This window comes from Dysidea avara, chromosome 1 (genome assembly GCF_963678975.1).
Source record: "Dysidea avara chromosome 1, odDysAvar1.4, whole genome shotgun sequence".
Classification (NCBI taxonomy): domain Eukaryota; kingdom Metazoa; phylum Porifera; class Demospongiae; order Dictyoceratida; family Dysideidae; genus Dysidea; species Dysidea avara.
The window spans coordinates 53,091,702-53,163,790 of NC_089272.1; the positions used below are offsets into that span (position 1 = coordinate 53,091,702).

The 72,089-nt window shown below is 38.1% G+C and overlaps 5 protein-coding genes and 1 long non-coding RNA gene across 8 annotated transcripts; 2 read left to right on the top strand and 4 right to left on the bottom strand.

Annotated features, from left to right (window-relative positions):
- Nucleotides 1-6,980: 6,980 nt before the first annotated feature.
- On the bottom strand, nt 6,981-8,528 carry LOC136251049 (uncharacterized). 2 transcript variants are annotated; one of them, XR_010698896.1, is made up of 7 exons: nt 7,821-8,528; nt 7,642-7,734; nt 7,476-7,583; nt 7,393-7,420; nt 7,311-7,346; nt 7,198-7,255; nt 6,981-7,140 (listed from the first exon to the last, which is right to left on the bottom strand). It is a non-coding gene; the product is annotated as an uncharacterized lncRNA (long non-coding RNA). The 2 variants fall into 2 exon arrangements; XR_010698895.1 differs by having other exon boundaries at nt 7,854-8,525.
- Nucleotides 8,529-13,206: 4,678 nt separating this feature from the next.
- LOC136251059 (uncharacterized) lies at nt 13,207-14,149 on the top strand. Of its 2 annotated transcripts, none has more exons than XR_010698898.1 (5): nt 13,207-13,579; nt 13,629-13,676; nt 13,731-13,781; nt 13,830-13,914; nt 13,991-14,149. XR_010698898.1 is itself a non-coding variant. In XM_066043440.1 (5 exons), exons 1-4 carry the CDS (start codon nt 13,382-13,384, stop codon nt 13,893-13,895), a joined length of 363 nt encoding a protein of 120 aa, XP_065899512.1. In that variant the 5' UTR covers nt 13,207-13,381; the 3' UTR covers nt 13,896-13,914; nt 13,969-14,149. The 2 variants fall into 2 exon arrangements, 1 of the variants encoding a protein (XP_065899512.1); XM_066043440.1 differs by having other exon boundaries at nt 13,969-14,149.
- Nucleotides 14,150-17,736: 3,587 nt separating this feature from the next.
- Nucleotides 17,737-19,815, top strand: LOC136247475 (uncharacterized). Its single transcript, XM_066039199.1, has 2 exons — nt 17,737-18,159; nt 18,541-19,815. Exons 1-2 carry the CDS (start codon nt 17,737-17,739, stop codon nt 19,813-19,815), a joined length of 1,698 nt encoding a protein of 565 aa, XP_065895271.1.
- A 7,178-nt stretch (nt 19,816-26,993) lies between these two features.
- Nucleotides 26,994-40,926, bottom strand: LOC136268810 (uncharacterized). The gene is made up of 7 exons (XM_066064278.1): nt 40,718-40,926; nt 33,347-33,608; nt 30,574-30,769; nt 29,911-30,143; nt 27,543-27,657; nt 27,182-27,264; nt 26,994-27,129 (listed from the first exon to the last, which is right to left on the bottom strand). Exons 1-7 carry the CDS (start codon nt 40,859-40,861, stop codon nt 27,017-27,019), a joined length of 1,146 nt encoding a protein of 381 aa, XP_065920350.1. The 5' UTR covers nt 40,862-40,926; the 3' UTR covers nt 26,994-27,016.
- LOC136251071 (uncharacterized) lies at nt 36,639-39,130 on the bottom strand. Its single transcript, XM_066043455.1, has 3 exons — nt 38,854-39,130; nt 38,466-38,765; nt 36,639-37,601 (listed from the first exon to the last, which is right to left on the bottom strand). The coding sequence occupies exons 1-3, from the start codon at nt 39,098-39,100 to the stop codon at nt 37,504-37,506; spliced, it is 645 nt and encodes a 214-aa protein (XP_065899527.1). The 5' UTR covers nt 39,101-39,130; the 3' UTR covers nt 36,639-37,503.
- An 11,543-nt stretch (nt 40,927-52,469) lies between the features above and the next one.
- On the bottom strand, nt 52,470-54,506 carry LOC136247483 (nose resistant to fluoxetine protein 6-like). The gene has a single exon (XM_066039212.1). It carries the CDS (start codon nt 54,504-54,506, stop codon nt 52,470-52,472), a length of 2,037 nt encoding a protein of 678 aa, XP_065895284.1.
- Between the last annotated feature and the right edge of the window lie 17,583 nt (nt 54,507-72,089).

Below are 72,089 nucleotides of genomic sequence, written 5' to 3' on the forward strand. Positions count from 1 at the left end.
GTGATGCAGTCAGGTGAGAAAGCTCATAGCTGCCTGGTGCTGTTACTATCTGTAAGATCTGTTGATGGTGCAGGTACAAATAACGCAACTAATGTGTAGCCGCAATCGTGATGTGGTCAGGATTATCTATCCTGGCATGGCTGTTACGTCTGCAGCTAATGCGTCAGGTGTTTTCAGTATGCAGTTGAAATTCCTGACACTTCTGCTGTACGTTATTCGTAGCAATCTATCTGATGTGTGGATGTAGGATCATGACAAAGCCAGATGTCGCATCTACTACAATTGATGCAGTCAGATGTAACAATATACCTGATATATGTGATTGCACAGTGCTACTGATGTAGCTGTCTGATGTAGCTGTCGTGTCCACTGAAGCTGCAATTGATGTAGTGAGCGTGTGTGGTTACACTGGTGATATTTCTGCTACCTCCATTGTAATTGATATAGTCTGATGCTAACAGTATAGACTGTACAGTGCTACTGGTGTAGCTGTCCTGATCATGATGCAGTCAGGTGATGATATAGCTGATATGTAGCTGCCCTGCTGAAGTTTCTACCACCTCCGCTGTGACATGTTCCTATGTAACAATATAGCTGATGTGTGGCTGTTGCCACAGTGCATGGTAATAATGTATAGCAGTACTATGGCTGTCCCATTTTTCTTTCTTTTTTTTTTACCATTGATGTAGTCAGAAGCTAGCAATATAATGACTGTACAGTGTTGTTGACGTAGCAACTACAGCTGATGCATGCAGTATAGCTGTCGTGTAAATGTGTGATGACAAGAGGTCACGTTCACTGTGATTGATAGTCAGGTAGCTGATGTATGCATGATTGTACTGTGACACCAACATAGTTATCACATTAATTTTACTAGAATTGATGTTGCATCATTCATGTTTGAGAGCTACCAATGTAGCCCATGTTTGAGTACTATGGATGTAGCCCACGTTTACTGATGTAGCTCATGGTTGAGTGCTATCGACATAGCTCACGTTTGAGTGTTACTGGCGTAGCTCATGTGTGATTGCTACTGACATCCCTCATGTTTGAGAGCTGCCAACTTACCTCATCTGAGTGCTACTGACATAGCTCATGTATGGCTGCAACTAATGTAGTTCATGTCTGGTGCAGCTCGTGTTTGAGTGCTACCAGCTTACCTCATTTGAGTGCTACAGATTTACATAGCTCATGTCTGGGAGCTCCTGTCTGGGTACTATCAATATAGCTCATGTCTGAGTGTTACCAATGTAGTTTCTGTTTGAACATCAGCGATGTAGCTCATGTAAGCATGTTTGAGTACTACCAACATGGCTCATGATCATGTCCACATAATGCTAATGATATAGCTCATGTTTGAGTGTTACTGACATAGCCCATGTTTGAGTGTTACATGGACGTAGATCATGTTTGAGTGCTACCAACACAGCTCATGTCTGAGTGCTACTGATGTAGCTCATGTTACCAGCTTACCTCTTTTGAGTGCTATGTACCACGTAGTTCATGTACGAGTGCTACTAATATAGCTCATGTTTGAGTGTTACCAAACATAGCTTATGTCTGAAATTGAGTGCTACTGATGTTCGTAGCTCATGTTTGCATGCTACTGATGTAGCTCATGTTTGAGTATTGCTGATGTAGCTCATGTTTGTGTTTGAGTGCTACCAACATAGCTCATGTCTGAGTTTAGTAGCCCGTGTTACCGACTTGTATAATTACCTCTTTTGAGTGCTACTGACATAGCTCCTGTCTGAGTGCTATTGATATAGCTAATGTTTGAGTACTACTGACTGCTCGTGTTTATGTGCTACCAAGATAGCTCATGTCTGATACTGAGTGCTACTGATGTTTGTAGCTCATGTTTGCTTGCTACTGGCATAGCTCGTGTTTGAATGCTACCAGCGTACCTCTTTTGAGTGCTACTGATGTAGCTCATAATTGAGTACTACTCACTCTTGAGTGTTTGCAATGTAGCTCATGTTTTGAGTGCTACTGATGTAGTTCATGCTTGAGTGCTCCCAATATATTTATGGTGGAGTTCTACTGTTGTAACTCATGTTTGAGTGCTACCGACATAGCTCATGTGTGAAAGCTTTTAACTTACCACATTAATTATGGGTGCTACCGATGTAGCTCGTGTATGGGTGCTACCGATGTAGCTCATGTCTGGGCACTACCAATGTAGCTCATGCCTGAGTGCTACCGACGTATAGTAGTTCGTGTTTACGTGCTACCGACATAGCTCGTATTGTGAGATGTAGACTCATGTTTGAGTACCAACTTACCTCATTTGGGTGCTAGCAACATAGCTCATTTCTGGGTGTTATAGCTGCTCATGTCTGGCTACTAGTGATGTAGCTCATGTCTGAGTGCAACTGACAGCTCATTTTGGGTGTTACCAACATATTGAGTGCTACCGATGTAACTCAGATTTGGGTACTACCAATGTAGCTCGTGATCATGTTTGAGAACTGCTGACATAGCTCGTTTGAGTGCTATACTGTCTTAACTCATGTTTCGGTGCTGCTGACATAGCTTATGTGTGAGTGCTACCAATGTAGCTCATGTTTGAGTGCTACCAATGTAGCTCATGTTTGAGTGCTACCGGCGTAGCTTATGCTGTGTGAGTGCTACCGACATGGCTCATGTTGTGAGATGTAGCTCCTGTTTGAGTACCAACTTGAGTGCTACCAACATAGCTCATGTCTGGCTACAGCTACTGATGTAGCTCATGTCTGGGTGCTACTGACAGTTCATGTCTGGGTGTTACTGACATATTGAGTGCTACCGATGTCACTCAGGTTATTACCGACGTACCTCATGTTTGAGTGCTACCAATGTAGATCATATGTGACTGCTACCAATGTATTGTTCTACAGTTGTGACTCATGTTTGAGTGCTACCGACATAGCTCATGTGTAAATGCTTTTAACTTACCACATTTGAGTGCTACCAATGTAGCTCATGTATGGGTGCTACCGACGTAGCTCCTGTCTGGGTATTACCAATGTAGCTTATGTCTGGGTATTACCAATGTAGCTTATGTCTGAGTGCTACTGATGTATAGTAGTTCAGTTTGAGTGCTACTGACATAGCACATGTTTAAGTGCTACTGACATAGCTCATACTGTGAGATGTAGCTCATGTTTCAGTACCAACTTACCTCATTAGAGTGCTACCAACATAGCTCATCTCTGGGTGCCGTACGTGTCTGGCTACTAGTGATGTAGTTCATGTCTGGGTGTTACTGACATATTGAGTGCTGCTGATGTAACTCAGGTTTGGGTACTACCGATGTAGCTCATGTTTGACTGCTACTGACATAGCTCATGTTTGCAACATAGCTAGTGTTTGACTGAGTGCTACCAATGTAGCTCATGTTTGAGTGCTACCGCTGTAGCTCATGTGTGAGTGCTACCAACATGGCTCACATTGTGAGATGTAGCTGATGTTTGAGTACCAACTTACCTCATTTGAGTACTACCGACATAGTTCATGTCTGAGTGCTACTGACAGATCGTGTCTGGGTGTTAATAACAAATTGAATGCTACTGACAGCTCAAGTCTAGGTGTTAATGACATATTGAGTGCTACTGATGTAGCTCAGGTTTGAGTACTACTGATGTAGCTCATGTTCAAGTACTATTGACATAGCTAATGTGAGAGTCCTACCGATGTAGCTCATGTGTGAGTGCTGCCAATGTAGCTGATGTTTGAGTGCTACTACCGTTGTAGCTGATGTTTGAGTGCTACTACCAATTAGTGTAGCTGATGTTTGAGTGCTACCAACGTAGCTGATGTGAGTGCTACTGACGTAGCTGATGTTTGAGTGCTACCGACGTAGCTGATGTTTGAGTGCTACTGATGTAGCTGATGTGAGTGCTACTGAAGTAGCTGATGTTTGAGTGCTACCGACGTAGCTGATGTTTGAGTGCTACCGACGTAGCTGATGTTTGAGTGCTACCGACGTAGCTGATGTTTGAGTGCTACCGACGTAGCTGATGTTTGAGTGCTACCGACGTAGCTGATGTTTGAGTGCTACCGACGTAGCTGATGTTTGAGTGCTACCGACGTAGCTGATGTTTGAGTGCTACCGACGTAGCTGATGTTTGAGTGCTACCGACGTAGCTGATGTTTGAGTGCTACCGACGTAGCTGATGTTTGAGTGCTACCGACGTAGCTGATGTGAGTGCTACCGGCGTAGCTGATGTGAGTGCTACCGGCGTAGCTGATGTGAGTGCTACCGGCGTAGCTGATGTGAGTGCTACCGGCGTAGCTGATGTGAGTGCTACCGGCGTAGCTGATGTGAGTGCTACCGAAGTAGCTGATGTGAGTGCTACCGACGTAGCTGGTGTGAGTGCTACCGACGTAGCTGGTGTGAGTGCTACCGACGTAGCTGGTGTGAGTGCTACCGACGTAGCTGGTGTGAGTGCTACCGACGTAGCTGATGTGAGTGCTACCGGCGTAGCTGATGTGAGTGCTACCGGCGTAGCTGATGTGAGTGCTACCGGCGTAGCTGATGTGAGTGCTACCGAAGTAGCTGATGTGAGTGCTACCGACGTAGCTGGTGTGAGTGCTACCGACGTAGCTGGTGTGAGTGCTACCGACGTAGCTGATGTGAGTGCTACCGACGTAGCTGATGTGAGTGCTACCGACGTAGCTGATGTGAGTGCTACCGACGTAGCTGGTGTGAGTGCTACCGACGTAGCTGATGTGAGTGCTACCGAAGTAGCTGATGTGACTGCTACTGACGTAGCTGATGTTTGAGTGCTACTGATGTAGCTGCCAATCCACCTGTCCCCAACTGAACCAGGCCTAGCTATCATTCCCCTTTTCCCTCCCTCCTAGGGGCTATACTTTAAAATGTGGGATCCAACCAGCTTAATTTGCGGTCAACCAATCCATAAATTCCTTTCAAACGAAAATTCCAGCAACCTTACCCTAAAAAGGCCAGGTACCCTCTACGCCTACCTCCAGGATGTACTATATTTCACTCCCTTCCTGTGTGAAGGGAGGAGAATGAGTATAAAATCGATGACTGGTTAGTGGGGACTTCCGGTGGTAGGTGATAACTCACTCGGCGAGACGATACTGGAGCATCTACCGATACAATAATATAGATTTAATGTACATACCTCCATAAGTGGAGTATAATCGTACATATCTGAATTACAATTATATGATTGTGTGTGAATGTATATTAACATTATTTGTTGTCAGTTAATTACAAATGTGTGTGTGTGTGCAAGTTGGCTTGAAAATTTTCCACTGAGTTTTGATTGATAACATCTCCTGGCAAAGTATTCCAAAGTTTAATTGATGATGGCATATATGAATATTTGTATGTGTCCACTCTTGTGTACGGCTGCATGAGGTGACCACGTGTATAGTGACATGTTACTGGTACTAGTATATTGTCATCAATATCAACATCAACAATATCGTTAATTATTTTGTAAAACATTATCAGTTTTGCATTTGTTCTTCTGCTTTGCAAACTAGGCCATCCCAAAGATTCCATCATTTTAGTCACACTAGCATATCTGTCTTTCTTATTTAAAGCAAATCTTGCTGATCGTCTTTGCACCATCTCTAGTCTGTCGATCAGTTGTGATCTGTGTGTGCCACCGCGGCTAGAGCACTATTGATCAAACTAGTGCCGGAAACTTTCTTGAGAATCTTCCTGGTCACATTCTGACGGCTATCACTGTGGTTCGCGGGGTAAAAGTAGAAGTTGATACCCTATTATTCATCACGATATCATTCCGTTTGAGGTAGAGATGAAATATCATTGCTCTCCGTCTCGCACTTTTACGCACGACGAGTTGAAGCTCGATCACACGAACCAACAAATGGCGCCTTCTGCATCACGTGCGTAACTGGCTGGAGGCATGCGTGATTCTTTTAGTGCTAACCACAGTTAAGCTATTAACCTCCATATAAACAAAGACTGATTACATAAGTTACGTGTAGCGTCAACCCAAATGTATAGATCAGTCTGTCCCGAAACTGGACTCTTAACTTAGACGGCACCTCTGAATATGTCACGAGTACAATCGTATTATAGACCTATATACACAGAGTCACACATACCTCAATTCAGCTGTATGCGCTTCTGCTAGACCCACACTGTAAAAATTTAGTAGTGAAGTGCTCTGCCACAATACTCACTACTTTTAAGTAGTGACATTCACTACTTTTTGTAGTGAACGTCACTACTTTTTGCAGTGAACGTCACTACTTGGTGGTCAATGTAGTGACGTCAGTGGCGGATTTAGATGGGTTTCTGGGGTTTCGATAGAAACCCCCTTTTAAATTTAGCTTAGTGGCATTCTCAATACATAAACATTATTGTATTGACAATTTGTCATAGCAAACAACTATGTACCAGCAGCATGCATGCAGTTGCACTTAACTAACACCATTTATAGTTATTAAACCCTCAGCAATACTTCGCTTTTCATCTCCCACTGCATTAAAAACGATCGAGATACTCTAATAGAGCAGTCAAGTAACTACTCTAATAGAGCAATCAAAGCTACAGCTTGTAGTCACCATATTTGCCCTATATAGTTAGCTATAGTACTTAGTAACTATTTACAGTTTAAAGCATTGAATGTATTGTAATTGCTAACCAAAAATAGCTTAAAATCCCTCTCAGAGCTTCTAAAATCTCATGATTTTCCGGAGAATTGCCATCAGATGCCTTATTTAGCTATACCAAGTTTCAGAAACCCCCTTTTAAGAATCCTAGATCCGCCACTGGACGTTCACTACAAAATTAGTAGCGAACGTCACTACACAAAAATAGTGAGTATTGTGGCAGACATTAGTAGTGACGTTCACTAGTTTGTTTTTACTGTGCACGCCTTGCCCTCAGACGGCCCATATCCCTTCCGAAATACCCAATTAATGACGTCGCTTTCGATTTATTGTTGCTATTTCACGTGAGCCAAAACAAAGTACAGTTTTACTTGTACAATAATGGAACTGAAAAAAAAAGGTAAAACAACCTCATAGTCAATGAGTTTTCAGTTATAACTGTTCTGCCTGATCATCACTGAACTGTGTAGCAAGAACCCACAACACTATCCAATCCTTGCTTTCTTCATACTGAGAACAATCACATCATTTCTTCATCTGCAAATAGTTAACATTACTGTACATACTTTGCATGTTGTAAATATACTTACTTACCAATGCCAGTTTCAAGGTGAGTAGGTGTAATGAACTTGTGGAGTCATTGATGGGACTGCTGTAGTGCATGAGATAAAAACTAGCAAAACCATACAGTATAACTCTATACTCACATCGGTATCTCTCAAACTAACCGCTCTTGGAGTGCTCTATGTATAAAAACATACATGTGACCAGCATCTTACAGCCATGTACCATGCTGTGATATTCAGCACTTGTGCACCTTGAAGATTCAAGATTGCTAGAATCACAGGGTCAGTGCAGCACAAATAACTTACTGAATCACCCAAGCAGGTAAATCATACAGAGTTTACAAAGGAGTAGACAATATCCACTTTCCTTCAATGCAATGTTCCAGCATTTCAAAAATGTAGGCAGTACAAAGCCTATATTGCATATAAGTGCACAGTCATCAATTATTATAGGGTACACATATACACATACTGTCAGATCTCCACAGTGGTTAGTAGGACGTGTAACACCTGATTACTGTCATCGTCCCTCTTCTCTTAGGTCCATGTCCTGCATGTAATTCTTCTATGAAAGGACATATATGCAGTCAACATAATGCAGCAGTGCAGCTTGCATATTACAGTATCTGACTATCTGTAGTTTATGTGCACCTCTTTTTTTAACTTTTGGTGCGATTCATTCACTCCTTCATGGTTGACGCTGTAAACACTGGTGTCATAGTGTCGATGTGCTGCTCTGTGAACAGAATTAGAGATATAAGACAAAATTACAACTTAAGAAAATAGTCATCAGCTTTCTTTCTCATCTTGAATAAATTCGTTAGCAAGTAATTGAATATAACAGTCAAAAAACCTATAATATTTATGAAGTTGTTGTAAATTTAAAAAATTGTGATAATTATAACACTGATTGGTAATGGCTCACTGCATGGACTTTCCCTTACTGCAATTTCATGTTGGTCATCTGACTTCACAGCTCACCAATGTCCTTCCCAAGAGTTAAAATTGCCTGTGTCATCATTTGGCATTCTTGAGACCCACATGCAGCTATATAAGTAGAGGATATTGTACACAGGACATGGTATACACAACTAAAATTCATACCAATACCTACAGTAAATTATTATTTATTCTTGCCAATACTATATATTAGCACACAAAGCTAAGGGGTATATATGGCCACATGTTGTCTTGGGCTTGGGCTAGGCCAGTCATATGCATCACACCCAAGAGAGATGAGACAAAGATGCAAAAGTTACACTTTTGTCTGTAACCGTAGTTATTATATTAATAACTAGCTGGGCACTTTATAATAACATGGTACAGAGATTTAAAATAAAGTACACTTCAGGAATATTACAATAATTAATATTTGTATGGGACTCATCTGATACAGATGGGTCTCTTAATACATTGCACCAGCTCCCACAGATGTAAAGCATCCCACAGAATTCCCATGCAAGAGACCAGACGAGTAGAACCGGTAAGTAAAGCGTGTCGACAGTTTTATGAGTACATGTAAAGAATGATCCCCTACAATCCCACACTCAAGCAATCCTGTGCGTACTACTGCGTGTGTAAAAGCTTCTGTTGTTCTTTTTGAAGGGGTAAGCATTGCCAGACTGACTCAACAAAATTTAATTCTGCCATGGATTCGCCTTCATTGACCCACTCGGAGTTTTACACCTCTGTTCCAGGACCACAGAAATCAGGCCAGCCCAGATTCTATGCTGGGACCATTGGATTGACTCTACTAGTCTGTTGTGGCCATGCCACTTTCTCTTCAGACAACAGATGAAGTGTGCTGCCATATATGGATTGGCGGTGAGCAACTAGTCTACAACCAGAGCACTGTTTTGTCATTGGGTCAGCAGATGTTTTACTATGTGAAGCGGTGTTGGGCCACTACTAAATATCTACCATCCAGAATCTGCTAAAGTTTGCACTTTAAATCAAATTTACTAATAACATGATGCTGATATTTCGTACATCACAAAGAATCTCTCTCGCTAAAGTTTGTAAAGAGTGGCTAGGAATTCATATTGTCTAACCAAATTCATACAAACTGAAAATAATTATAACTAATATGTGACTGAATTTTGGAAAATCACCCATATGGGTGCATTTGACACCTAAAATATTTAATGATCAAATCACAAACTTTATAGTGCAAATCTACTTGTTGATGGATTTAAGCCATTCTCAATACCTTAAATTACAAGAAAATTCTTGAAATATTTTCATAACTGTTCCCTGTTCTTATTAGCAGCCCATTAAACATAAAAATTCTAATTATTTCATGTGCATCCATATGGGTGATTTTCCAAAATTCGGTCAGACATACGATCTGTAGCATTTAGCTAAGTCTGTTCCATGTCCACCGAGACTGTAGCTACATGACACTGTTTGTGGCAACATGTTACCCAAAGACTTTCTTTTCTTCCTGAGTGTAGCTAGCCGCATGATTTTTCATTCGTTGTTCATTCTTTTTTCCGACCCATTGACTAAAAGAATAAAAGGGACAAGCGAACAAGAGCGCCTGAGTTACCCAAGAGTGGGCAAAACCAGTTCTTCCTTCCCGTCAGGGGGCCGCTGGTAGCTCAACAAGGACGGCAGCTAACTGCTGTTATATTTGTACATACAAACTAGTACTCACTCGAAACATCAGTCACTTAGTACCATCTGTGCTTCGGCTGCACCATACTGCCACTCGAGCGTCAGTCAATCAGTAGCTGCAGCTCAGTGGTTCTTTGTCACAATAGCGATTCGCCCCTGACGACGTTTCACACAATGCAGTCAGTCTTGACCACAATTATGTGAACAGAAGAAGGCGTTTACGCGTATATGTAACGTCGTTCATTGGCAAGCTATACACCCGTATACGGCCTGCCATCTTGCTCCGTCTCTGTATTTGTCCGTATACGTCTGAAAATGACTGTTTTGTATATATCCGTATATGCTTCTAGTTGCGCTGTGAGTACCACGCTTCGACTCCATTTTAAATTTCGAATTTCAGCCGCGCCAAGGAGCGTGGCACGTGCGTCTACATGAAGTGTAATTATAGGGACTTCCTGAGGGATTTTCTGCGTAATGGATCACGTGATACCCCATCTAACTCGATCTCTTCTTCGAAGCCATGGTTCAACAAATGAGGTACACGTTTACGCTTTACACACTGTTAAAACAGGAGAGTAACAGTAACTATGGAAGTAAAATATTTTACTCTAAAAAGGGAGTTCGGATTACTAGGAGAGTATCAGTAACCCACTAAGGGTAAAGAGAACTCCAAGCAGCGGCGGAGGAAGTAGTTGATATGAGGGGGGGCTGGGCTAACCCAAACTTATTTCTATAGTTTGGTAAGGTGAGAACAAAAAAAAAGGGTCACAACCAACTGACAAGAGCTTTCCACCTCACTAGCTACCATTTCTAGCTGATAAACTACATAAAAATGGAAATATTATATGGGGTCCACAGTTCATACTCGATCAGCAGTCAGTTGAAAAAATTCAAAGAAGAGCTACCAAGTTAGTGAGCGAAATTAAAGACTTGCAATATGTTGACAGATTAAACCACCTAAACTTACCATCTCCCAGATATCGACGTCGTAGAGGGGACTTAATTTACACATACAGACTATTTCATAACATGCTGGACATGGATAGCTCATCTTTATTTACCCTTCGATCATCTTCTATAACAAGAGGTCATGATTTAAAGATCTATAAACCACACGCTACCTGCTTGCCACGCCGTCACTTTTATTCAGTAAGAATTATAAATGATTGGAATGGACTCCCATATGACTCAGTTAATGTTCATTCAACCAATTTGTTTAAGACACACCTAGATAGATTTTATTATGATTACCAGTATGATATTGTATAGTTATTTTTGTAGTAGTTTGATTGTATAGATCAGGTTTTTACAGGCTTTGCCTCCTTACCTGTACCCCCAATAATAATAATAATAATAATAAAATCCTTACATAGCTCGCTACACACTGACTACTTTATTAGAGTGACTGCTCTATTAGAGTATCTCGATCTTTATCACAGTTTTCAGCCCCACTCCAAGAAAGATAATTTCGTTGTGATATCGCAGACCGAGGGGGGGCTTTAGCCCCCTAGCCCCCCCCCTTTCCGCCGCCTATGACTCCAAGTAAGTGAAAGCACCAAACTGAAGAGTTCCCATTACCAGCTAGCTAGTAACTAAGGTGAACTCAGTGAGCCAGTATATATATATATAGCCTGAGGCCACATAGCTGAACTGAATGATGAGCCACTTATAGCTGTCTTACTATGATATTTTCTCCATTAACTAGCCAGTTCAATTCTAGCCACTCATGTAAAAAGGAAAGTAATTATTTAGGTTTCCTTTTCAATGGCAGCCATTTACTGACTCATGTTTTATTTTACAGACTAACCAAGACATAGTGAAAGAAACAGACAGTACGAAAGCAGGAGGACGAATTGTTAATCAAGAGTCAAGAATATTTTGAAATACGTATGTATAATTATTAAATACCATTTCTATTACAAGCGCATTATTTAGAGTGAAGAGTATTACCATAGAAACGGCTTCTTTAACAACAGAACCGTGTTGAGTAGTTATTATTATTATTAATGGACAAAAATTGCTTGGCAGTACAAGACTATCAAGCTAGGCCGCAGGCCTTTGAGAGTGCCCATATCTTGTTGTTCTCCATAAATCATCAAGATTCTTCTTAAACAATGCCACGGTTGGTGCAGAAATAACATCTGCTGGAAGAGAATTCCACAAATTAACTACTCTGTTGGTGAAAAAATTATGCCTCACTAGCAGCCGAGATGAAATTTAAAGAGTTTACGGTGGTGACCTCTGGTGGTATCCGTATTACTCAAAGTGAAAAATGAGGTAGGGTTGATGTCATAGTAACCATTCAATATCTTGTAGGTCTCAATTAGATCTCCCCTTTGACGTCTACAATACAGTGAATATAAACGTTGAAAGCGGTTTGTTTCTCTGATGAATTGTAGTGCTTAAAAGGTGATACTAAAGTGTTTACTTGTTCGTGAATAATTACTGGACGTTCACTATCTCGTTCATTCTTTCTTCAGGCACGTTTGAGCTCATATCTGAGTCGTCTCGTGTGACACGCCGGGTTGGCTACAACGGAATTCACCACTGCTCGTGAGGGTTTAGGCGCCTTATCGTGACACCATATCAAAACATATGTATGGGATTTGTCAAATCAAGCATTTTCAGGTGGTCAACATTAAAAGTTTTCAAACACTGGGTTAAACCTTTAAAATTTAAGAATTATGCATTAAATAAATCTAATATCTGTTTAATATCCTTTTTGAAACCTCAACTTGGTAAAACAGGCTGATCATAAAATCTCATCATTCCTTGTCATTTGTTGTCCAATGCAAAATACATGTATTTTACACTACACGCAAAAACATTAATTTACAACCTTTAACTCACAAATTTTCTACAGCACACCATACAATAAAAGAAAGCCCTTGAATTTCTCTATCCAATTCCGACCGTACAAATGGGAAAATGTCGCCATAGCGACAGTTATTTACAGCTGATGATGACATAATACGCGCTCCATACATTAACCTATTGGAAAATTTAATTATCTCGCCGGGAAAATCCCAATTTACAAGTTGTTATCCTCAACTAAATTCGCTAAATTTGGTATTATTCTACGCAGCGAAGGATGCTTAATAAGACTCCGACCGTACAAATTGTTAAACAGGTTAGTTTATAGAAATATGTTTAAAAACACGTGTTTTTACGGGCATTCTGAACACGTAAATTTTGCGGTACAAGGCTCCTTTCTAGCTTCCCCTTCGTTACTACACAAAGAACTTATACATGAATCGAATCGCCTTTCATTAAGGAATCTGATAAACCAAACTTCGTGTCTGTCCACCAAAGTACGCGGAAGTTATGGCGCCTTGTTTAGAGGACGGTGTTATTTTATATGAAACAGGCGTAACCCATTCGGAAATCCGGAATATCTTACACAAGTTTTGATATGCAGCAGAAATAGTTCAAGACTCAGGGAAAAAGAATAAAATTCGGCGGACTCAGCTGTATCACTGACTAGTACGTACAGTATTCAGCCCACTCACCGATAGCTACTAGTATTCAATGTGTAAGAAGTTGAAGACTTGAGTGAGGAGAGGAAAGCCACCTAGCTTAAACATGGCGTACATATCATGTCCGTCTGCTTTCAGTTGACGTTAGCAGCCGGACACAATGATATTGCTGGTAAGGTCAGTAGCCTGTATCATTGTCAGTGTCTTTACATAATTACATGCAGATTCACTGGTAAGATATATCGTCTGCAGTTAACAAGAATCTTTATGATACAATATAAATTGTGTGTCTTCGACTTCATCAACTTTCCAAGACCTGTAAGGAGATAATGTTTATAGTTACGTAAGCACATATTTACTTTTTTAGCATGGATGTCTCAATGTCACTGAGAACATAGAATTTAAACAACATCCAGTACGTGTGCTAACATACAGTGACTGTGCATCAATTTGTAAACATATATTACAGGTGCCACAAGAAATCAGTGAACAAGTAGACAAACAAAATGATGAACTCCAGGTAGCAAAAATGTGCTGTTTTGCATGATAGCAACTGTGGTTATTTTAGTTTACACTACCAATGCTGCTGGTCTGGCAGAATTGTTTTTACAATTTTGTTGGAAACTGCGTGTGATGTACCTTCAGCCATACAGGTAACAAGTGTGTGATTGTTGAATATTTCTTTACTATACTGCTATTTACTACAGCTGATAACATGTCATGTGACAGGCAGTAACTCCAGTGAAGTGGCAGTGAAGTGTCTTTGCTGATGATGAAATGAAGCCTTGCTACTGATCTCTTGAGTGACTTTCCAATATTATAAAGCTGGATATTGTAAACATTTTGTTACAGTTTTGCTGTATGTCTTTAACATCATTTGAGATTTAATACAGAGTCATTTGTAGAATTTCATGGAGTAAAGGAAACACATTGCATGCTTATGTGAACTCTCCTAGAGTAACTAAAACTCCCTACAATAGATTTTTCAAAGGGTTCCTGTTACTCCTTTGCAGGGTGTTAGTTACTCTCCACAAAAATATAGGGGTGTTAAATCCTCCCTACACTGGGAACTCCCCTAGGGGAGTAACAGTTACTCCTTATTTTTAACAGTGCAGTACTAAAGTAAGGTTGTTTTGTGTGCTGCTGTAAATCCTCGCGTGAACCTTAAGCTACTTCATGGTTGGGCAAATGTTTGTGATGGCTGGGCAAGAAACTGTGATGGTTGGGCAAATTCCCGCCCATGCCCACCCTTGGCTACGCCACTGTTCGAAGCTTTAGTGTTAGCTTCCAAGTTACAGGTTTTCTTGCACTTACTAACATCCTTCTTAAGTTTTATCTTTCTGGTCCTATTTAATAAGTTTGCAAGCACTTTGAAAGTGCATGTATAGCAGGAGTACTAAACGACGCGATCGATCGATTGCAAATGGGCGTGTCTGCTATACTGCAATTATCAGAATCATGCATAGGTAAACACCAAACATAGGCTAAACGGATCTTCGTGGTTGTTAGCCCTGCCACTACAAGATCAAGGTTTCCATCTAACTAAACAGGAATTCTGGGATACACTCCACCTGCGTTATGATTGGAATTTACTGAATACTCCTAGTCACTGTGTTTGTGGTGCCAATTTTTTACTGATCACTGGCATGCCATGATATGTCGGCATGGTGGCTTAACATTCGTGCGTCATAATGATTTGCGTGACATCACAGCTGAGTTACTGTCTAAAGTATGTAATGACGTTGCCATCGAACCACCTCTTCAATCTCTCAGTGGAGAAGTAATTACTCCTCAGTCTGCCAACCGACAAGATGATGCCAGAGCCGATATTCATGCTCGTGGATTTTGGGGGCGGCGGCAATGTGCCTTTTTTGACATAAGGGTGTTTCATCCAAATGCACAGAGCTACCACAATACTTCTATTCCATCTGTATATAGACGTCATGAGCAACAGAAGAAGAGGGAGTATGGTGATCGTGTCCGTGAGGTGGAGTTGGCATCTTTCACTCCTTTAGTTTTCTCAACAACCGGGGGTATGGGCAAGGAAGCAGTCACTTTTTATCGCCGTTTAGCCGAATTACTTTCCAGACGTAACACCATAACCTACAGCAGCTCTCTTGCGTGGCTTCGTTTTTTGTTGTACTTTTCTCTTTTAATATCTGCAACTATGTGCATTCGGGGAAGCCGTTCCATCTCTTACAGATCATCTGATGCTTCCCCGGAACTGGGCCTTGTAAGTGGCCCTAGGGACTTTTAATTGTCCCCATTATTGTTGTTTCAGTTGTGTCCAGCACACATGCCTTTTGTGCTGGGGGTGGTAGGCGGGAATAATAATTATATATATATATATGTATCTTTTCCTGCATTATATATCACTTTATAAGGTGTTTCAAGGCTATAACAAGCTAAACTGCGTAGGTTTAAAAGTGGGCGTGGCACTAGCCAAGAAATGAACATCGATCGCGCAAGATCAATAATCACCTGCAATAAAGACAACAACGTTTAATTCTTTCGTAAACAATGAGTGCATTATACAAAGCTTCGAAGGATACTTTTAAAATTCGAAGTTTACTTAACCTTAGAACCACCCGAAACATTCGAAGCTTCGTCCCAGCCCTAATATACAGTACTGCTCAGCTGTAATGTATGATGATATGTACAGTAGCAGAGCAATGGCAATCTTCAACTACGCAGTAAGGTTTGATTTAATTAGAGTGTTTCACATGATTTGTGGCAACATATCTAAGCAACCTTCTGTCTCCAAAAGAAAGGCTGTCAACAACAGGTAAGTAATTTAGTCATATTAGTGAATTCAGCACAATAAATTAATTTATTTGCATAGACCATGATGCCATTGTCACCATATTATGCATAGAATGAGGATATTTGTGTATAATTTTGCCAATTACCTGCACTGTCTCAAAGCAATATGCAGGATGCTTGTACATAGGATACACACTTGATATAATATAATTATATTATGCTTATCCATACAGGTGCTCAGTCAATATTGTATATAGCTAATACCTATATGTATATTGTATACCTATATATTGTATAGCTATACCTATATTGGTATGCAGCTACATTTGTCGTCTCCTTGAAAGTAAGCTGCCAAGAAGATATTCCTGAAGAAAAGTTGTGCTTTCCTTCCCCTTCGTGAACAGAAATGTCGTTGAACGCAATTTCAACTCCCAGTCCAGGTTTACTGCCGTTGAAACGACCGAGATCTAAAGACAGCTCAAACCAGCGCGAGAAGAAATCCAAAAGAAACAGTACTTGCCCAATATGCGATGAAGTAATTAAAGAAGCTACAAAGCACAGGAAAGGTGATGATGCAATCTATTGTGAAGACTATACTGTGACGCGTGGGTACATCGTAGATGCACTGGGTTATCAGCAACGAACTTCGCGACATTAACTGATTAAGAGATGCACGTTCTTTTGTCTATACTGTGAGATCCAAGCGCAGAAGGCAGAAATAGACAGCTTAATGTCGACCATTACTACACTTCAAACTTCTCTAAATTATTATTATTATTATTATGATAATTGCAAAATCTCGCAAGCGAGTATGTACTGTAAGTGCAATATATGTACAAAATTAATTAATATTAAGTAAGTAAGTAAAAGAGTCAGTTGAAGTAGCGTTAACTATTTCAGTTGGTAATTTGTTCCATAATGCAATGGTGGCTTGGAAGAAGCTAAACTTGTATGGATCAATCCGTGTAAAGGGTACAGTAAGTTTGTAATCATGGCCTCTAGTAATTCCTGGATTGTAGTTGATATAGTTAGGTAGTTTTAATTCTATTATATGGTGGGTAATCTTATACATCATTTGTAATCTGAGAGTATCTCTACGGCTGTGCAGGCTGTTCCATCTTAGTGTATTTATCATCTCAGTAACACTACTCGTATATCGGTAATCGCCATTTACAAATCTTGCTGCTCGTCGCTGTACCGATTCCAGTTTATCGATGTTACATTTAGTATGGGGGGCCCAGGAACAAGCAGCATATTCTAAAATTGGTCGAACATACATCAGATAAGCATCAGATTTCATTTCACATTTACATGAAGACAAGTTCCTCTTTAAGAAAGCTAGAGCACTGTTTGCTTTTTTACACACCGAGTCAATATGCTTGTTAAAATTTAGCTTGGAATCGATGACAATTCCCAAATATTTAGCTTCATTTACATTTTCAAGAAAGTGATTATACAATGTATAGGAGAAAGCAAATATATTTCTTAGTGATGTCAGTAATACTTGGCACTTATCGACATTGAAGATCATCATCCACTTCTTGGCCCACTGCTCTAAATTGTGTAAATCATGTTGGAGAATTTCCTGGTCATTAAATGATCTTAAACGCAAACTAGACCTTGTTAATCAACCACAGCAGACTTCTACTCAAACTGTTCATGCTCCAGTTGTTGACAAAGTTTCAAACACTGTCTATCAAAATGCCACCAACATGGATAGGAAATTCAACATCGTTGTGTATGGTGTAGCAGAAAATCCCCAAAATACCAACAGACAACTCCGAATGAAAAAGGACATGGAAAACGTGATGGAGGCTCTGTCTCCAACTGATATTGACATTGAACCTAGTGATATAAAAGATTTGTATCGTCTCGGCAAGTATGACCAAAAGAGTGAGCGTCCCAGACCCCTTCTGGTGAAGTTCCTTCGTTCAAACACAGCAATTGACATCCTAAGTTCTAAGTCTAAGCTTGAAGCTCCAATCTACATAAAACCTGATCTAACTCCTCAGGAGCGTCAAAAGGAATGCTTATTATTGAAGGAAAGGAGATCCCTAATTGACAATGGTACCGAACGGAGATACATCAAAATAAGAAATGATTCCTTATACCTCAACAACAAGCTTCACTGCAAAGTGAGTACAGATGGTAACAAATTAGAGTATGTAACTGTATCAGCACAGCCACTTAATAATACCTCTACCACAAGCATGGAGTCATCCTGACTCCCTGTTTCCACTATAACTAACTCAAATCCTGACTCAAATTCACAGGTATTTAATAACTCTACTAATAACCCAAACTCAAATAATGTATTAAGTGATTTGAAACTGTCTATTGTAAATTTCTGTAGTGTTACTAACAAACGAACCCAACTTGAAGTTTTTCTGGTTACCTATGGGACAGAATCACATTTGAATGAATCTATTCTAAACTCTGAGGTTTTCCCAAATAATTATCAAACATACAGAAAAGACAGAAACACTTCTGGTGGTGGTGTGTTTATTTCCATAAAGGGCTCTATACCATGTACACAAATTAATGACAATTCAACTATTGAAATAGTGTGGGCTCACGTTCATCTTGACAAGAACAATGACTTTATCATTGGCTCCTTTTACTGTCCTCCTCACTCAAGTGATACAATACTTGACAACTTGCAGTCTTCCATAGACATGATTAAGCAAAAGTATCCCCACACTCAAATTATTCTTGGAGGTGACTTTAATTGTCCAGGTATTGACTGGGAAAACAGTACACTAATAAATTCCTATGTATCATGTCACTTTCGTGAAAAACTTATTGACTTATCACACAACTACCAACTGTCTCAGTTAGTCACCTTCCCTACAAGAGCTCAAAATGTTTTAGACTTATGCTTTACTACTAATCCTAATTCTGTGATATCATGTGAACCACTTCCAGGCTTGAGTGACCACAACGCTGTTTTAGTATCCATCAAGATTCCTAAACGTGTAATTAAACAACATCCCAGAACTGTTTACCTTTACAAGCTAGCTGACTGGGAAAAAATAAGAGAGGAATTATCAGACTTGTCACATGATTACTTTGAAATAAATCAAGCATCACCCCAAAGCTTAGATGAAAATTGGTCCTTCTTCTTACAAAATTTACAAGAAATAATAAACACTCATACTCCTACCAAGAAATTAAGTACAAGAATTCACCTTCCCTGGCTGTCTTCTGCTTTAAAACGACTCATACGTAAAAAGCAAAGAGTTTATAGAAGAGCAAAGCGTTATTGTCGAGATAGTGACTGGAATGAATATAAATCATTACAAAAAGAGATAGATCATAAACTAAAGTACCAACACAAATCCTACCTGACAAACCTAACTTCATCACCAGACAGTAACAAAAAGTCTTTATGGCACTACATCAAGTCACGAAAACAAGAAAACAATGGTATTAGTACATTAATAAATCCTATAAATGGTCATATCATAACCAATCCTGTGGAAAAAGCAGACACCCTCAATCAACACTTTCAGTCTGTCTTTACATCCGAAGATAATAGTAACATTCCTGACAAAGGTCCATCCTTATTTCCATCTTTACCTACATTTGAGATTACCGAACAAGGAGTCTACAACTTGTTAAGTACCTGTGACACATCCAAATCCCCAGGACCTGACTCCTTGCATCCATATGTACTGAAGGTCACAGCTGCCGAATTATATCCCATTCTAACTCATATTTTCAAACAATCACTAGAATCTGGTGAAGTCCCATTACAATGGAAGCATGCCTATGTCACCCCAATATTTTAAAAAGGTTCCAAAGCTCACCCAGGCAACTACCGTCCTATCTCACTCACCTCAGTAGTTTGTAAAACAATGGAGCATATCATCGTGAGTCAAATTATGAAGCATTTGGAGGACCACAATATTCTTTCAGACAACCAGTTTGGATTTAGATCAAAACATTCCTGTGAGACTCAACTACTCATTACTGTTAATGACATTGCAAAAGATATTGACAGGAACCTGCAAGTTGATGCTGCTATATTAGACTTTTCTAAAGCATTCGACAGAGTAGCTCATTCTAGACTTCTCTACAAATTAAATTACTATGGTATAAGAGGAACTGTCTTACAGTGGCTCGAGTCCTTCCTTCATGGTCGTACCCAACATGTTGTAGTAGAAGGCTCTAGATCTTCTACATGTCAAGTTACATCTGGTGTTCCACAAGGTTCCGTACTTGGTCCTGTGTTGTTCCTAATTTACATTAATGATATTGTAACAAACATCAAGAGTGAAATTAGATTATTTGCTGACGACATTCTACTCTTTAAAACTATAGCTACGACCAACGATCACAGAACACTGCAAAATGACTTAGATTCCTTAACACAATGGGCTAGCAACTGGCTGATGGAATTTAACATTCCCAAATGCAATATTTTACAATTTACAACCCACCACAGTAAAAGCACTTTTACATATAAAATGTCTAATATTCCATTGAATATTGTATCAGAGCACACCTATCTTGGTATCCGCCTCCATCATACACTATCATGGGAACCTCATGTTAACTATATTTGTGGAAAGGCAAACCGTCTTCTTGGATTTCTGAAAAGGAATTTATATAATGCCCCAATACAAATCAAAGAACACTTTTACAAACAATTATTGTTACCTTCTATTGAATACTGCTCAGCCATCTGGGATCCTTATCACCAAACAACAGTTAGCAAATTAGAAATGATCCAACACCGAGCTGCAAGATTTGTTCTTAATAAACCATGGCACAGATCCAGTCAACAACACAGTATTACAGATATGCTTAATTACCTTCAATGGCCAAGTTTAAAAAGTAGAAGGAATGCTAGACTTATATTATTATTCAAGATTGTAAGAAACTTACTGGTGCTACCAAATCAAGACACGGTAGTGTGTCGTGCGGCCCAAAAAGCCGGCGCGTAACACCCGTGAGTATATTGACAGGAAGAAAGAAAACGCAATTTTCGCACCGCCGTAGCTCCGTGCTTCCTTGATGAAACAAGACGATTTTTGCTGTGGACATGCCCTCCAACTGCAGTACTCCACATTCTAAATTTGAGCGAAATCGCTTCGCGCGTTCCCGAGATATGCGAATTCAAAAATTGGCTCAGTTTCTTGGTTTTTTTTCTTATTTTCTTTTTCTTGTTTCACACTTACAAAAACTGCTATAAAACGCGAACGCCACATCCGATTTCCTTGAAATGTAACACACAGAAGGGGTATATAAAGGCGCATCTCGGTACCAACTTTGGCTGGAATACATACGATAAACAGGCAAAGAGTTATGAGCGATTATTCACGAAAAATAACACCAATATGTTGTCACGCCTACAGGGTAAACCGCGTAAGGGAAGAAACTGAAAATCGGTGGGTGAATAGGTTAACTATTTAACCTCAAACCTTTTGTGGTTTGAAAGAAATCGAGCTAAAAAACAGGAAGATACAACGAAAAAACCAACAGTGTGTAACAATTACGCAATCGAGATTAGCTAATAAAAAACGACTGCTTGCCACGCCTACCAGATAAACCGCTTGGGGTAATGCTTTGAAAATCGTTGTACAGATGGAGTAATCATCTTAGAAAGGCTCATCAATGGTGTAGAAGAATCAGACTTAAAGCCACGGAGTTATAACACGAAATCCAACTTGGTGCAGCAAGTGCGAGATCGAGATACTCTAATAGAGCAGTCATCCTAATAGAGCAGTCACCCTGAAGAGAATTCAAGAGATCAGTTAGAAACAAGAAACCTGTATAGAGATCAGCTACACACAAGTCACCCTGTAGAGAGATCAGCTAGAAGAAGTTACCTTGTAGGGAGTTCATGCAACTATGGAAAGAGATAGTTCAGCTAGAAGAAATCACCTTGTAGAGTTCAGCTACAAACAAATCGCCCTGTGGAGAGATCAATAGAAGAAGTTACCTTGCAGAGAGTTCAGCTACAAAGAAACCATCATGTAGAGAGTTCAGCTACAAACAAATCTCCCTGTAGAGAGATTAGCTAGAAGAAGTTACCTTGTAGAGAGTTCAGTTACAAAGAAACCACTATGTAGAGAATTCAGCTACAAACTAGTGACCCTGTAAAGACATCAGCTAGAAGAAGTTACCTTGTAGAGAGTTCAGCTACAAAGAAACCATTCTGTAAAGAGCTCAGCTGCAAACAAATCACCTGTACAGAATTCAGCTACAAACAAATCACCCTGTAGAGAGTTCAGCTGCAAACAAATCTCTCTGTAGAGAGATCAGCTAGAAGAAATTACCTTGTAGAGAGTTCAGCTACAAAGAAACCACCATGTAGAGAGTTCAGCTGCAAAGAAATCACCCTGTAGAAAATTCAGCCACAAACAAATTGCCCTGTAGAAAGATCAGTTAGAAGAAGTTACCTTTAAGAGAGTTCAGCTACAAAGAAACCACCCTGTAGAGAGATCAGCTAGAAGAAGTTACCTTGTAGATCGTTCAGCTACAAACAAATCACCCTGTAGAGAGATCAGCTAGAAGAAGTTACCTTGCAGAGAGTTCAGCTACAAAGAAACCATCATGTAGAGAGTTCAGCTGCAAACAAATCACCTATAGAGAGTTCAGCTACAAACAAATCTCCCTGTAGAGAGATCAGCTAGAAGAAGTTACCTTGTAGAGAGTTCAGCTTCAAACAAATCACCCTGTAGAAGATCAACTAGAAGAAGTCACCTTGTAGGGAGTTCATGCAACTATGGAAAGAGATAGTTCAGCTAGAAGAAATCACCTTGTAGAGTTCAGCTACAAAGAAACCACCATGTAGAGAGTTCAGCTACAAACAAATCACCCTGTAGAGAGATCAATAGAGGAAGTTACCTTGCAGAGAGTTCAGCTACAAAGAAACCATCATATAAAGAGTTCAGCTGCAAACAAATCACCTGTAGAGAGTTCAGCTACAAGCAAATCTCCCTGTAGAGAGATCAGCTAGAAGAAGTTTCCTTGTAGAGAGTTCAGCTTCAAATAAATCACACTGTAGAGAGATCAGCTAGAAGAAGTCACCTTGTAGAGAGTTCAGTTACAAAGAAACCACCATGTAGAGAGCTCAGCTACAAACTAGTGACCTTGTAGAGACATCAGCTAGAAGAAGTTACCTTGTAGAGAGTTCAGCTACAAAGAAACCATTATTTAAAGAGCTCAGCTGCAAACAAATCACCTGTACAGAATTCAGCTACAAACAAATCACCCTGTAGAAAGATCAGCTAGAAGAAGTTACCTTGTAGAGAGTTCAGTTACAAAGAAACCACCATTTAGAGAATTCAGCTACAAACTAGTGACCGTGTAAAGACATCAGCTAGAAGAAGTTACCTTGTAGAGAGTTCAGCTACAAAGAAACCATTCTTTAAAGAGCTCAGCTGCAAACAAATCACCAATACAGAATTCAGCTACAAACAAATCACCCTGTAGAGAGATCAGCTAGAAGAAATTATCTTGTAGATAGTTCAGCTACAAACAAATCACCCTGTAGAGAGATCAGCTAGAAGAAATTACCTTGTAGAGAGTTCAGCTACAAAGAAACCATCATTTAGAGAGTTCAGCTGCAAACAAATCACCTGTAGAGAGTTCAGCTACAAACAAATCACCTTGTAGAGAGATCAGCTAGAAGAAATTACCTTGTAGATAGTTCAGCTACAAACAAATCTCCCTGTAGAGAGATCAGCTAGAAGAAATTACCTTGTAGAGAGTTCAGCTACAAAGAAACCACCATGTAGAGAGTTCAGCTGCAAAGAAATCACCCTGTAGAAAATTCTGCCACAAACAAATTGCCTTGTAGAAAGATCAGTTAGAAGAAGTTACCTTTTAGAGAGTTCAGCTACAAAGAAACCATTCTGTAAAGAGCTCAGCTGCAAACAAATCACCTATACAGAATTCAGCTACAAACACATCACCCTGTAGAAAGATCAGCTAGAAGAAGTTACCTTGTAGATCGTTCAGCTACAAACAATTCACCCTGTAGAGAGAGCATCTAGAAGAAGTCACCTTGTAGAGTGTTCAGTTACAAAGAAACCACCATGGAGATTTCTGTAATCAATATAATATTATGTATTATATATAATATAATTTGTACATTTACTGATAAAATATTTAAAGTACATCTACTTCATCTTTGTCTTCTTCCTGTGGTAAAGAAAAAAAGCATAGGTTAAAAAAGTCCCAAAGCTGGCCATAGGCCGGCTTTGGGGTATACAAATACAAAAAGAAATGAAATCTAATCCAAAACAGCCAAGCTGTAAAAAAAGCGTGCGCCCCTCAGAAAGGCTATGGTGAAAAAAGATGTGAAATCCAAGGTGGCGGCCAAGAAATGGCTGTGATGGTAGGTTAATGGTAAAAATTTTAATAACGACAATTCAGGTGAATTTTTGTGCCGCTTGGTCTTAGCACAAAATTCACCTGAATTGTCATTATTAAAATTATTACCATTAACCTACCATCACAGCCATTTCTTGGCCGCCACCTTGGATTTCACATCTTTTTTCACCATAGCCTTTCTGAGGGCTGCACACTTTTTTTACAGCTTGGGTGTTTTGGATTAGATCATTGTTTACCCCAGCCAACCCCTGTATCATATACCCGTGCCAATAATCCCCTCAAATTTGCACAGCTGCAATCCAGAATTGATTTATATAAGTATTCTTTTCTGCCAAGAACAATTATTGATTGGAATAACTTGAAAATTGACAACATTGACACAATTAACCTTGACACTTTTAAGAACATTATAGATAAGCTAAACAATTTGTGATTTGTAATGCACATTAGCGTGTTGCCCCTGGTGGGCTTTGCTAATTAATAATAATAATATAATAATAATATTGTATACTTTTCTATTTCACCTTGTTGTTAGCTAGGTTAAGTAATCATTCATCTAAAGTCCCCAGTTCTTTTTAGGTTAGGTAATCCAAAGGTTGCAGCACATGCTGCTGTTAGTCCTTCAGTGCTCAGGGGCGGATCAAGGGGGGGCTTTGGGGGCTGAAGCCCCCCTCCCCCCCCTTCACTTTTAGGCTTTACTTGATCAATATGCTGAGTATTTAATTATAATGAAATTTTGTCTTAGCGTAATTATATGATCACTAATAATACAAATACTCATAAAATCACCTTATAAACATCTTTCCAAGGTATTATCAGTGGATTTATGCTAAAGTTTATGCAACAAGGACCCGGATCAGCATTGGAGGTGTACAAGATCGAGATACTCTAATAGAGCAGTCAGCTAACTACTCTAATAGAACGTTCACTGGAAGCAAATAGTTAGTTCTGTTATGGAATTTTTCCAAATCTGCCTGCACCTATACATACAATGAAGTGCATTGGTCTGTTTAAAGGGCTTCATTCATCTACTTGTGTAGTTAATATGTATGGCAATACTTAATTCAGGTACACAATTTCCATTGAAAATGCTCTCAGATTCAATCTTGTATTGTTCAAATTACAAAATTTTCCACTTACAACATTATTATTATAACATACACCTATTCAGTGTTGTGCAATTGTGAGAGGGTGCATCATGTACTTGGTTGTCTGTACCTACCCAAACTTTTCCATTAACAAAATGCTTCAGAGAGCCATACCTATAATCTAAAGACAGTATATAAAATATCTACAGGCAGAAAATATTATGAATTTTATGTGGAAATGTCTCCAAATTGCAGTATTTTAGCATCTATTTTTTTTTAATTTCCTGGGGGGACATGCCCCCAGACCCCCCTAGTTCCAGCATGCTTTGCTCTACCCAAGACATTAATACTTTGAGTTAGCCCCCCCCCCCCTTTTATAAATCCTAGATCCGCCCCTGGTGCTGGTCATTGTAAAGTGCTAATACCAATAATTATTAGTAGTATTTGATATGTGTTTGGTTTCCTTGATACTGTGCGTAGACAATGTAGCTTGTACCACATGAATAGAGTAATTTCTATTTTGTATTGTCCATGATAGCATAAATTTACTAACAATTTTTAACTAAAAATGCCATCCAAGATGCTAAAAATATCAAAGTTTCCTGGGAAGCATGGCATGCCCCAAACCCCATAGAATGGCATGTATTTCACGCATGCCCATTGTGTGCTTCATTGTGTACATATGCCTCAAAGTTGCCCCTCTTAAATAGACTCTACCACCCTTATGTAGCCCAAAACTATGCTGCTACAACTAACATGCTCCTCAAATAATCACACAACCATAGAGAGAGTATACACAAACATATTTATAATGTGAACACCCCCTAGATCGTATACCATACAGTAACAAATAACTGTTATGTTAAAAACTACCCCATATCATTTCAGTATCAATCATTAATGTAGCTAACATGGTTCTCTAATATAATTGTAGCTGGGAAATGCACATATGTGACCAGCTGAGCAAAAACCAGTCGTTTTGCAATTCCATTTTATTACCTCTCTGTTATCTATAGTAACTAAGGAGTGGACATCCAAAGTTTCAGCCTTTTATGATGAACAGTCTTGGAGTTATAGTGCTAGACAGTTGGAACAAGAATAATCTCGATTTGTACAGCAACAATATGGTACATAAATACAAGATACTTATTTAATTGATAATCACCACTGAAACATACTACAAAGATGGGGTTTGGTTCAATCTGTTCACCATGAACTGGCACACCGATTAAGGTATAGTGCTGTCCCTGAACATCTCCGTGTGGACAATGAAGAAGACCATTCAAACAATGAAATGACAATGGTAAATTTTATTTCTACTGCATCCTAAATAAGCGAACATAACTCATGTACCAATTGTTGTACAAACACAAAACAAGGATTTTCTTACTGCCTGTGAATAGGAGATTCTATTGATGTATAGGTTTTATTATAAATACCAAAAGCAATAAAAACCTGTGTAACTTTTTATGTAGCACATGTATTTTTACCCAGTTTATTTCAATTACAAAATAGAATTTCCCAAAAACAGCTGGTTTTTGCTCAGTGGGTCACATATTTAATATTTGAAATAATCCTCATTTTCCAGTTCGAAAACATCTTCTGCTGGAGATGATGGACTGCTAAGAACATACTGCACATTTGGAGTTGATGGGCTAGCCTTTGAGTGGCCTGTATGTGATGAAGGTATCCATGGTACACCCAAACAGCTACACAGGGGTACCTTTGTCTTTGCAAAGAAAATCACTTTGATGTGGTGCACTAGAGGCCATGCTTTTCTTGCTTGAACTTGCTATTGGTTGATCCCTACACACAATCACATAATGCAATATGTACATTGGTATAACTGCCAAAGACACAATTTTCTAAGAAAATAATGGACAAAATTGGATCATAGTAGGGGAAAGAATAATAGGGCCAACACATTGACATTGTGTTGCCATTACATCACATACACATGCATGTGTGCAGACACACACACATTACACACACACACACACACTATACACTACGTGCACACACATACATACGTACATACATAGCTACATTCACCAGGTTTAATGTAATAACATTCACTTAATCACCTTGCACTTTTGTCACGTGGTGAAAATAGTGATGCAAATTTGGGAATTAGTGTTACACTTTTGCTGTGTTCTTTTCCTGCACTCTTGTCATTTACATGAAGTGTTGGAAGGGAAACTGTTATCAAAACAAGAAACGTATACATAATACAGTAAGTGATACAGTGGAACCCCTCTATTCTGGACATCTTGGCAATAAGGGGCTACTCGTCTGGTTCCATAAGTATGTAATAAAACTTAGGCAAAACAGGCTGACAAAAAAAAAAATCAAAGCTTCTGGGACTTGAATCTGGACCACCAGCATGAAAGACTAGTGTGGCACTGGATGCTCTACCACTATTAGCTAATCAGCTCTCTTACTTTCTATCTTACAAATGTGATTCCTGTATATAGTACGACCAGGTGAAGAAGAAACCCCCACTAATGCTAACCTTAGGTTTGCCTGTTAAGCATAATGATGTCCTTCACTGTCTGTATGAAGGTAAGTTTTTGGTGAGTTCGAGGCAAGCTATGGTTTGAGAAAGTGAAGCGAGCGTCTCGGTGAAGCCAGGCCAACCCTAGCTACAGTTGGTCTGGCCTTGCTAGGACACTCTCCTCAAAAACTTACTTATGATGGGTGAGTGCCAGACAAATAGCCTGTATAAGTGAGTGTCTGGAACCGGATGAATAGCCCATGTTCCCTTCTCCTAAGTTGTATTATAATAGCTGCTCACCAGGTTGGGCAGGCTACACACCAAATTCACTCCAGCTAGCTATTCATGGGAGATGGGCAGCCAAATTTCAGGGATTTTGTTATTTGTTTCTTTTGTCTTCTTAATGATTTTTGAGCACCACATAGCTATACCATGATGTGAACAAATTTTTCAGGAGCATAATTTTCACAGTTGCTCATTGTCTGCAAAATTTCATCTTCAAAATTTAACCACTATCAGAATTTGCATTGCATCGTCTTATAATTTATAACTGCATGTATTAAATTAGACAATTTATAGCTGCTGTATTAAATTTGATCATGTACTGTACATCACACATGTTTTTTGAAAGATGTCAAAATACACGGTTGAACTGAATTGGTATTATAGCACCTAGAGTTGTTATTTTTTGACTGGAGTGGTCAGAATTTACGTCTAAGTGCTACCATAGCACATCAGTTTTAACAGTGTATTCTCATAGAACTGCCTTATACAGCAGTCAATATCAATGAACAGCCCCTGCAAAATGTAGATTGTCAGCTTAAATGCTTTTGGGAAAGTTCATCACAATCAAATATGCCAACACAAAAGGCTATAGACCATTGATCCCAAGCACTCACACCACTACAGTTTTCTGCCATCAGCACATCAGTAAGTGCTCATACAGTACTGCTCAAACATAATGTCATCTCACGAGAGTGTGAGCAATTAAAAGCTCACTATTTAAAGGGTGTGGCACCCATTTCACTTATGAGCATTCATTCCAAAATGAAATGGGATGAATACTTGCGTGAGAAACGGGTGCCACGCTCTTTAATTAGCGAGTTTTTTTTTTTTTTAATTGCTTGCACTCTCATGAGACAACATTGCATTTGAGCAGTACTGTACTATGTATTTCTGGACATATAAATAACAGTTAGGTAATTTTATTAGCAATTTAAAAAGTTACACACATAATCAACTGTGTTGTCTGAGTGGCATTATTTTCATAAAATTAATTAGCATTCTTTTCATAACTGTGCTGTATTACCCAATTGTATATGCTCATACAGCACTGTGTGAAAAATACAATATACTCCCTCTCATGCAAAGTACAATATTTAGCAATTACCATGGTACTTACAAATCAGCAATTAGTACAAGTAGGTTTTTTAAAGCAAACTGTCAACATGAGACATACTACAGTATATATACATTATTCCAAGGACATATTATATTGATTCAGCCGAGGGGTAGCCAACGTCTTGGGACTCTCGTACACTATCTGAGAAATCCAATTAAAAATCCATAAATATTTAGAAATCTCTAATCCCGAACCACGTACAAAATAGGTTATTCTCGTTTTCGTCCGTTCATGAGTTCAATTACAGTTGCCGCTATATACAACTTGACAGTGCAAAGTACACCTGTGTCTCTTCTGAAGTTCCTCTGATCCCTGTCAGCTACTCTCTCAGGTGTTCCTGTACAATTATTAGTAACAACTCAAGGTGGAAACATCACGATAAAATCGAAATTAGAATTTTATTGTATTTACAAAAATATTTTAAATACAAAAATATTTTTAAAATACTTAAATATTGGGACTCTCATACATTATGTTGGGTTTTTGCGTGGGCATTGGCTAACCCCCGGATTCAGCATTAAATACAGCATCATGAGAAAATAAGGACAGTACTTACTTCGGCCACTTCTCCCTCCAATAGTCTTGCTACTTCTTGTAGACATCTCATCGCTACTACTCTGATCCATGTATACATACTCATCATCTAAGTCAGGTACATCTAAGCTCTTTGAGGGCTTAGGGTCAGATATTCCTGGTCTGGCTTTCATTGACAGGGAAACAAGCAATTGGTACAATTTAAACACCTTGTTTCCTGTGAAATAAAAATTTCCCTCTCCAGTTTCAGAAGACCTGAAAAGTACAGTACAAAATACCCCTGACAGCATGTCATACATATGTTTTTAATTGTATTATAGTACCAAGTGCTCTAGAACTGGTTTAACTTTTGATTAATATATACACAAAAGCTACTAATGGTCATGTTGTTTTCTTAATGTCCAAAATGTAATCCTGTACACTGCATGTATCATACAATGGTACAGTAAGCAAACAACAATTTCCTATCCTGTAAAAAACCATGTTCAATTTTGTGCATGGGTCAATATCCAGTAACTACCACCTTAATACAATGTGTGTATTTTGGTATGAAACATTTGCAGGCTATACTGCAGCAGTATCTAAAACTGGCATGGAAATAATCCATATATAGGAAAACAGTCATCACAAGTATTATAGAAATAAACAAACCTTAACCTTAAACAAATAACCTATTAAAACAAACCTTCCACTTTCAATTTCAGTGTAAGGTATTTTTGAATCATAACTAAATCTCCTCAGTTGAGTGATGTGCCAGGTCCACTTGTGTTTATTAGACAGTGACAAGTACACAGCTAATTTGTTGTTGTGATACTGCAAGATGTAGTGGTCTTGTCGATCAGGATGTTGTGGACTATTGTAAAGACACAGTGGAAAGGACCCTAGAAGTACAAGACCACAAGTTCATCGGTGTGCCATCCACTACACAGCAATTATGGGCAGCTATACATCCACCATTTACAGTATCATACAGTATGGTAGTAATTGTACAGTACATTTGTAGGAACCTGGGCCGGTGACGATCCAGGTGGTAGTTGGTTAGCCTAGAAAACTGATCATGATGTATATTGACACGCTATTTGTACAGACAGGTGGTAATAGCTACCATACAAGTACAGTCACATGATGTATTAATTAATAGGTAGAATATGCGATTAGTCAATATCCTACAACATTAGGGATGACGGACTGGGAGGTTTGCACTTTCTGACAAATAAAAATTAACCAGAAACCACACCTTCATGGTTCCTTGGCAACTTTGGTTAGGTAGAACCAAGCCCCAAAGTGTCTTTAGAGTGGGCAAAAACACTCCCACTAAGTTGCCACAGAAATTCTTAAGGAGTTTTCTACTGACTAACTAACTACCTATCTGAGGCTTTCAGACAAGTGTGACTCAATAATGGCTATACGTTGAATCACCAGTCATAATAATGTTACAAAAAGATAAACAAACAGGTAGAAGAAAAAATTACAGATCATCACCATTTAAAAGTAAGGAGGTTGCCTATACCTACAGATATACTAGTGGAATTTTTTAATCCTTAATTCAGTCTATATACCATACCTGCAGGTGCAGGCCATCTCATTTGTTTCACTACATTTTATGACTATGATCACAAATCAAACTTAATGAATTTACTAAATTTTCTTTCTACTTGTAGATATATGTGATTGAAAACCAGCCATTTTCACACATTCCTTGAATTCCATTTTATTTCTACTCTATTATCTATAGTTCAAGAGGAAAGGACAGTCAAAGTTTCAGCTTTTTGTGATAAATAGTCTTGGAGTTATAGTTTAGAACATGAAAAAATTCAATTTGTACAGCAAAAATACAGTAAATAAATTGCAGGTGCTTATTTAATCTATCATTCTTCACGACTGAAACAAGCTACAAAGATGGGGTTTGGCTCAGTGTGTTCACCATGAATAGGCAAAGTGATTATGGTATAGTATTTTCCCTGTACATCTTCCAGTGAACAAAGAATAAGGCAATTCCAACAACGATATACTTTATTTCTACCACATTGTAAATAAGCATCCTTAACTCATGTGCCTTATGCTGCACAAACACAAAACAAAAATGTCCTACTCTCCACGAAAAGGTGACTCAGGTAGTATATATATTGTTTGGAACTCTGTTTCAGTGCATACTGATGCAATTAAAACGTGCATAAAATTTTTATGTAGCACAAGCATTTTCCCAGTTTTTTCAATACATTTTTACATAGATTTTGCAAAAATGGCCAGTTTTCACTCAGTGGGTCACACATACGTACATGTAGCTAAAGGCCTATATATGTGAAAAGAAATTCCCAATACTACTATGTATCAAAGTTCTAAAACACATGGTAGTATACGGTTACACACATGCATCTGCAGCCACATTATAATGTGTGTAATAAGCTTAAAGTGGGGATTGACAGGTTATTCTTTTAAGTACATTAATCTGTACTTTTAGAATTACACTATTAATAGACGGTATTTAAATCCTATAATTCAGTTGCAATTCATAAAAAACAGTGTGTCTTTCACAAATCCTGGGTTTAAAATAGGGCTGAGCGATACTGCCATTTTAGTATCACGATCGATACTGAAGCCACCATTCACGATACTTGTGATCATAGCTGCTGTTACATACTGGATTGCTCAGCATTCCTGCAGGAAGTCCTTATAAGTGATAGTAAACTAGCCACTATCATTCTTGTTTACAGTAATGATTATTGTAACACATGTTTTGAGGTTATGTTGTGGTGTTCACACCTCTCTGCAGGGGAAACCAGGTGGGTGGACTTTATCACTTACGAGGATTCTTAGCCTAGTACAGCATAACAAATGGATTTTTAATGACAGTAATGTACAGGCATGGTATCACGATAGTTAATAACAAAATATCGCGATATCGATACTTTCAAAATACCGCGATATATTGCTAAAACGGTAGTATCGCTTAGCCCTAGTTTAAAAGTCATGAACTGACATGAAGTAGTCAATGGTGGCAGTCAAGAAATGGATTCAATGATGCTACATATTACAGTCAATATCAATAATGATAGCATATCATCATTACATTAGCATAATTGCAACTAGGGCTCAAACGAGTATTCTATTATTCAAATATTCGGAGAATATTCGATTATTCGAATAACATTTCTGGTATTCGAATATTCGTTTCAACGGAAATATATAATATCAGTGGTAGAATACATGGAAATTCTTGATCCTACATAAGCATATCTATGACATAAGTGATCGAATCTTGTTGATTCTGTATTGTATTAAAGAGACATCTTGTAATTGCAACTAGCCAATTCTAGGTCATCTTTGATTTCACAACTATTTATACCTTAAAAGCTTCACAGATTTTTTACAACTACGTTGTATTTGCATGCGCACAACAGCTACATGCATGGTATAATAAGAGAATGAGCGGTTATGCATTATATTGAATAACTTACATAAATATTTCCTTAGCTTGCTGTGCCATTGCTGCATTGTAGCAGAAGATGAAAACTGTAAGAATAGTACATGGTCAGCATATGATAGCTGTAGTATCTTCTGCTGTTTGCTATATCCAAAGTGAGACACATCAGTCATATCAGCAATCTGCTCTATAAATACTGCCGAACCATGCTGTGCAGAAGATTTTGAGTGATAGAAGTACAAACAGCCTTCTCCAGGAAGATCTGAGACTAATATCACCCAATACTTGATGAATTTCTGGAAAGAAATTATTCTTGCAATATGTTTTCTATGACAGCTGTATTGTACAGTACACGTATATTACAGTATCATGTACTTTACTATTGTATGAAAATTGATTTTAAAATAATATTCCCTGTTTACATACTGCATGGCAGTACACATATACAGAAATTTTGGAAGGGGGTTTCCACTATAACTACGTAAGTGACAAGTCCTTACTGAGCATCTCAATATTTCATAACAATCACTAGTGTCACTATCATGTGACAAACTATTACTTAACTAAGATGTAGCTCTAAATGAGTCCTATTTCACTGCAGATACGAGATACTGTTAAGCTGAAGTTTCACTTTGCAATGTTTCAAAATTTAAAGGGATTTCCTGAAACTCCCTTAGGTACACCCTAGCAGTGCTTACAAAAGCTAAAGCTTTGCTACTGCAAATTTAAAAGTTAGCACCACTGTACATGTAAACTTACTTTCATTTCCAAGGGGTACTGTATATGGTATAGAGTAATTTAAAGTTGGTACCTAGGAACATTTATTGCTCCGAATATTTACATATTTTAAACCCTCGCCCCCAATAGATCATCCCAAACTTATCAAAAATACTCTTTATTCTAAAACCTTAAAGTAGGAGTCATGAATTAATAAGTGCCTTAACCTCAGGCCCGTACCCAGGGGGGGTTCAGTCGAATCCCCTATTTTAAACTGGAAAGTTTATTTTTACTGTTAAACAATCTTGTCAACTGTAATCTGTGTTCTAGCATTCATTACATGCCTTCCATGGCTTCTATATACTGGCTGAGCTGCGTGTGGATTCCATAATTAACAATAGTGTGGATTCCATAATTAACAATAGCGCTTCGAGGTCCACTTTAATGATGCATGAATATAGACAGTGGTCTTCTCTCTATCGCTAAGGCTTCTATTATTCTACGTACAGTATCTTAATAAGGCCATCCATGACCACACTGCATTGAGAGCTACTATATAATTGATTAATTTCAATCGTAATTCGTTAAATATTTTCTAATAAGAGCCCGGAATAGCAATGATGCCACCAGACTGGATGGACACTGCGACTGATAGACTTTTAACTATAACACAAGTAAGCCTGGCTTGTTGCATTCAATGATATGAATTCTAAAGTGTCAAGCGTGTGAGTCTGTCAGTTGTTTTCATATTAGCTAACCTTATTATGGTTATCATCATCGGCCATGCATGTTTGGACAGTGGTGGAATGTAAGGCTTAGCTTATAGCTCAAATGAATGACTCTGAACAGTCTTAGAAATGATGGAGTGTACATGCACTACAACCATATTTTAATCTCTTGTTTGCATTAGTGTGTGATGGCCCATCTTGAGAGGAATTTGTGTCAGCACAATGATGTGTGAGAAGTTTATTTAATCAGTGCATGCATTTCTGCATTTAAGCAATTTGAGGCTATTCTCAGGACATTGAATATTAAACCTTTCTCAGCGTCTGGGGCTGCACCCCCAGACCCCGCATCTGGGGCTGCACCCCCAGACCCCGCGTCTGGGATTGCCTACCGCTTCAATTTAGAACCCCCTTTTCAAATTCCTGCGTACGGGCCTGAACCTAATATATGGAATAGTTTTCTACACGCTATATCATACGTATGGGGTGTAATGTATAATGGCCAGCTGATATACTAACAGCACACATAACCATACTTATTTAGTAGCTACTGCACATATATAGCCACAAGCATAATATTAGTGAAGTTAACATGTGAAGTAGTTGTCCAGCTATCATAGCCACAGTAGGCATTCCAGTATTCGAGTCTTTTTAATAAAAATCTCCAAAACCCTGACACAATCAGAACTTGTGTTTAACTTGAAATTGCTAAGCTCCTCTAGAGACAAAACTTGTCACTGATCATTGTGAAAATCTTAGTTCTATCATGTACGTTATGTTTTGTGTCATTTTGAATCTTTTCAGAATACTTTGAAACTTTAATACTATTGATTATAAATGAGGCTAGTACTAATACCTAATACTATTAGGTATTAATAATTATTAGAGTTTTCTTTAGTGGGTAGTTACTTTTGCTTGGGTTGGTGATTTTCGGCTGCACGTCATTTGACAATTTCTAATTGTTGTGTCACTAACTCAAAAGTATAAACTTGGCATAATAGCTACTGTTGCACCATTGCAACACCTCCACTTCAGTTGTTAACCTTCAAGTTGTTAGCTTTCAATCAGTAACTTAATTGAGTTATCCCCTTGCCTATGGCATACACCATTGTGTCAACAAAATAATGTGCATGAGGAAAGTATACATATTTGCTCATCACAAAGCACACAAAGATTAATGAAATTCAATTGTGCCATTGTGCCTATAGTTAATTGAGTGGTTGAGTCTAATTAAATTATACCTTTAAAATGTACAGGAAACGATGAGGAAACATCTGTTTTACAGTACTATGCATGCCAAAGTAGCAACCTCCAAAGAAATTATATTTCTGAGATTGGCAATCAATAGCTATTCCATCTCTCAAGAACATACAGCGGCGTGGCCAGGGCTTTATGCTTACCAGGGCTAAACCTGTCAAGCCTGAATCTAACTTGTGTGTAATACGATGGTAGCTCTCTACAGTGTGTGAAGTACACTCACTCACTCAGCAAAATGTGAAGCATGAGCTATCTAGGGGGCCTGGGGGCATCCCCCCCAAGAAATTTTGAGATTTTAGGTGTTTCCAGATGCAATTTGCATTAAAATTTACTCACTTGGGATGGCATTTTGAAGTGCAGAATATGTAGATAATTTAGCTAGCATAATTCATGCTTACCACTGCAGCTATAGTGTACTACACTGTGCATGTATACGGGTAAACAATTAAGATTCCTCAATGTAGATTAGCCATAGTAGAATAAATCAAAACAAGAAGTGCACCGACATATACATATTTGTAGCTAATTTTAGAACTGCCTTCATGAACTTGTGCTAATTACAACCAACTATAGCTGAATGTATTATACATGCAGTAACTATTTTAATACAATCCTTGTGTTTGTCTTTAGAAGCAAAGCAATCAACAACATCGTCAAGAGAGAGCTCACTTGCAAGCTTCTTCTCAATGGCAAGAATACTAAGGTTCTTCAACCTTTCCTCACCCATAAATGCCCTCAAGTATGTTTTAATTCTCTTAAAAGCAGAGAAGACCTTTCACAGTGAGTAGTGCTGACCACCATGGTCATGGATATTTGAACAGCCTTAATCAGAGTTGGAAATGCACTCTTCAATGGAAGCAATTCCAAAAAACATCACGAACATTTTCCAGTTCACAGTTAGTTAAGGTATTTTTGGCTGAAGTAGCCTCCATAGACAAGCAGTCATAGTATAAGTTATACCCAATAGCAAGAGGCTTCAGGGTGGATGCATCCAAAAACGTATTTGATTGTGGGTTGATTGAGGAGACTGTCTTCAAAACACAGAACAACCTTGTAATTTTGACTAGTTGACAGTGTATCTCTAGCTCCTATTGATTGGTACACAATTCCATCATCAAAACGACAAGGTATTTTTCTCTGTCTGCATGACTGCACTGGATCACTGATATCAATGCTGTTAGTTTTGGCTACTGATTTTGCATAAGTAAACAACTTTTCCCATCCGGTATCTGCGTGGGAATGCCACCAGGTAGATTCAGTAGCTGCAACTAAACATGAAGCCTTACTCAAATCAATCTGTGTGCTTTGCATACTATCAGACAGCCTTTTAGTACAAGTTAAAACTCGATGAAAAATAATCAAATATATCAAAAATCTAAAATCTTTAATCTGTAAAAGCAAACCATTAACTTCAACAGTTTTTATTTGGTCAGACCCTCTGTAATTTCTTCGAGTGCTGAAATCAATGAGTCAAACATGCAACAAATAGCATTTACAGCACCATACCTACAGTACATGCCCAGCGTGTATCACTTAGTCTTTGCAATTCCCGTGTAGGCTTATCTGGATGCTGCAGTCTTTTCTGTGCCACTATAGAAAGGTTGTATGTGCTTTTTATGCTGACATAAAAACATACAAAGACTCAAGGAAGCAAAAAAAATCATGACCTAGCTGAACTTTTTTGAACAGTCCACAAGCACAAGATTAAGTACAGTACATGTGCATAACAGGGAATGTATATTGTACTAGGATATTTGTCCTTAATTCGTTTCTGCACACCAGTGCAGTGCCTGCTCATTATAGATGTACCATCATAACCTTGTGACACCGTCATAGATGGATCTATCCCATGCTCTTCCAAAGCCTGTATATAATTATACATATAATATAAGCTCTCAGCATTAAGACTTGTAGCCTAAACAAATGTAAGGAATCTTTAATTGATAATTCCCTCTCTACCTACATATCTCACAACTATAGATAGCTGTTCTTGTTTACTGACATCTTTTGTCTCATCATCCATCAATGAGAAAAAGCCAGACAGATGCACTTCAGTTCTATCTCTGATCATTTTGCCTATTATTTTCAATGTTGAATTCTGAATGTCTGGGGATAGGTAAGTGGCTATTTGTTTTGGTCTTTTATCAATGCACTCTTGGATGATTGGATCGTGTTTGGGAATTATTGAAAACATTTCAAGAAAATTACCTCTGTTAAGTGAGCTTTCAGATTCATCATGCCCCCAAAGGGCAATCTCAAGGCGGCCAGTTAGGAGCAGTGTTTCTGCAACACTTTTTAAGTAATGCCTATTGTTCCATTTCTGGTTGAATCAAAGTGATTGCAGATTGATTTCCCAAGCTTTTTTATTTTTATTATGATCATTCCATGACTGCATGACTAATGTGTGGGTCACACATTTTGCATGACCTTCTAAAATTCCAGTTTCACTCATACCAGATGCATGTTTCCAATCACTGAAGCCATCTTTTGTGAATACGTCTTCATTTTTGCCTCCTTTGACATTAAAGTGACGACAAGCAAAGCAGAAGGCAGCATCTCTTTTCACTGAATATTCTAACCAGCTGTGAGTGGTGAACCACTTTGGATTGAATGACCAATTTTGCTTTCCCATCTTTTTTGTAGGGTAGTGAAATGTTGATGGGCTTGGTTGCACAGGACTTTGATCTGGACTTGAACTTATGTCGGATGGTGGACCACAGAATGGTAGCTTTTGTGACACAGTGATCAGATAAACTGCAAAAATTCATCAGTTATTTTGGTACTTACATGATAATAATTATATTACCCATTCAGCAATTAGTTTATTAAGTTCATAACTAACCAGGTGCCTCAGACTCAGTGTCTGAATTGTTCTCATGAATCTCATTGGGAAAATCAAGCTCAAATTCTTCAGTCACCAGTTCAACATCCACTTCAGTGGCTTGGCTTCCTGCTGTCTCAACTGCCACATTATATAGTGCCACAGGACATGAGTCAGACTCATGTTGCATGGTGCGACTGTCACCTGTCGCAATGTGACAGCTGTAACTGTTAGCTGCAGCTGTCATGCAAATGCTACTGCTAATCATGCCATTTGTAAGATTGACACATTCGCTACTAGCCTTGTTATTGGTGCTCTTCTTTCTTTTGTTCTGGCAGTCAAAAAGGGTAAGCTGGCCTACAGCTAAAGTTCGGCTTGACGATCCATGTTTTGACATCATTAACTCATGTGAATATAGTTGTAATATACAAGTGTGTTTAATTTTACGTCCCAGACTCAACCTCCACGGTTGGACCCAACCAAATGAGCTGCAATAGAGTACAAGTAACAACTGGGAGTGTGAGTACTGTCAATTATGTTGTAAATAAGACTCAGTTTTAGTCTTATCCATAATATATGGTATAATACGATCATAGATACTGGCCACAACTTAGTTTAGAGTTCCTTAAACTTTACTAAGGCTTTGTCCTCAGTTACCCGGGCTTTATGTTCACTTATCAGGGCTTAAGCCTGAGTCAGCCTGGGTGTACCTACGCCTCTGAGAACATATGATAAAAAGCCCATTTATCCACAACTTAAAATTGTGTACCCGAGTGTGTATCAGCATTCCAAATCTTTATGCCAGACTATTGGCATTCTAATCAGCTTGCACTGATTTCCATGCATGTAGCTAGGGTTGGTAATGAAAAACTCAACCTCAATAGCGTCTCCTCCAACTCTCGGTGATTAATCCTACCCAAGTCTATATCAAAGGTTAATAATAAGGTGGTTCCCCTTGCTGTTTCTGTAGTGCACATTTTAAAATTTTGTGATTTTTAAGGTTTTTGAATAAAAATGAGCAGCAACATCAGTGATGCTGTTTAGCATACTTCAGTGTTCCATGAATGGTATATTACATGGGAGTCATCATACTTGATGCGTGTTCTTGGGGAAACGGATGCTGTGAGTTTTGAAATCATAGCATGAACAAAAGCACCAGCTTGTGTTGGCGCATGAACACTGTCATCTCCACTTAACAAGGCGCCTGGGAGTTAGTAAACCAACTATGAACTTCAGTAAGGAAGTTACAGTGGGTTGACTTTTTAATGTAAACCAGTCGAGCACCGTTTTATTTTTAAGCAATTGTATTTTGTAGAGCACCTCACCCAATAACCAAAAAAAGCATTGGATAACATTCTAGATGTTCTTACCCATTTTTTTACGAATATGAGCCAAAATCCATCGAAATTTACGACACTGCGCATGCTATACTTATACTCCCAAACAATCGGAATTAAATCTCTATCAAACCTACTAGACCATTGATCAGAATTTAATCTCTACCAAACCCACTAGAACATTGGTAGGCTCCACTCCCTTACAAGTTAATAAATGGGGTCGATTTTTTCATTGCCAACTCTAATGTAAAAAGCTATATAGTGTACGTATGTAGCTAGGTAAAGAGCCAAAATTGTCTAGAAATGTCAAATGAGAGTGCCCACATTTCATCTTTCAAGAACATTTCAGACCATCTTTCTCCATTTAAAAAATTCAGCTACAAAATCTTGATTTTTCGTAAAATTCCGTAAACTTTCGTCTTTCAAATGTACAAATATTTCATCTTTCAGAAATAAGTTCAGAGGTGAACTACAAAATTTGTCGTTACCTACACCTCGGTAACTACGTATATAATACGTATGATTACAAATTCAAACAACCACGATACCTTTGCGTTAACTTTAGATGTATAATCGCAAACCTCTGTCAACTTCAACACCTTAACATTTTCTGAGAGTTTTATTTGAAGAGCTTCTGCCATCTCTAGCTGCTGTAAAATCTCTATGACTATGTTGGTTCTCCGGAACAGCATCCGAGCGTCAACAAGTAAACTCCAGCTTTACGCGCATCCGCCACGCTTATCAATATCGATATTATCGACAGCTTGCTATCGATCTCACAGTGGAGACAACCGCTTTTTCGTATTGTATATTTCCACTGCTTACTTCAACTACCCCCACTGTCCTCAGGGGCGGATCTAGGATTTCAGAAGGGCGGGTGCTAACATAATGCACTTGTCAATTTCATGCCCCACTCCCCCACCCCCCGGGGAGGGTGGGGGAATACAGGGGATTTGACAAATCGTGGTTTTAATTTCCCCACTACTGGGGCAAAATCAGCTGTCAAATCCCCACTATGTCCCCACCCCCGTAGTAGGGGATTTGACAACACCTCAAGGATGACTAAGCGCATATTTCATGCATGCGACTAGTAATAAACCTGCCCTGTAGCTAGTAAAATTATAGCAGGTGCGATAATATTGTTTAGAAATGCAACTACCAAAAATCGGTCAGTGAATTGGACAACTGTCAATTGCCCCAGGGGTGGGGACAAGAAGCAATGTCAAATCCCCACCTGGGGTGTGGGGACGCCCGGGGTGGGGGGGTGGGGCATGAAATTGACAAGTGCATAACGGTTGGTTGACTAAGAAAAGCGACAACTGGTTACTGAATACAACTAGTTAGGCCACTCCAATTTGTTTTTATGTTTCTGGTCATTTGAAGTTTAATTTTAGATGCGGGCGGGCGGAATTCAGCAACAAAGCAACAATGAATTGACTGCTCAATTAGAGTATTTTTTGTGATTTACTGACTGTTCTATTAGAGTATATCGATCTGTACTATACACTATGCCCATTATATATTAATTTTCTTCTCGCATTTCTTACTGATAAAAAGCAATTTATAATACGTCAGCAGTTTGATTTAGCATCTTTGTTGCAGCCCAATATTTGTTTCTGAAATCTGGCTTTTAAAAAATCTGATGCGGGAATTTTCCCCATGTAGACTATTTCTGAAATTTCACATTCTCCAAAAAAGGATGCGGGCGGTGGACCAGAAACATAATTACCAATTGGAGTGGCCTTAGCTACAGTCACAGTGTTCTTAAGAGAAGCAGTGTAGTAGGCTACATGTGGAGTTATAAATAAGGAAATATAGTTGTTGAGGGTATCTATGTTGAGGGGCAGCTATTGTCAGCAGGTAGTGACCTTTTTTTTTTGGTCTGACTTACAGCTAGGCTGAAGTTGCAATTCCAGACCCTTTAAAAAAGTCTGGATCCACCCCTGGTTCAGTATTACTATTTGGCAATATTTTTGACTCAAAAATAATGCCACTTGATTCACAATGCTTGTAAAGCATTGTGAGTCACCTAAGTGTAATAATGATGAAATGACACCATTATTCCAGAACAGTTGTAATACTAGCTGTCATATAAGGGCACAGCCATTATATTCTTTACATAAAGAACAGGAAGGAGAAGGATGCAGCTATACATGATCATTAATCTTGTGTTTGAAATACCTTAATTTAGTGGTACATTCAATTTAGCAATTTTAGAGTTTGGTTTTTTGCTAATTGATTATATCAAGTCATGAATTAATAAAATTTATATGGTAAATTCATCAGTATACAAGATCTCTAAATTAAGTGTATTGCTTGGCTTAAGGTATAGCTAGTGTGCTTTACAGTCTCATGGTTCAAACTATGAAATCCAAACAGTAACAATGAAGAGAGGGTTTGAGAGGCAAGTATAGAGTACACATGCATAGAATTTTCCAGCTAGGGGGGTCTGGAGTGATGCTTCCTCTGGAAATTTTTGGATTATAGCTATAACAAGATTGAATTTTGAAGCTATTTTAACCAAGTTCTCTATTGTACTGAAAGATTATGGGGGTACAGCAATTTTAGAAAAACAGAACTCGCCTTTAAACAGTGTTTACTCTAGGATTTCTCCGGGAATCGGGAATCAGAAATTAGGAAGTGACCAGGTGAAAGTCTGTTATAGTTAATGAAGTTCACTATATATAAAAACATTTGAAATAGTTGCCAAACTGGTTAGTCATTTAAGGGTGTGTTATGAGTGTTGCTTTAGATTTTTGTGATTGGGTGAAGCCATCTCGTAAGGTCGGTTGATGCATGAGTGTATAGTGGTGATGACATGATGATGTAATGCCTAGGACAACCATGTGCAAATGCATGTATTTATTCAATTAGTAATGCACTGCATATCAAGTGTTGAATCTTTACAATTTGTGTGAGATCAGTATTGACCATCATTATATGTATGATACCACAAAGATTACAAGATCTGTATGGATGGATGTCTTCCAAGAAATAATTAAAAACTTGGAGTGTTTGAAATTAAATACTTATAGGCTGGTATTTTCATGATTATAGTAAAACAAGAAGTTTTTTAAATCAGGCTTTCTGATATTATATCTGGTCCAGGGGTATTTGTGCCGGCTGTGCATGCCAAGCAGAAATTTGTACAAAATTGCATGTTCTGAGATCGAATTTAAAGACAATTTTGAGAGCTAAGTATGCTATTTTTTCTATATTGTACTGGACGAATAGTTATCTCTATATGCATTAACTTTTGTTAGTTGTATACTAGGAGATTTTTATTGATCTGATATAGAATCTGAGAGCACTTTAAGGTTGTGTTTGTAATTTTTAACCTGGGAAAATTTTACGTACTGAGATTGAATCTGAGAGCATTTTTGATAAGTTCAGTGTCACTTTAAAACAAGCTTAACTTAAGTATAGTGTAGTAGTCACTCACAATTTTAGGGGTGAGTCTGAACTTCCCCTACTAACAGCCCTAGAATAAACACTGCCTTTAAATGCTATTGGATTATAAGGCAATACATAATAGCGGATTGGGTCTTAAGGTCACTGTAGAGATTTAAAATGCATACAAAAATAACTTCAACTTTGTAGTATATATAGCCACAGACTGTTCTGTTACTATGTCAATCTGACTTTTTCAACTATATGGCCCCATCACCATATTAATTTTTTACAACCAGAGTCGAAAGTCACTTACATATACAACTAGTTTTTGGCCACAACTAACCCCTTTATAATGTGACAGCATAAATTCTGTGGTATCATTTGAGCTTATAAAGTTGAGCTTCAAGGGGTTTGGGAGTGCAAACCCTGTATGACATTAAAATTTTATTAGCTTCAATTGATGCTAGATTCAGATAAATGCAGCATGGAACTTTGGTACTGATAAAGCAAAAACAAACAGTTCTCAGATACTACAGCCTTGTTAACTGTATACATGCTAAGAAATTAACTGTTTTACATAAGCATGTTAACCCAAGCATCAATGTAGCAACAACTGAAAATACCCACTATAATATTATCAAGAGTGTACCCTTGATAATATTAAACTATTTGACAAAAGTTGTTCTCAGAAAGTGATTAGTATATGACAAGATGTTTGGAGCAATAGTAAGATAGCAGTGCACAGGTCAAGAACACACTGACAGCTTCTTGAAAACACATTATGATGGATGTTCTATTAGAGTAGTTGTTCTATTAGAGTAGTTGACTGTTCTATTAGAGTATGTTGATTTTTAGCAGCTTTTAGGTTAAGTCGCACACCAAAAGTATAATTTGAATCCCCTCTTAGTAATTGTAAGTAAAGATTAGCCATTCTTCCTTCTATTTCCATCTTTTCATTACCCATGCATACATGTAAGATGCAACTGCATCTATACTGCAACTTCTAGAAGCTTCCTAGCTTGCACGTGGTAAAATTTTGGAGGGGGTGCTTCAGCACTTTGGAGGGGGTGCTTCAGCACCCCAAGCATCCCCCCCCCCCTAAATCTGCCCTAGGTTTCAATGAAATGTATTAATATCCAACATTCTAGACTAGTTATCATAATATTGTGTAATACACACTGTAGCTACATATATACCTAGAAAAAGCAATGGCTGTACGTAACTCTTAAATTCTTCTTGGCACCTTACACATACCAATAAAGGAGCTTCTAATACATGTAATGATTAGTTAATCACCATGTATACATACAAGTTTAATTCTACTGGGTATCTTCTAAAGTGTATTTTACATTTCAAATCTATTTCTGCAAATAATTATCTGAACTGGTAATTTTAGGCTGTGGCAATGTAATCACTCTCACCTGTTACAAGGGAGAATTTAAGTTTGTTCCCGGTACTTTACTTCACTAAATAAGGGAATTGTATGTGCAGTGTAGCTTGGGCAGTTGGCAATTTTTCCATGTCTCACATAGTGGGTGAGGGTCCAGGTAGGACTTAGGGTGCCCACACCTTTACCTGTGTGACATGGCACAGCCTCAAGTTCCTATATATGGGTTACTAGTCCTGCTCTAGGAGGATTTTCCTATGCTGACTCATAGCACCGATTTAGCACACAGGTGGCCCAGCTGCTGGTCCACTGGGTAGGCATGAAATACTAGTGCCACAGCGGAAGGTTTTGTGTGTGTGTGTGTGCATGTGTGTGTGTGTGTGTGTGTGTGTGTGTGTGTGTGTGTGTGTGTGTGTGTGTGTGTGTGTGTGTGTGTGTGTGTGTGTGTGTGTGTGTGTGTGCTGTAGTGATTCAACGTATGGACATAGAGTACACTGTATACATCAATACAGTATCATTGTGTGTGTGTGTGTGTGTGTGTGTGTGTGTGTGTGTGTGTGTTGATGAAAATACATACTGTGTACATATTACAGTCATATTGATGTACTTGTCTACAAAGTGGTTTCATTAGTCTAAGTTGCAGATAACTAGCTATAGCAAACTATATGCCACATTTAATGCAATTACATGCATGATACCGATCAATTCATTTTCGTATAATTTAGCTAGTATTGCCACCATACTGTGTTTTATTATTTATTATTATTATCAAGTCTACCAGTTGGGCACTGGAGGGTTTGTGTTATCTGTCTCAAAAATGTAATCACCACAAAACAAAGTAATTGTCACATAATATTGTGCTTAACTGTGTAACTGCCAACTAAATGGCCACTAACTGTTCACTCCCTGACAAAGAAGCCACCTAACACCATACTATGGCTATACATAGTATAACCATTAATTCTGAGAATTTTCAGGATAATAATAGTAATAGATGTACCCATTTTTTTACCAAATTTGATTGAACATGTTTACCTTAGGTGCTCTTAAGGAAATACAGAACAGTACAAATACCCAGTATAAGAGGCATTATATAATTTGGAATGACTAACTATATCTTGTAAACTACAGTGTTGGACTAGTCTACAATGACTACTATTATAAAACTAATAGGTTTTAGTTAGTGCTATAGGAGTAGTATTAGTTGATAGTGAGTGTCACACTAGCAGTGGTCCTATTGACAGTTGTTGTTGTCTAGGATTTAACAACAATCGCTTCAATGAAAAGGCTTCAGGAGTCTACACTATCGCCAACTTCTGTGGAGTAAAATGTTCCAACGTCAGAGTGTACTGTGACACTGCCTCAGGAGGAGGAGGGTGGACGGTTATTCAGAGAAGAGATGTTAAATATTCTACAAATTTTCACTGAGGGTGGACTGAATATGAAGATGGATTTGGTAACATCAATAATGAGTTCTGGTTCGGTTTGAGGGCTATGAATTGCTTAACCAGCCAGGAAGATTGGGAGCTATGCATTGACTTTACCTTTGAGAATGGAACCAAGTCATATCTGCACTATGACCGTTTTAAAGTAGGACCACCAGACGATAAGTACAGACTTAACATAAAGATATACTGGCATTTCTCCAGCCAATCCATTTTTCTCATATTCAGTAAATGGGGAGACATTCAAAACACTGGACCAACACCAAGGGTCAAGTTGTCCTATCAATGCACATGGCAGCACAGCTCCAGGTGGATGGTGGTATGGAAACTGTTTCAACATAAATGTAAACTACAACCGTGATGGACCTTATGGGTCCATGTTCTTACATGGATGGCGTAAACCATATAATTTTGTTGAAATGAAAATACGCCCTGTTAACTGTCAACTCCAATGGAACTAGTTTGGACAATAGTAGCAATGTGTCAGTGCATTATTTAATTAAAAGTAACTTGGAACAGAATAATTTTTGCCTTGCAATTGAATGATTCGATTTCATATAGTAGCTGTTTTACTTTATAGTATAAACTTTATTTACTACTTTGTTTATTGTGATTGCACTATCAATCTCAAACAAATGCTAACATTTACAAATGTCAACATTTACCACACAAAGATACTAAACTATTATATTGATTCAAAATATCTGCAACTTTTATCCTCCAATGTATAACATTAACAGCCACCTCCGGCTCATGGGAGTTGTGGCACAACTGAGTTGTAAAATTTAATCAAAATCCTGTGGACCCCAAACATATATACCTGCTTGTATAGCATTGCTGCTTGCCATATATTTGATGGTATCCATTACCTGGTCATGCAACATATGAAGGGATTTTGAGAATGTAGTACAAACATATGGGATAACAACTTTAACGTAACACTCCTGACAAGTGTAGAGGTTTCTTGTTATATTATAGGGTAAAAGTTGTCTACCATAATAGTACAGTATTATTATAATGATGCACTGCAACAAAAATTACTTATATTATTGTTAGTTTTTGTCAATTGGTTTTTCTTAATGTAATAGGTATTGGTTTTTCTATGTATTTTTTATATTGGCCTGACTTCATGATTGTGTCCTACACTGACAAAAGATGCAACGGGTTTCTATACATATTAAGCACACAAGACCCATTTCAGGGATTTCCAAAATCCATAGCTTGTGATACAGTATCTGAAGCTACTAGCAACAGTTGCTCAGATCAATGGACTTGCCATGGTGATATGCTCCCTAGTAAGGGATATGCAGCTCAATCCTTTCTGAATCAATAAAGGACATTTGAGGGGTTCCTAAATCAAGTCACATGGTAGTGTGTCATGTGGCCAAAGATCATGAGTGCATAATTATACAGGAAGAAAGAAAACGTGATTTTCACACATCTGTAGCTCCGTACTTCCTTTATGAAACAAGATGATTTTGAGCAAAATTGTTTCAAGCATTCCTGAGATATAAGACTTCAAAAATTGGCTTAATTTCTTCATTTGAATTTTTTCTTCGTCTTCTATGGTTTCCCCGACATTTGAAGGAAGGTCAATTTCCCTGATATCTCAGAAAAGTTAAATTTTGGTACACAGATGGGGGTACCAGGTTTGGGTCGAATATGATAAATAGTCAAGGAGTTATTAGCAATTACAGTAGTCTAGTCATGAAAAAAAATAATGTTGTCATGCCTACAGGGTAAACAGCTTAAGGGAATGGTATGTGAATGATTTCACTATTGAACCTTAAATCTTTTGTGGTTTGAAACAAATCAAGCTAAAGACCATAAATATACAGTACAAAAACCAACAATTATTTGCAAATAAAACCTATTAGTTTTCCACACCTACCAGACAAACTGCTCAGGAGAATGAGTTGAAAATCACTGTAGAGATGGATTACTCATCTTAGAAAAAAGGCCCTTCAGTGGGTTGAAAGGATTGACTTAAAAACCATTGAGTTATGATAACCAACTATGTTTAGAAAGTGCAAGATTGAGATACTCTAATAGTGCAATTACCTTAATAGAACAGTCAGCTAAGACTATTAAACTGTTCAGCTGTTGTACAAGTCACCTTGTCTATTATAAACCACCTGTAGAGAGTTAGCTACAAAAAAGTCACCCTGTAGAGAGTTATACATTCCAGTCACTACAGTATGTAGAGAGTTCAGCTACAAACATGTCACCCTGTAAAGAGTTCAGTCAATCTGTATATGGAGAGTTCATGATCAGCTACAACAATTCACCCTGTAGAGAGTTGAGCTACATTAGAAGTCACCTGTAGAGAAATAGTGAGTTTGGTTAATATTAGAAGTCTCCCTATAGAGAGTTCATCTAATGCTGTAGATAGCTCAGCTACAAGCAAATCACCCTGCAGAGAGTTCAGCTGCAAACGAGTCATCTTCTTGTAGAAAGTTTAGCTACAGCACGTCACCCTATAGAGAGTTAAATTCAGCTACAAACGTGCCAACCTACAGGAGAGAGTTTACATGTATGCGATAATTTTATACAATATTATATGTTTAAAATGCAATTTTATTAAATTGGAATGATTGACAAGCAAAAATCCAGCTCTTGATCTTTTTCTTTCTGCAGTAAAGAAAAAAAAATCAAATTCACCTGATTTGTTGCTATTAAAATTTTTGCCATTAACCTACCATCACAGCCTTTTCTTGGCTGCCACCTTGGATTTCACATCTTTTTTCACCCTGATGTCTTTGAAAGGGCCGCATTCTACTTAACAGCTTGGCTGTTTTTACTTTTGTCTATATAGGGCCACAAGGATGCTAAGGCCTGCCATTAACTCTTGTAATGTTGGATTATCACTGGGGAGAAGGATATTAAGATTTCATGTTAGCACATGCACACTGTCAACAATAGAATTATAATCACTTTCAATATTTTAACTTACATTTGTACACATACTAAAAACAATACATACACTATACTCTTCTCTTACAAAACAAACATTTTTTTAAGCTAAAATAATTATAAACGAAGATCTATGTTATAATTTCTTACAATAGATCACCATGCACTGATCCAGAAACAGGTGGCTGGTCCAGATTTCAAGCCAAGAGTCTTCTTGATTGTAGCTAGCAGAAGCATTTACATTGGGAAAAGAGCTGACAGTGTTATCGTCTTGCTCTTATATATTTATAGTTACAGTGCAAGTGTAGCATCATACATGTATGTGATACTTCTTGTGTGCATTATTTGCATTTTGTAATCCAGCCCAGTACAGACTATACAGGGTAATCATGAGTTAACCATAGTGGTTAAAAATACACTTGTAACACCTGTGTACATACTACACATTCCTCTGTTATAATGTGATATGTAGGAGATGATAATTTAGGCTTGCTTCATTATGTGAACTATCATCTCCTACTAATCACATGCTTCACATGAATGAGCATCACCTTATTAAGGCTATGTTGTACATTGTATACTTTTTCACCGCTTTATAACCAACTTTAATTTTTGTGTAATAACTTTTTTGCAGTCACATTATGCCACAGTCCTATATTTGCTGCAAAATAATAATGCAAAATTGACTCAGACCCTCATATATTCCTTCAAGAACACCACTGCATAATGGTAATAGACTGGGTACTGTTGGGATCTGATTGGCATTGCAGGGATCAGTTTAACTAACATTGGTAAAGTATACAAATGATTTGTGACTATAGCTAAATACTGTCTATAACGAAAGAGTGTTAGTGAATAACATGATAGAATAATTTCAGTAAAACATCACATGTCTGAGTAGCTGCAAGGCCATGCATGGTTGGTGGCTAGCCACCCCATCAACACACCCCTGGATCGCCCCATGCATTAAAGCGTTACTTCTCAGTCTCAGGTGGTGTTTCTCCTAGGATATCTTGTGTGTTAGTTATTCCTGTGTTCTCACTATGTCTACAAGTCTTAAAGAAAGCTACCTGCAAATTATTTAGTGCTGGTTATATATGTGACTGGATCTGCGAAAAGTGGTTTATAGCCTTTCCAAATGCATGTACTTAGAATATAACTTGACTTGTGTCAGTTGTGTGCATGGTACCAGCTTGAAATTTGGCCACCTTACACTCCTAACATTGCACTATAATACCTGGATGTACAATGGGTTAAACACATGATGAATATCAAACTTGGAAAGGCTGGATATAAGACTCCTTTTCACAGATCCAGTCACATACATATATAATATAATACAAGTTTGTAAGCTAACTATGACTAGTGAGCTTAAGCCTTAAGCTTGCTGACAGTTCCAAGTATTTGCTTCTAGAATGTATTACATATATTATTGATTGAACCATCTCTTGTATGTTGTCCTACAGTACGTTGAGCATAGTTGTCATGCTAAAACTTCTGTTGTGTTTGGTTCAAGGCAACATCTTGTTATGGATACTATCTGAATGTAAAAGGTCGAGTCTGATCCTCACCTCTCTCATGATGAAAAGGAAACGTAAAACAGTATACCTAATGAGGGGTGATATAATTTGTAATTGTTAGCTAACATCATCATGATTGTCTAGTTCTTGTTTGAGCTACCCAGATTTGATGAGAATTAAATCTATTTAATGTAGAACAAATCAAGCTAAGAATAATCTGAATTACTGGGTGTTCTTGAAAATAAGGCAAGATACTGTAAGCCATAATATAATATTATAAAGTTTGGACTTGGCTAGTGTATAACTGTGAGCAGATAACAACAAAGACCATTTTGCAAACTTGTTCAGCTACAGTAGTGTCGGAATGCTATTTTTAGTTATATTTTTAAATTATTGCAAGAAGTATAATCGGCAAACTTTTTCTGACACCGATACGACTAATTTGCATAGCCCAAAGGTGACAGCGAGCGCTTCTTCAATAGTTCTGTTCTCCAGATAAAAATGCATGCTAATGGGACAATTTGACTGATCACTCCTCTCCATTAGGGAAGCACACATAGGAAGATCAACAAATGCACCTCTTCAAAAATGTACAGATAAACCAAGGTTTTAACCTAATTATGCGAAAGGCCCAACACCGATTATCAATATTTTATAAATTTTATATTTAAATAAGCTATATTGACTTGAAATATAGTCAGCATCACGGCTAACTGAATGTATCGAGAAACATTAAAATTTATATTTCTATTTGAAACAAAATTATGGCCTGTCACAAGTGTACATGTGTGGTAGGCCCCTTTTTGCAAATGTGGTCACACAATGCAATGTGTATTTTATTGTGATTGGGAATGATTTGTGTGCCTGTATGCTAGCATCAATAATGAGCATATAATGTCACCAAATATATCATAGCACACAATTAGAGTGTAACTTTGTGAGCATCAGGAAATCAAGGGACAATTGTAGTTACTACATGCAAGCCAATCAGTAAAGAAACAATGGAAGTTAGGATAGACAAATGTAACACTGTACAGTATGGACCAGATATAGTAACTACTGTACAAACAATGCAAAAATTCTAAAGTACATATAAGAAGCATGCGCCACAGCCACAAGAAGTTTCATGGCTTTTACATTACACCAATATACTTAAACTTGATGCGTGAAAAACATATATCATGTATACTTTTATTTATTTTTATTTAACATGTATACTTTCAGACTCCTGTAAGCATTCGGGTTTAATTGGATGGCTGCAGGTTTGAGGCTGCCCAGGTCCAGTCACGGATTTTTCTCCTTTCTCCACCTTTTCAAACATAACAACTTTAAACAGGCTGTAGAACCAGACATGCTACAGACCTTCAGCACTTGTGCTGTGAAGCCTCAATAAATAAAATAAATAAACATGTAAACATTTTACAAATCATCAACCTCTACATACTATTTGTTCAGGTGATTAATTAAAGTATATATCCTTTGTTTAATCTTAGCATACATAAAATGAATGCAATAATAATAATTACTGGAAAATTTTATGTCTGTAATGCTAAACTATATTTATTCTTTATACATCATAAATAATAATTCTGTAACCAAAAGTATTAATAGATTCTGTACACACATGTTCCTTCATTGACAGTCATTTATGACGACTTTCCATTCCAGCTAGCTTGAAGCAGAGTGATACTACTTTTGATATGGGCAATTCTACAGTCAATGTCAACACAAAGGATACGGCAAAAGATGCTACTATTGTGAACACACAAAGCATAATGTACACAGTATCAGTGAATATCAAACTTGACTGTATTGTGCCCAATATATAAAAGATGACCAAAATATGGAACAAGTATACTCCATAAGATAACCTGACAAGTGGATCCCATCCAGGCCAAGAGAGAACACTGTTCACTATTCCTCCATAGCCAGTGTTACAGAAAAAAATAATGATAGAGATGCCTATGCTCCAAGTCAATCCTGAAAACATCAGGAAAGTTGCATTCTCCCATTTTGTGAAATGATGAGTGCCATTATATTCCTCAACAGTTCCAAACAATGTAATTTTGCACAAGCAAATGGCTATTATCCACAATGTCACAGATATCAGATGTTTCAAAGCTTGTCTAATTGGCAGATCAACAATGCTGTACTTTTTGTAGAGAATATATCCCAAAACAATACCAATTAAGTATGGATTAGCTCTGTAAAATGACTGATGGTATAACCATTGGACCTGCTCAAAAGCTTTTGGGCCAGCAAATATAGCAGCCCAGTAATCATTTTGAACAGCTACAAATCCAATCACTACAGTGATTCCAAATATGGACAAAGTTACAACAACCATACCAACCAGTTCAGCATAGTACAGAGTCACTATAAAAATTGGAGACAAAACAAACAACTGCATTTCAGCACCAACATACCAAGTTGGTACAACACAAATATCTGCAGGATAAATCAGATTGTTAATAAACAACAAATTACACCACCACTGACAGTTAATGTGTTGAGAATGCCACAAAGGACCATCAGACAAATGTACAAACAGTTTGAATGCCACAAATGTAACTAGATAAAACATCGGTGCTAAACGAAAGTATCGGTTGACATAGAAATATAAAACTCTAAACCTTCCATGCTTTTCTATATCTTTAAATGTCAGATAAGATGACAGCGTAGCACTTACTACAAAGAAAGTGTCAACGGAAAATGTTGCATTCATAAATATCTGGTTGAACATTCTGGAAGGATACTTATCCAGATACTGTGGTGTGTTCTGAATGAGCTGTGGATACATGAATGGATATAAAACATGTATATAAACATGAAATCCAATATTAACAAAGTTGGCAAATACTTTCAGGGCACCTACTGCCTTAATTGATGAAGGTGACTGTTCGGTAGATAAGAGTTCAGGGACTGAGTGACATAGTGAAAATGATAAAAATAAATCTCTCATCCATGGTTTATCCTGATATTTTCCCTTTTCTACGTGATGGTTTTTTGTATCCGTATCAGCTTCTCTTTTCAGAATACCTTTAGTGCCAATAAACTGCCGTATGCAAAGCAAATCTACAACAGTTGCCAATACCACTAGTCCTACAAATGCTACACAGACACCAGTAACTACTGCTGCTCCTGTATCAAACTCTACACCAGATTGAGGACAGAATGTAGGGGGATCACCAGTACTGGATAACTGTACAGTAAGGGTTTGTGTAGCATTACTAAATGGATTAGCAGTCATGTTAGTAACACTGATAATGTTCATCCTTGACAACACTAATGCAAATTCATTTGGAGAACATGGTGAAGGATAACACACTTCAATCTGAATGTTACTGGTCACACTAGTATTTATTGGTACAGGACAGTCTGAAGAATAGCACACTTCATCTTGATACTCTGATGGGTTGTAAAATGCAGTGATATTCATTTGCATTGTATATATACAATAGTTTGTTTCACCCACTGGTGTGTTCTTCAAATCCACACACTCGTCATAGTAACCAAGAAAGGTAGTGTGACCATATACTATACCATCACTTGGTTTACCCCAGGAGTCCCAATACTGAGCCATTAACTGGGGATGTGTTGATTGTAGTGTTGACAGTCTCTCAATTGCTGTTTGACAATTCCTACTGGCATTGATGTTGTGTGAAAAAATTTGTGTCATACTAACCGTAGAGCAGCAGTTACTTGTAAATGTCAATAAAATGAGTTGATACAACAGTGATGCCATTGTCTGTAATATAGTACATGTACCTTACATTAAAGCGTGTATATGGGTTAGTACCAGCTTAGTGGGATTGTGTAACAAACACAAACGATGGTTTGAATACATATATAATTATGGGATCAATTACTAGGCAAAAAGATTTAAAACAAATTTAAAATGTGCTGAATCCCAACCTTTTGGATGCAGAGTCGGCACACTGCTAAATAAGTTTAATTACAACAATGACATACAACACCAAAAATTATAATCACACCTTTCGGGTATATACTGTATTACACTAGCGGCAGGTTGTAGGCACTTTTAGTAGGGTATTGGCTAAATTCAAAGCCCATTAATTTTATGACATGAATCCAAATAATGCCATAATTTTAGTCATCAACAAAGGCATAACCAGCTATTCAATTTTGAATAATAGAGGGTCTAGAGTATTTCCCCTGATTACCAGATATACATACACTTAGGCAGTTAAAGAGTGCTGTATGTATATCTACAGTAACTAGCTGAATTCTACTGTACTGTACGTATAGTAACGTACTGCAGTTAATGTAACTTATACTAATGCTATACATCTACTGTATTATTACTACAACTAGCTTCAATAGCATACAAATGGCTAACCAAAAATTTTATTTGCACTTCATACAGCCTTTCCAATCTAAGTACCTTTGTTGGTAAAGCTTTATCTACATGTAAAATTTAATGTCATTCTTGGTTCTCTTCTTCAACAAAATACTCGAATAGAACAGTCACTCCTACTGTTCAGATAATTGAGGATTTAGATTCAAGACACGCATCCCAAATGCATACAAATCACCTAGTAGTAATATTATGAACTCCTGTAATGTACATAGTTTTGCGTGTTGGTCATAAAGTGACAAATATGATACATCTGTTAATAACTATTTTTCTTAAGGGTACCTGCACATTGATTGTTTTGAAAATAATGTATATAGGTTGCATGCACTTAATATTTCTGACTGTTCACCAGCAAAATTAATCTAATCAAAAACAGCCAATCTGTAAAAAAGGTGCGGCCCCCAAAAAGGCCATAGTGAAAAAAGATGTGAAATCCAAGGTGGCGGCCAAGAAATGGCTGTGATGGTAGATTAATGGTTAAATTTTAATAACGACATTTCAGGTGAATTTGGTGCCAAGATCAAGCGGCACAAAATTCACCTGAATTGTCGTTATTAAAATGTAACCATTAACCTACCATCACAGCCATTTCTTGGCCGCCACCTTGGATTTCACATCTTTTTTCACCATGGCCTTTTTGGGGGCCGCACCTTTTTTTACAGCTTGGCTGTTTTTGATTAGATATCACTTCTTTTTGTATTTGTATACTGCAAAGCCGGCCTATGGCTGGCTTTGGGGCTTTTTTAACCCATGTGTTTTTTTCTTTACCACAGGAAGAAGAAAAGAACTTAAAGAAGATTAATTTTGTAATACTTCAATTATTTTTGATTTTATTAGTAATTATACAAATTATATACATATATTTATTACATGCCCATTATTCCCCACAGGATATTTTTTTGCAGCTGATCTCTCTACTGAGTGACTTGAAATGTAGCTGAACTATATACAGGATGGTTTCTTTGTAGCTGAACTCTCTACAAGGTGACCTCTTCTAGCTGGTCTCTCTACAGGGTGATTTGTTTGCAGCTAAACTCTCTACATGGTGGTTTCTTTGTAGCTGAACTCTCTACATGATGGTTTCTTTGTAGCTAAACTCTCTATAAGGTGACTTCGTCTAGCTGAACTCTCTACAGGGTGATTTTTTTGTAGCTGAACTCTCTACAGGGTGATTTGTTTGCAGCTGAACTCTCTACATGATGGTTTCTTTGTAGCTGAGCTCTCTACAAGGTGACTTCGTCCAGCTGATCTTTCTACGGGGTGATTTGTTTCTAGCTGAACTATCTACAGGTGATTTGTTTGCAGCTAAACTCTCTACATGGTGGTTTCTTTGTGGCTGAACTCCCTACATGATGGTTTCTTTGTAGCTGAACTCTCTACAAGGTAACTTCTTCTCTACAGGGTGATTTGTTGTAGTTGAATTCTCTACAAGGTGGTTTGTTTGAGGCTGAACTCTCTACATGGCGGTTTCTTTGTAGCTGAACTCTCTACAGAGTGATTTGTTTGCAGCTGAACTCTCTACATGATGGTTTCTTTGTAAATGAACACTGTACAAGGTGACTTCTTCTAGCTGATCTTTCTACAGGGTGAATTGTTTGTAGCTGAACTATCTACAAGGTAACTTCTTTAGGCCTGCGCCTAATATGCCGGCATAATTTTGAGAATAATAAGTCACCAATTTCGTGAGAATAATTCCGGAATAATAGGATGGTTACAGGCATAATTTTAGAATTATCGGACGTCCAAGGGAATAATCGTCAGAATTAAGGGGCGTGCCTCTTCTTGATTAGCTAGCTAGAAGAAGGAAGTAAGTTACTAAGAATGATAGCCGATAGCTGGCATTATTATACGAGTGATGGCTGAAAGAGGTTGAAGAGCCTCTAAAAGATCGATATACTCTAATAAAACACTCAAATACTCTAATAGAGCAGTCAGATCGTTTCATGTTAACAATCTGCAGACAGCATCAGGGATTTAACGGCATGATTATCTGCAATTCTGAAACTTGTACATCTCATACCAGTGTATTTCTTTAAGTCTTTCTACAAACATATTGATATCATTATCTACTGAACTTAGCATATAGTTATAGCTATAGCTTTAATACACTGATAACTGAAAAACTATTCCTGATAGCCATTTTAAGCCTGCAATGGCTATAACCATTATGTGTAAGGTGGAATGGTTCAATTTTGGCTAGCTATTAATTAATTCTGACAAAACTACTTCTTATATCAGCATCTTGAGAACTAAGCGACTATAGCTAAAGAAACTAAATGAGCATTATTATGGAATAATAGGCTAGGTACAAGAATAAAAAAAGAATAATAGGAGAAATTTTTGGGAAATTCTGGAAAGAATAATAGGTAAAATTTTGGGCACATTAGGCTCAGGCCTAAACTTCTTCTAGCTGATCTCTCTACAGGGTGATTTGTTTGTAACTGAACTCTCTACATGATGGTTTCTTTGTAGCTGAACTCTCTACAAGGTGACTTCTTCTAACTGATCCCTCTACAGGGGGATTTATTTGTAGTTGAACTCTCTACAAGTGATTTATTTGCAGCTGAACTCTTTATGTGGTGGTTTCTTTGTAGCTGAACTCTCTACAAGGTGACCTCTTCTAGCTGATCTCTCTACAGGATGATTTGTTTCTAGCTGAGCTCTCTACAGGTGATTTTTTGCAGCTAAACACTCTACATGGTGGTTTCTTTGTAGCCGAACTCTGTACATGATGGTTTCTTTGTAGCTGAACTCTTTACAAGGTGACTTATTCAGCTGATCTTTCTACTGGGTGATTTGTTTGCAGATGAACTCTCTACATGGTGGTTTCTTTGTAGCCGAACTCTGTACATGATGGTTTCTTTGTAGCTGAACTCTTTACAAGGTAACTTCTTCAGCTGATCTTTCTACTGGGTGATTTGTTTGCAGATGAACTCTCTACATGGTGGTTTCTTTGTTGCTGAACTCTCTACAAGGTGAATTCTTCTACCTGATCTCTCTACAGGGTAATTTGTTTGTAACTGAACTCTGTACAAGGTGCGTTTTTGTGGGTGATCTCACTGCAGGTTGATTTGTTTGTAGCTGAACTCACTAAAGGGTGATTTTGCTTGTAGCTGAACTCCTTGCATTGTGTCTAGTTTCTAGCTGATCTCTCTACAGGGTGATTTGTTTGTAGCTAATCTCTCTACAAGTTGATTTAAGTGTAGCTGATCTCTCTGCAGGTTGATTAATTTGTAGCCAATCTCTCTACAGGGTAATTTGTTTGTAGCTGAACTGTCTATAAGATGATTTGTTTGTAGCTGATCTCTCTGCAGGTTGATTTGTTTTAGCTGAACTCTCTACAGGCTGATTTACTTGTAGCTGAACTCCTTACATTGTGTCTAGTTTCTAGCTGATCTCTCTACAGGTTGATTTGTTTGTAGCCGATCTCTCTACAGGGTAATTTGTTTGTAGCTGAACTCTCTATAAGGTGATTTGTTTGCAGCTGAACTCTCTACATGGTGGTTTCTTTGTTGCTGAACTCTCTACAGGTTGTTTTGCTTGTAGCTGAACTCTCTGCAGGGTGATTTGTTTCTAGCTTATCTCTCTACAGGTTGATTTGTGTGTAACTGGTCTCTCTACAAGCTGATTTGTTTGTAGCTGATCTCTCTCTGCAGGTTGATTTGTTTGTAGCTGATCTCTCTACAAGTTGATTTGTTTGTTGCTGATCACTCTAAAAGTTGATTTGTTTGTAGCTGAATTCTCTGCAAAGTGTTTAGTTTGTAGCTGACCTCGCTTCAGGGTGATTTGTTTCTCTCTACAGGGTGATTTTTTGTAGCTGACCTCTCTTCAGGGTGATTTGTTTCTAGCTGATTGCTATACAGGTTGATTTGTTTGTAGATGAACTCTCTACAGGGTAATTTGCTTGTAGCTGAACTCCTTACATTGTGTCTAGTTTGTAGCTGATCTCTCTACAGGGTGATTTGTTTGTAGCTGATCTCTCTACAAGTTGATTTGTGTGTAGCTGATCTCTCTGCAGGTTGATTTGTTTGTAGCCGATCTCTCTACAGGGTAATTTGTTTGTAGCTGAACTGTCTATAAGGTGATTTGTTTGTAGCTGATCTCTCTGCAGGTTGATTTGTTTTAGCTGAACTCTCTACAGGGTGATTGCTTGTAACTGAACTCCTTACATTGTGTCTAGTTTTTAGTTGATGTCTCTACAGGGTGATTTTTTGTAGCTGAACTCTCTACAGGATGATTTGTTTCTAGCTTATCTCTCTACAGGTAGATTTGTGTTAATTTGTTCATTGCTGATCGCTCTAAAGGTTGATTTGTTGTAGCTGAACACTCTGCAAAGTGTTTTATTTGTAGCTGATCTCTCTACAGGGTAATTTGTTTGTAGCTGAACTCTCTCCAAAGTGACTTGTGTGTAGCTGAATTCTGTGTAGCTGAATTCTCTAGAGAGTGACTTAATTGTAGCTGAATTCTCTACAGGGTGCATGACTTGTTTATAGCTGAACTTTCTTCAGTGTGACTTGTAATGTTCTGAATCTCTATAGTGATATATTTGCTTAACTCTCCACATGGTGACTTGCTTCTTGCTGAACTGTCTATAAGATTAACTGTTTGCAGCTGAACTCCCTACAGAATAACTTGTGATGTAATAAAATTCTATAATGGAGTAAATAAATTAGCCGAATGCTCTATTAGGGTGACTGTTCTATTAGAGTATCTCGATCTCGCATTTGCTACACGGAGTTGGCTTTAGAATCATAACTCAGTGGTTTGTAATCCGATTCTTCTGTACTACTGCAAGGACTTTCTATGAAGATTATTCCAGCTATACACCGATTTTCAGCTCATTGCTCTAAGCGGTTTGCCTAGTAGGCGTGAAAACTACTACTTTTTTATTCATAAAAATCGATCGCGTAATTGTGACACAGGTTGGGTTTTGTGTCATATCTCCATGGTCTTTATCTCGATTCCTTTCAAACCACCAAAAGGCACTCCTACGATGGTTACTCCATCTACATAGCAATTTTCAACTCATTCCATGAAGCGGTTTACCCTGTAGGCGTGACAACAAATCGATCTTGTTTTACGCGAATAATTGGTCATAACTCTCGAACCATTCATCGGATTTGTACCAAATTTGATGCTAGGATTCGCCTTTGGACTCCCTTTCTGTGTGCCACATTTCATGGCGATCGGAGTGCGCGTTTGCTTGTTATAGCAATTTTTGCAAGTGTGCGAAAAGACGAAGAAAGAAAAAAAACGAAACTTTGGCAGTTCGTATCTCGGAAATGGCTTGAGCGATTTCCTTCAAATTTGGAATGTAGACTGCCCTGGCTGGCGGGCAACTGTGTAGCAAATTTGGTTCCAATCGGATAAGTGATCACTGAGATACAAAGGTGTGAAAATGACGTTTTCGTTCTTCCTGTCAATATACTCACGGGTGTGGCGCGCCGGCTTCTTGGGCCGCACGACACACTACCGTGTGTCTTGATGTTCTTGATAACTTTGGAGCATAGGCGATTCTAAGGGGGGGGCCAGGGGGGGCCAAGGCCCCCCCTGTTAAAAAATAACTTTTAAAAATCTTGGGGAAAAGTTGCTGTATAGATTGGCATTGTTATTTTTAGCATTTTTCATGTTTTTAGAACAAATTTTAGGCAGTTTTCAAGCCTTTAAATTGCAAAAATCCTGCAGCTTCTGGGGGTTGCACCCCCAGACCCCCCTGAAAATTCTACTTTATACTATAGCCAAACAACAATAGTTATGCTGTTCCCTACTGGGCCCCCCCTGTAGGTCAGGTCTAGAATCGCCACTGCTTTGGAGAACTGATGGTAGAAAAGAGTAATGCCATGATTGCTGTACATGATTTCACCATGTACATCCGTTACTATTGCTAATGGTATACATCTTGTAATTGCATATTGAGTTGTATTCACACATGTGCATTGGTTACACATGATATCCACTTCATGTGTGCCGTGATAACAACTGGCTAGATACAGCAGTGTTGCTGTAACGGTGACGAGGAAACCAAAAAAAAAAAAGTTGGGCATATGAAGCACTAATTGTGCATGGCAAAGCCAAAATGGTTACACTGAAATCAAGATTAGTCCATCAAGAATTAGCACATGAAGACTGTTAGTGATGAACATTCCTGTTTGACCATCTTATTATAGCAATATACATTTCAAAGAAACCTTGCCATGAAAGGTGTCAAAGGGCTTAACTGGCTTCTATCAAAACTCACTGGGCTACTTTGAAATGAATATAGCTATATACGCATAAGGTTACACCAGTAGTTATAAGCTCCTGGTATGCCATAAAACTTATTACACTCTTCCTCGATTGCTCTTTCCCCAAAGGAAGCGTATAGATATTTATGTGAGTATTTAGTACACTTTCTGTGTGTAAAAATGTTAATGTGTCAGTCAAGGATATGCAACAAAGCAAGATACATTGAAAGGAGGTCTGTAGACTAAAAGCTTTTACATTGGATTACCAAACATGCACTCACAGTTTGTAGTTTTGGATGGTGAAAAATAAAATCATGTACATGTACCTGACTGTTCATGAAAAAGAATGGATCACTGGAGTTAATCAATGAGGATGTCGGTTACTTTGAATAAACCCACAAATCCCTAATTCAACTCTGCAGCCTACTTTGTTGTGAGCAAATGAGTCAAAATGCAAAATGGTGTAACCACAATCCTTGTTGATTAACTCCAGTGATCCCTTAATATAATTCTTGTTTCATGGTTTTTTTAGTGATCCCCTATTCTTTACTTGGTTGTCTGCAGTTCATTTACTATTTAAAAACTATTTATGGAATAGCTTCTTAGCAAGAGTTGATTGGTACTGATCTACACGCTTCAAAATCTAGTGAAAACATATGCAACAAGATGGTAAAGATACAAGGCATTAGCATATGCAAGTCAAGAAAGCATGCTTTAGCCAAGCAATCACTGCAATCTAGCAGTCCAACAAATGATTATGCATTCATTATCACATGTACAGCCACAAGTAAATCGTTTTGTCATAGTTGAGGACAGTGTAAGAGTGAACATGATGTCATGGAAGATGACAAATTTAAAATATGTTTACATTGTATTGCTCTCTGATTTGATATGTATTAATTCTTCACAGATCATGGCAACTGCATCTAACTAAGTCTCACCAGAGAAGAATAAGCTAGTGGAAGTACAGTGTTTTCTTAGAGGTCTTCTTCACACACAAGCACAATTCAGCACACCCACACCCGCACACGCACACACATACACACAGAAAGCACACCTTATCATGTAATACTTGATTCTATAGTTAATTCTAAGACTGTATGAACACAAGTCAGGTAGTTGCAAGTTGCTTATTGTTGCACTAAAAGGTTCTCAGAAACTACATGAAAACCATGAGTTGTCAGCACGCTCTGGTTAATGTAGCTGCCAATTTAGACGTTTGATTCAAGCATTAAGGTCAACAATGTACTTAACCACTCACTTAAAATGCCTTCTGTGAAATTAGGTGGTCAAGCTTCTGTGAATTGTATAGCGGCTATATCACCAAGGTCAAAATTGTAAGATATGCACTTCATTCTAAAACATAAGGTGAATGTATATAGGTACACGCAAAAAAAATTACTAATGGGTAACAGGCTATAAGTATATTTTGACTACTTGTAAATCAGACAACCTCAGTTTACTTATGTGGTCAACACAAACCATCAACACATAATATTACCACTATGTTTGGCTTCCCTCCTAGCTTATCAAGGATTGTTCATTGGCTTACCATTATTTTGCACATTGGTTCTAGAATGGTTTAACATGCTGAGTCCTGTTTTCAATCATTTTTCATTGATCTCTATCTCCCTTATACAAACTATTACCTATGTTCACTTGCTCTTTGCTCTGTTTTTGCCTTACAGCTATACTTTGCTCAGCATGTTAGATGATGAGCACCATTTATGCACATTTGGAAATCCACTGTAGCAGATAGTTCAGATCACATGGGTGAAGAACACTGGCAATAAAGTATTACATCTGTCACCACTGTGCATTGTGACTGTATTATTTGTCACTACATGTATCAGGATATTAAGAATCTACTGTATTATTTACCTCTATAGTACTGTTCACCATTCACAGCAACATTATTATCTGTCGTACTACTGTGATTGCCATTCATTTTTATGTACTGGAGCTCTTCACTTGTGGCTAAATCCGATCCAGGAGCCACTGCACTCAATTGTCACTATATACAGTACATGCATCAGGGGTTTATGCATATGCCATGTTAAGGCTCACCATTCACTACAGTGCTATCACTTCTGATGATACCAACCATAGTGGATGACAATCATCCATACTGTCTATGGCAATGATTCTGTACAAATGTGCATGAGAATGTAGTGTCTGTGTATTTTGTTTTACATGGAAAATAACGATAGAAAACAGAATGGCAGTGATGCTGTGTGGCATTGTACCACAGGAAGTAACATTTAAAGGCTATTAAGCCTTGTAGCATCACAAGGTGGCACCATGGGGAAGTTTATTTTGGAAGATAATTAGCCTCATGCTGCCTTGTGGGAAATGCAAGGCGGAGTTAAAATTTTGATATAATTGTAACATACAAAGGGTCCGCAACTTTGAAAATCCTTGTACAAATCTTACAAGTTTTTTGACAAGTGTCAAAAAGTTCAAGGCATTACTTCAATATTTCGAAGCAGAATATCCAGACAGTATCCAGAAGCATACAGAAATCCTATCTATTATAATTAGTAAAGTCCACCAGGGGCAACACGCTAATGTGCACACATAACAATTACATTAATAGTGTTCTTACAGTTGATGATTTCAAGATCAATTATCCCAATCTCTGGAATTGGTAGGGAATGTTCCATAAAATAATTGTTCTGGATAAGAAGGAATACTTGTGCACATTAACTCTTGAGTTAGCTTAAGAGGATGTTGAGCACAAGTGTACGACATTCAAGTTTGTAGCAATCTGACTTGAATTATTCTTTCTGGATATTCCTTTTAATTCACATACTATTCCCAAACTTATTCCTGGGATTTGTGCAAAATAAACCATATCTAATCCAAAACAATCAAGCTGTAAAAAAGTGTGCGGCCCTCAAAAAGGCTATGGTGAAAAAAGGTGTGAAATCCAAGGTGGCGGCCAAGAAATGGCTGTGATGGTAGGTTAATGGTAAACATTTTAATAACGACAATTCAGGTGAATTACTGTGCTGCTTGGTCTTGGCACAAAATTCACCTGCATTGCCGTTATTAAAATTTTTACCATTGACCTACCATCACAGCCATTTCTTGGCCGCCACCTTGGATTTTACATCTTTTGTCACCATAGCCTTTTTGAGGGCCGCACACTTTTTTTACAGCTTGGCTGTTTTGGATTAGATTTCACTTCTTTTTGTATTTGTATACCCCAAAGCCGGCCTATGGCCAGCTTTGGGGATTTTTAAACCTATTTTTTTTTCCTTTTCTACAGGAAGAAGAAAAGATGAAGCAGATGAATACTTTAAATATTTCTGATTTTATCAATAAATGTACAAATTATATATATATAATACATATATTATATTTATTACAGAACTCTACATGGTGGTTTCTTTGTAACTGAACACTCTACAATGTGACTTCTTCTAGTTGCTCCCTCTACAGGGTGAATTGTTTGTAGCTGAACGATCTACAAGGTAACTTCTTCTAGCTGATCTCTCTACAGGGTGATTTGTTTGTAGCTGAACTATCTACAAGGTGACTTTTTATAGCTGATCTTTCTACAGGGTGATTTGTTTGCAGCTGAACTCTAACTTCTTTTAGCTGATCGCTCTACAGGATCACTGTTTCTAGCTGATCTCTCTACAGGGTAAATTGTTTCTAGTTGAACTCTCTACAGGGTGGTTTGTTTGCATCTGAACTCTATACATGGTGGTTTCTTTGTAACTGAACTCTCTACAAAGTGACTTCTTCTAGCTGATCTCTCTACAGGGTGATTTGTTTGTAGCTGAACTCTCTACAAGGTAACTTCTTCTAGCTGATCTCTCTACAGGATCACTTGTTTGTAGCTGAATTCTGTACAGGTGATTTGTTTGCAGCTGAACTCTCAACATGATGGTTTCTTTGTAGATTAACTCTCTACAAGGTTACTTCTTCAAGCTGATCTCTCTACAGGGTAATTTGTTTATAGCTGAATTCTTTACAGGGTGATTTGTTTGCAGCTGAACTCTCTACATGGTGGTTTCTTTGTAGCTGAACTCTCTACAAGGTGACTTCTTCTAGCTGATCTCTCTACAGGGTGATTTGTTTATAGCTGAATTCTTTACAGGGTGATTTTTTTGCAGCTGAACTCTCTACATGGTGGTTTCTTTGTAGCTGAACTCTCTACAAGGTGACTTCTTCAAGCTGATCTCTCTACAGGGTGATTTGTTTGTAGCTGAATTTTTTACAGGGTGATTTGTTTGCAGCTGAACTCTCTACGTGGTGGTTTCTTTGTAGCTGAACTCTCTACAAGGTGACTTCTTCTAGCTGATCTTTCTAGAGGGTGATTTGTTTGTAGCTGAACTATCTACAAGGTAACTTCTTCCAGCTGATCTTTCTACAGGGTGATTTGTTTGTAGCTGAATTCTGTGTAGGTGATTTGTTTGCAGCTGAACTCTTTACAGAATGGTTTCTTTGTAGCTGAACTCTCTACAAGGTAACTTCTTCTAACTGATATTTCTACAGGGCAATTTGTTTGTGGCTGAATTTTCTACAGGGTGATTTGTTTGCAGCTGAACTCTCTCATGGTGGTTTCTTTGTAGCTGAACTCTCTACAAGGTGACTTCTTCTAGCTGATCTTTCTACAGAGTGATTTACTTGTAGCTGAACTCTCTACAAGGAAACTTCTTCTAACTGAGCTCTGTACAGGGCGAATTGTTTGTAGCTGAACTATCTACAAGATAATTTCTTCTAGCTGATCTCTCTACAGGATGATTTATTTGTAGCTGAATTCTGTACAGGTGATTTGTTTGCAGCTGAGCTCTTTACAGAAAGGTTTCTTTGTAGCTGAACTCTCTACAAGGTAACTTCTTCTAGCTGATCTCTCTACAGGGCGATTTGTTTGTAGCTGAACTATCTACAAGGTAACTTCTTCTAGCTGACCTCTCTACAGGGTGATTTGTTTGTAGCTGAATTCTGTATAGGTGATTTGTTTGCAGCTGAGCACTTTACAGAATGGTTTCTTTGTAGCTGAACTCTCTACAAGGTAACTTCTTCTAGCTGATCTCTCTACAGGGCGATTTGTTTGTAGCTGAACTATCTACAAGGTAACTTCTTCTAGCTGATCTCTCTACAGGGTGATTTGTTTGTAGCTGAATTCTGTATAGGTGATTTGTTTGCAGCTGAGCTCTTTACAGAATGGTTTCTTTGTAGCTGAACTCTCTACAAGGTAACTTCTTCTAGCTGATCTCTCTACAGGGCGATTTGTTTGTAGCTGAACTCTCTACATGGTGGTTTCTTTGTAGCTGAACTCTACAAGGTGACTTCTTCTAGCTGATCTCTCTACAGGGTGATTTGTTTGTAGCTGAACTATCTACAAGGTAACTTCTTCTAGCTGATCTCTCTACAAGGTGATTTGTTAGTAGCTGAATTCTGTATAGGTGATTTGTTTGCAGATGAACTCTCTACAAGGTAACTTCTTCTAGCTGATTTCTCTACAGGGTCACTAGTTTGTAGCTGAATTCTCTACATGGTGGTTTCTTTGTAACTGAACTCTCTACAAGGTAACTTCTTCTAGCTGATCTTTCTACAGTTTGATTTGTTTGTAGCTGAACTCTCTACAAGAAAACTTCTCCTAACTGATCTCTGAACAGGGTGAATTGATTGTAGCTGAATTCTGTATTATAGGTGATTTGTTTGCAGCTGAGCTCTTTACAGAATGGTTTCTTTGTAGCTGCATTTTCTACAACGTAACTTCTTCTAGCTGATGTCTCTACAGGGTCACTAGTTTGTAACTGAATTCTCTACGTAGTGATTTCCTTGTAACTGAACTCTCTACAAGTTAACTTCTTCTAGCTGATCTTTCTTTCAGCACTTGTGCTGTAAAGCATTAATAAATTAAATAAATAATTCTACAGGGTGATTATTTTGTAGCTGAACTCTCTACAAGAAAACTTCTTCTAACTGATCTCTGAACAGGGTGAATTGTTTGTAGCTGAACTCTCTACAAGGTGACTTCTACTAGCTGATGTCTCTACAAGGTCACTAGTTTGTAGCTGAACTCTCTACAAGGTGGTTTCTTTGTAACTGAACTCTCTACAAGGTGACTTCTTCTAGCTGATCTTTCTACAGGTTGAATTTTTTCTAGCTGATCTCTGTACAGGGTGAATTTTTTCTGGCTGATCTCTCTACAGGGTGACTTGTTTCTAGCTGATCTCTATACAGGCTACGTCTTTCTAGCTGATCTCTTGAATTGCTTCAGGGTGACTGCTCTATTAGGGTGACTGCTCTATTAGAGTATCTCGATCTTGCACTTGTTACACCAAGTTGGATTTCGTGTTATAACTCCGTGGCTTTATGTCCGATTCTTCTACACCATTGAAGAGCCTTTCTAAGATGATTACTCCATCTGTACAGTGATTTTCAAAGCATTACCCCAAGCGGTTTTTCTGGTAGGCGTGACAAGTAGTCGTTTTTTTTTATTAGCTAATCTCGATTGCGTAGTTGTTACACACTGTTGGTTTTTTTGTTGTATCTTCCTGGTTTTTAGCTCGATTTCTTTCAAACCACAAAAGGTTTGAGGTTCTATAGTTAACCTATTCACCCACCGATTTTCAGCTTCTTCCCATACGCGGTTTACCTTGTAGGTGTGACAACATATTGGTGTCATTTTTCGTGAATAATCGCTCGTAACTCTTTGCCTGTTTATCGTATTCCAGCCAAGGTTGGTACCGAGATGCGCCGTTATACCCTCCTTCTGTGTGCCAAATTCCAAGGCAATCGGATATGGCGTTCGTATTTTATAGCAGTTTTTGTAAGTGTGCGACAAGAGGAAGAAAAATAAGAAGAAAAATGAAAAAACTAAGTCAATTTTTGAACTCGCATATCTCGGGAATGCTTGAAGTGATTTCGCTCAAATTTGGAATGTGGAGTGCTGAAGTTGGAGGGCATGTTCACAGCAAAAATCATCTTGTTTCATCAAGGTAGCACAGAGCTACGGAGGTGCGAAAATTTCGTTTCCTTTCTTCCTGTCAATATACTCACGGGTGTTGTGCGCCGGCTTCTTGGGCCGCACGACACACTACCGTGTGTCTTGATTAGTTAGAATTTTACATTAGTGACTGCTACATTAGAATTATGGACTCAAAGTTGACTGCTCTATAAGAGTATAAGTGACTGCTCTATTAGAGCATCTCAATCTTTTCAACCGTTTTTATGCTTGCACTGTTTCAATATTGCATCCAAAAGATTTCTGCTTCACAGTATTAAGAAAAACTTATAATTTTGCATCAATTATTCTTAGAGCTCATCTAATTATTCCATAATATTTCCCAATTCTTTGCACTACCTATTATTCCTGAAATTATTCCGGCACAATCGACACATCCCTATATCCCTCTAGGGACCTGCAAGGAGGCTAACAGTTTTTAGTAACTAGCAATAAGTGCAATCACCTTTGACGTCTACATGATGCAAATAGCTAGTTCGTTAGGTTTTCATCATGCAATTATCATTGGAATTCAATTCAATTACACAAAAATCATACAGGTTATGACATCATGTCCTGCTTCCTGAGTATCCGGAAACTAGACCAGGTTAACATGCCCACAATCTAACACAATCATGTTGCTGACTACTAGACCTATGCAAAGGTTGTTCAGCAGAAACATTTAATTGCTGTTACCGAATGACTGATGTGAGATAGGATTTCAGATTTTACAGGGAATTTATTACTTCTTGCAACATTGGAGAGTGAAAAATGTACCAAATAGCCCAAATTCTTTGATCGGCAGGCTGAGCAATGTTACCTAATTGCAGATTTGCAGACACTCCCCAAAATTTAATGTATTGTACTATAATATGGAGGCCTAAATATTTTTTTAAGTACAAAATTTTTGCTGGTAACCCCAACACCAAGACATCGGCAAAAATTTTTTTCCTCAAAAGTATTTAGCCTATACAGTATAGTGTGGTATGGTTTCTTACAAGTTATCAACCGCAAACATGCATAGTTCACTCCATGTGTACTGTTACCATTCCTAATATGTGACCGGATTTCATATAACAAGGCTTCCACACACACAAAATCAAACTTACGATTTTACCAGAAATGGATTGCTGGTCTAATACACTATCATATTTCACACTGTACTTCCTTCAGCACTGGCAAGTCTGGTTTCTGTAGCAGCTTTCTTCCGACCCTGTCAAAGCCACGAGTGTGAGATTGGCACCATTAAATGGCCATGGCTTTGTGATAATGGTGTGTAGTGAGCTGGGACTTCACAGAGAGCTCGCCAATAGTGTTCTCAGTCAATTTGGAGTAATCTGAGGGCCATGGAGGGCCATGGAGAGCCCAAACTTGGCCTCTGGATTCCAATCGTCTTCTTACTCCATTTTATACCCGTATATTAAGACCGCCGTCCATCCCCACCCTCCCACCCTATTACTACCACCTGTGATATTATTACCCGCTCGAAAAAAGCTGCTCAAAACAGGGCAAATTTTGGGTATCAGAAATGTATACACCCACTCAGTGATAGCTAGTGAACAGATGAACAATTGGTGCAAATTTTGTTTGCACAGCTGTAGGTACTGGGAAGTTATTACACAATGATTCCTTAAAATCGCCATATCTCCTAACAAAGCTTTGTGCGTTGAAGCCTTGTTTTGTCAAATTCAGTCACATATGAATATTGTGGGGTTGCCAGTGGCTTGAGACTCTCGTACACCACCCGAGAAATCCAAGTAGAAATTTATAAAATTCTTAGAAATCCTTAAATCTAGAAATAGAATATTTCTGTTTGAATTACTGGCTTGCCAAGGCTAACGAAGATGGCTATTTGTGGTATTTGACTGCCAGATGTTTCTGTACAAAGGACACTTGTGCTCCTGTCGAGGCTTCTGTGATCCCGTCATCCATTCATGCACAGTAAAAAAATAAAATTGTATTTGAAATAATTTGAAATATGTAAATATTGGGACTTTCATACACACTTTTGGAATTTTGCGGGGGCATAGGTGACCCCTCGATGAATGTAAAACAACATTCTTTGGTCAGTTAAAGAAACTACATGACGCTCTGTGTTTTTTGAATTTTGCCTTCTGTCTTACAACGAATCACCTGTAACAAATTCCTACCCAGTAGGACTGGCTGCTGATTTGATTGATTTGATTTGATTAGATTTTTTATTTAACCTCACAGTAATCAGCATAGACGTTCTTCCTTACCAGAGCATTACACACATACCGTATGGAGTCACATTTTCATAGTAAAATAATTTTGTAAATAGTGAGCAGTTTTGAAATTTTTTCCTACAAATATTCAGAATTGAAAATGAACCGGCTTAAATTTGTTTCGCTTTTTCAAGGCGTATTCAAAATCCTTGCAAGAAACGCTGCCTTCTCCAAATGGCCCATTATCTCGAGAAATACCGTCGACTGCTATATCAGAAACCAACAAAGAAGTCAAGTAAACCCTCAAGAATCAGTGTGAAGACGCGAGAAAGAGAAGATGCTACTGCCAGAGATATGACGGAAAACAGAAGGCTGCTATTGGAAACTAGCTATGCACTGGTACACATGAGCATCCCCCGAAAAATAACGAACAAGTTGAGCTTATCTTTTTTTGGTAAATGCCCATCAATATTTCCACTCCTTGTTACTTTTACAGCAAATGGATCATGCGCATTTCCTATCTCCCTCTAGCAAAGGAGAATTTCTTGAATCGGCATCTACCTACTGTATGTATACAGGAAATCCTCTCACGCAGGAAGAAAACTGTATTTCTTGCATCAATCACTAGCACCTCAGCTGGTTAGAAGTCCATCTGAATCTCAATTAAATTACAAAAATTAACCGCCAGCATACGTAGCTCAGCATATTTTATTATGAGAATTTTGTTTGGCAAATATCTTCAACTTTTATGAAATTTTTGTGCTATGAAAATTTGGCGCTATACGGTACAGGGTTACGTACAAAAGTACAATGACAAGTAGACAAGATGACACATACAAAATCAACTATACTGCACAAATAAAATACAATTAACTGTCTACTACACAACAAGAAGTCAAAAATAGCGGCTGGAAGGTTTGATGATAAAAAGATACCATTGAGTAATCCGTTCTGCCATTGTGCAGCAGCATGTTGGAAAAGTTGTTTGGTTGAAGTTAAACGACATACGTAATACTGGTGAAACAAATTGTGATTATTGTCATGGTTTCTTTCCAAATGAAATTGAAGGATTTAGCATGTTATTTTTGTCTAACATGGACCTGGCTCATGGCACATAATAATAAACAACATTTTTTGACTATAGAGTAAGCCACCAATGTTCGACCACCATAGGTTCAGACGTGATTTTTCTTTAAACCCGCAAAGAAAATTTCTGCTCTTGCTATGCCTTTGGAGAGGGCAAGGCCACAAACTCTTGCATGCAAAATTTCAGACCTGCAGCTTTCTTAGTCTGGCTGTGGGAGCTGTAAAAGTGACCTGTCCGAATGTTCTCAATTCTCGGACAAAAGTATGTATTATCGGTCGAGTGGCACTGCTCGTAATGCTTGAAGCTGATCAAGTCTTTCTGTGCTTGATATGAAAGAGCAACTCTTATACTCTCCAAATATATGCAGAAATTTGGCTTAGTCCTTATTGGATGGAAATTACAAAGTCACCTCTGTCGTGC

What these genes read in the sequence shown, in the direction of transcription:
- LOC136251059 (XM_066043440.1), top strand. Translation starts at nt 13,382, where the DNA reads ATGTCCGTCTGCTTTCAGTTGACGTTAGCAGCCGGACACAATGATATT. An exon ending in TCATCAACTTTCCAAGACCT is followed by an intron (nt 13,580 to 13,628) that starts GTAAGGAGATAA and finishes TTACTTTTTTAG; the next exon opens with CATGGATGTCTCAATGTCAC. An exon ending in AACAAAATGATGAACTCCAG is followed by an intron (nt 13,782 to 13,829) that starts GTAGCAAAAATG and finishes TGGTTATTTTAG; the next exon opens with TTTACACTACCAATGCTGCT.
- LOC136268810 (XM_066064278.1), bottom strand. Translation starts at nt 40,861, where the DNA reads ATGCTGTTCCGGAGAACCAACATAGTCATAGAGATTTTACAGCAGCTA. An exon ending in CAAGCTAAGGAAATATTTAT is followed by an intron (nt 30,770 to 33,346) that starts GTAAGTTATTCA and finishes TTGTACTTCTAG; the next exon opens with GGTCCTTTCCACTGTGTCTT. An exon ending in CCACGTGACAAAAGTGCAAG is followed by an intron (nt 27,265 to 27,542) that starts GTGATTAAGTGA and finishes GATTGTGTGTAG; the next exon opens with GGATCAACCAATAGCAAGTT.
- LOC136251071 (XM_066043455.1), bottom strand. Translation starts at nt 39,100, where the DNA reads ATGATTAGCAGTAGCATTTGCATGACAGCTGCAGCTAACAGTTACAGC. An exon ending in CACTGAGTCTGAGGCACCTG is followed by an intron (nt 38,766 to 38,853) that starts GTTAGTTATGAA and finishes GAATTTTTGCAG; the next exon opens with TTTATCTGATCACTGTGTCA. An exon ending in TGATTGGAAACATGCATCTG is followed by an intron (nt 37,602 to 38,465) that starts GTATGAGTGAAA and finishes ACCTTTCTATAG; the next exon opens with TGGCACAGAAAAGACTGCAG.
- LOC136247483 (XM_066039212.1), bottom strand. Translation starts at nt 54,506, where the DNA reads ATGACACAAATTTTTTCACACAACATCAATGCCAGTAGGAATTGTCAA.
- LOC136247475 (XM_066039199.1), top strand. Translation starts at nt 17,737, where the DNA reads ATGGATAGGAAATTCAACATCGTTGTGTATGGTGTAGCAGAAAATCCC. An exon ending in ACAACAAGCTTCACTGCAAA is followed by an intron (nt 18,160 to 18,540) that starts GTGAGTACAGAT and finishes ATTTCCATAAAG; the next exon opens with GGCTCTATACCATGTACACA.